General features: G+C 39.3%; 1 protein-coding gene across 1 annotated transcript; it reads right to left on the bottom strand.

Moving 5' to 3' along the window:
* Window positions 1-934: 934 nt before the first annotated feature.
* On the bottom strand, window positions 935-51815 carry TMPRSS11D (transmembrane serine protease 11D). Its single transcript, XM_059682316.1, has 10 exons — window positions 51698-51815; window positions 37830-37951; window positions 36222-36340; window positions 25587-25654; window positions 22986-23143; window positions 20484-20522; window positions 16735-16912; window positions 10722-10981; window positions 9357-9499; window positions 935-1200 (listed from the first exon to the last, which is right to left on the bottom strand). The coding sequence occupies exons 1-10, from the start codon at window positions 51703-51705 to the stop codon at window positions 1039-1041; spliced, it is 1257 nt and encodes a 418-aa protein (XP_059538299.1). The 5' UTR covers window positions 51706-51815; the 3' UTR covers window positions 935-1038.
* Window positions 51816-53282: the final 1467 nt, after the last annotated feature.

Below are 53282 nucleotides of genomic sequence, written 5' to 3'. Positions count from 1 at the left end.
GAAAGAGAGAAAGAGGGAAAGAGAAAAGTCTCTTTGTCTCTCTATGATTTCATTGAAATTAAACTTTCTCTTTGCAAACTAGTTCTTCACATTTTTCCTTCATGACTTCTAATTCATTATTTTGGATTTAGGTTTTGAGGATTCTTAAATTCTAAAAAATAACTGTCACTGGTGTTCTTAAGTTCTTAAAATTACTCCTATTTAATTGTAAAAAAGCCCCATGTAGTTGTAAGTTACCCAAGATGGTTGTATAGATGTATTTCCTAAATTTATCTATGGAAGAAATAAAATCTCTTCTTCAGGTAGATCAAGAATATATTTAATAAAAGTTGTCCTGAAAATTATTTTTAATTTTTTTGGTCTTAGTTGAGAAGTGAATATTTTAGCTTTGATCTTAAATGCCTAAAATTCATCAGTTAGCTCTTATGGGAGCACTTCTTAAATGCCTAAAATTCATCAGTTAGCTCTTATGGGAGCATGTTCTTACAGGATAATTTAGATTGCTGTGGGACTGTACAATGACTTTATATATATTTAATTTTAAGACTTAACACCACCCATAAAATATTGAGTAAGCAGAAATTTCAAATAAATAGTCTCTTTTCTTGCCTCATGTTGTTCTTTCTGTCTTGAATGCTATTCCGCCATTTCTTTTTGCACGTTTTGATACTCTGCCTACGTATCAGCTTCAGTGAAACTTCTTAGAGAAGAGGCCTTTGATGCTGCAGATGTGTCTGGGCTCCTCTTATCTCTTCCTGAAGACCCAATTTCCTACTACTAGCAGTTACCACAGCTGTAATACATCTCTTACCTCTGCCTGGCATGCTGCCACGGTACTGTGCAATGTTCATATGGTTTTCTTGAGGAAAATACGAAATCCATAGTAATACAGAAAGATAAAATTGATGGTGAAGCCATATTTATGTAAAGGGTATTAAACAGGGAACTTGCAGTTTATTTTGCAGTTGAAAAGTAGTCGTAGAGTTTTAGACCGGCACACCCGCATACAGACTTTGCAACAGAGAGGCATTTATTGCACTAGATCCCAGTTTGCTCAGCTATCCAGTCACGGTAGGCTGTCACGCGAGTGTACACTCCTGGCTTATCTGCCAGACCACATTGTTCGCCCCAGCTCACTATCCCCACGAGGAACCAGAGCCGCCGTGTGTCCTGTTGTACCAGTGGGCCACCAGAGTCACCCTGAAGAAACAGAAACAGAATAATTATTTCAGCGTGAAGACAACCCCAAAGCGTTAAGGAGTTTGTTTTATTTTTTTAAAAAATATATTTTATTGATTTTTTACAGAGAGGAAGAGAGAGAGATAGAGAGATAGAAACATCCATGAGAGAGAAACATCCATCAGTTGCCTCCTGCACACCCCCCACCGGGGATGTGCCCTCAACCAAGGTACATGCCCTTGACCTGAATCGAACCTGGGACTCTTCAGTCCACAGGCCGACCTTCTAGCCACTGAGCCAAACCGGTCAGGGCAAGGAGTTTATTTTTTTATGGTAGTGGAAGAAGTCATAGCCATTATGACAATACAGTTAGTCTGACATTACCTGGTAAGATATTATACCAAGTCATGTGAAAATCACCAAACTTTTCCAAGCACACAGATTATTCCTTCAGCAAGTGTGAGAAGATGAGGACATTTCCCAGGCTCCTTCAGTTGCTTGGTTGACACTGCTCAGCACAAGCTTTATCTCCCTTAGGAAGCCTTCCTGAACACTGGTGCCTTCCCTCTCCACTACCAACCCTTCCACCTTTGGGCTGGATTAGTTTTTCACTGCCTGTGTTCCTATATCTCATGTGTATCTTTTTGACCGCTTCATCATGGTTTTACACAAGCACATCCATGTGCCTGTATGAACTTACTCCCACTGGGTCAGGTCCTCTCATTGTGGCAGCTGCACATCTCTGCAACCCTCCATGCATTTTCATGATACTTGTTCAGTGTCTGCTTTTCTGTTCATTCTGTAAATCCATCAGGGGAAAGGGCCTACTTATTCCAGGCACTGCTGTATTCTATGCTTCTAGCCCATAGTAGATGCTAAGAAAACATTTGTTGAATGAGTTTTTAGAAGTCTCACTTATCCTTCTATTCATAGTACTCTCCCTGCATGGTGTCATTAAAATTTGTTATTTTTTATCAGACATATGTCATAGCAATATCTTTACTGATACAGCTCCTAGGGCAATGGAAACTAAGGAGAAAATAAACAAATGGGACTACATTAAAATAAAAATCTTCTGCACAGCAAAAGAAACCATCAACAAAACAGAACAACAAGAAAGCCCATGGCATGGGAGAACATATTTGCAAATGTTATATCTGATAAGGGCCTAGTCTCCAAAATTTATAGGGAACTCATACATCTTAACAAAAGAAAGATAAACAATCCAATCAAAAATGGGCAAAGGACTTAAATAGACACTTTTCGAAAGTGATCATACAGAAGGCTGAGAGACATATGAAAATATGCTCTAAGTCACTAATTATCTGAGAGATGCAGTTCAAAACGACAATGAGGTACCATCTCACACCTGTCAAAATGGCTATCATCAACAAATCAACAAACGACAAGTGCTGGCGAGGATGTGGAGAAAAAGGAACCCTCATGCACTGATGGTGGGAATGCAGACTTGTGCAACCACTGTCGAAAACAGTATGCAGTTTCCTCAAAAAATTAAAAATGGAACTCCCATTTGACCCAGTAATCCCATTTCTAGGAATATATCCCAAGAACTCAGAAACACCAATCAGAAAGGACATATGTGCCCCTATGTCAGGGGTGGGCAAACTTTTTGACTCGAGGGCCACAATGGGTTCTCAAACTGGACCGGAGGGCCAGAACAAAAGCATGGATGAAGTGTTTGTGTGAACTAATATAAATTCAAAGTAAACATCATTACATAAAAGGGAACGGCCTTTTTTTTCCAATAGTTTTATTCATTTCAAACGGGCCGGATCCGGCCCGCGGGCCGTAGTTTGCCCACGGCTGCCCTATGTTCACAGCAACACAATTTACAATAGCTAATATTTGGAAACAGCCTAAGTGCCCATCAGCAGATGAGTGGATTAAAAAACAATGGTACATCTATACAATGGAATACTACACTACTGCCGGGAGCCGGTCCATGCTTGCTGTTTCAAGAGACCTGGCATATATGGCATACTGTTCTTAATATGTTTGCTCACCTTCTTGGCACTATGTGTTTTAACCAAGGTCACCTCTCTGAGAAAGGTTGTTTCCCCAGGTAGGGATTTTCCCCTGAAGTTAGGGAGGGAATAAAACCTCTTAACTAAGTGCCAGGCGGGTAATTAATCACTTTAACTACGAACAATCATGCTTAAGCTACATAATCTTTACTCCCTGGAATGGAGATAAGAAACGCCCTAACCTTTGTAATAGAGATTGATAGGATTGGAATCAACTGGTATAAATACACATGTAAGAAGACAGAACTTAGAACACAGAACTTAGAACACAGAACTCAGAAGACAGAACCTACATGGAGCCTGGAGACAGAAGAACTTTGCTGGAGAGAACATGGCAAAAGATCCTGGACAGAAACTGGCCTCTACTATAAAAAAGAAGGGACTTTTACCATTTGCAACAACATGGATGGAACTGGAGAGCATTATGCTAAGTGAAATAAGCCAGTTGGAGAAAGATAAATATCACATGATCTCATTCATTTGTGGAATTTAATGAACAAAAATAGAGCCAGAGACATAAAAGCATTGAACAGACCATCAAACTTCAATGGGAAGGCAGGGGAGGCATGGGGGGTGGTGTAAGAGATCAATCAAAGGACTTGTATGCATGCATATAAGCATAAGCAATGGACACAGACACTAGGGGTGGTGAGGGCATGTGCTAGGGGGTGGGAGTGGCTGGGGAGAGGTCAATGGGGGAAAAAGGAGACATATGTAATACTATATGTAATACTTAAAAAAAAGAAAAAAAAGAAAGGGGATTCCACTGTATGGGAGAACATATTTGGCAATGACACATCTGATAAGGGGTTAATCTACAAAACATATATACTCATACAACTTACCAAAGGAAAACAAAAAATCAAATTGAAAAATGGGCAAAGACCTAAATAGACACTTCTCCAAAGTGGACATACAGATGGCCAAGAGACATATGAAAAAATGCTCAACATCACTAATCATCAGAGACCTAAATTAAAACAATGAGATATCAACTCACACCTATCTAAATGTCTACCATCAACAAATCAACAAATGACAAGTCCTGTGAGGGTGTGGAGAAAAGGGAACCCTAGTACACAGTTGATGGGAATGCAGACTGGTGTAGCCACTATGGAAAACAGCATGAAGTTTCCTCAAAAATTAAAACTGGAACTTCCATTTGACCCAGTGATCCCACTTCTAGGAATATGTCCTAAGAAACCTGGATCACCAATCAGAAAGAATATATGCATGCCCATGCTCATAACAAGGCTACTCACCATAGCTAAGATCTGAAAATAGCCCAAGTAGATGAGTGGTTAATAAGGCTGTGGTACATCCTATCTAATAAAAGAGAAACATGGTAATTAGCGTACGACCGCTACCCTTCCCATTTGCTAATCAGGGCAATATGCAAATTAACTTCCACCCAAGATGGCAGCCGGCAGTCAGACAGCTTAAAGTGAACATGAGGCTTGCTTGCTTCAGTGATGGAGGACTCCAAATGTTCCCCGCCTGCCGCTGCAGGCCTCTGAGCTGCAACTCTAAGCAACTATGTTACAAATATAGAAGCTAAACAAAACCCCAGAAACCTGCTTTAGTCCTTCGGGCTTCAGCCAGCAGGATCGCAACATTGTTTGAAATACAGAAGGTAAACAAAGGCCAGAAACCTGCTTTCAGCAGCGGAGGCCTAAGAGCTGGAGCCAAGCCTCAAAGCTAAAGCCGGCCGAGAATAAAAAAAAAGAAAAAAAGGAGCGGTAGAGAGCTTCAGTCACTCGCCAGACTGAAAACAGCCCTCAGCCCCTCACCCAGACTGGCCAGGCACCCCAGTGGGGACCCCCACCCTGAAGGGTGTGTGACCAGCTGCAAACAGCCATCATCCCCTAACCCAGGCTGGCCAGGCACCCCATTGGGGACCCCGACCCTGATCCAGGACACCCTTCAGGGCAAACCAGCCGGCCCCAACCCATGCACCAGGCCTCTATCCTATATAGTTAAAGGGTAATATGCCTCCCAGCACCGGGATCAGCAGAGCCAAGAGGCCTCCCGGCACCAGGATCAGTGTGACAGGGGGCAGCGCCCAAACCTCCTGATCACCCTGCGGCTTGTGTGTGACAGGGGGCGGGGCCACAACCTCCCTATCTGCCCTGCTCTGTTCGTGACAGTGGAAGGCGCCCCAACCCCCTGATCAGCCCTGCCCTGTGCCTGATACAGGGGAGCTCCCCAACCCCCTGATCGGCCCTGCTCTGTGGGTGATAGAAGGCGGCGCCCCAACCCCCACCCCCCGGGCCCTGCTCTGTGTGTGATGGGGTAGAGCCATAACCTCCCCATCGGCCCTGCCCTGAGTGTGACAGTGGTGGCGCCCCAACCCCCTGATCGGCCCTGCTCTGTGGGTGATAGAGGGTGGTGCCCCAACTCCCCTATCGGCCCTACTCTGTGAGTGACAGGGGGGAGCTCCTCAACCCCCTGATCGGCCCAGGTCTGTGCGTGACAGGGGGGAGCTCCCAACCCCCTGATGGGCCCTGCTCTGTGCGTGACAGGGTACAGAGCCCCAAACCCCCTGATGGGCCCTGCTCTGCGTGTGACAGGGGGCAGTGCCCCAACCCCCTGATTGACCCTGCTCTGTGCGTGACAGGTGGCTCCGCAACCTCCCCATCGACCCTGCCTTGAGTGTGACAGGGGGCAGTGCCCCAACCCCCCCAACCGGCCCTACCCTGAGCGTGACTGAGTGTGGCATCACAACCTCCCGATCCCCCTGCTCTGTGCATGACAGGGGGTGGCGCCCCAACTCCCCAATCAGCCCTGCTCTGAGCCCGACCAGGGGCTGCACCTAGGGATTGGGCCTGCCCTCTGCCACCTGGGAACAGGCCTAAGCCAGCCGGTCGTTATCTCCCAAGGGGTCCCAGACTGCGAGAGGGCACAGGCCGGGCTGAGGGACCCCTACACCCCCCTGAGTGCACAAATTTTTGTGCACCAGGCCTTTAGTCCTATATAATAAAAGGCTAATATGCAAATCAATCATACAGCAGAATGACTGGTTGCTATGATGTGCAATGACCATCAGGGGCAGATGCTCAATGCAGGAGCTGACCCCTGGTGGTCAGTGTGCTCCCACAGGGGGAGCACTGTTTAGCTGGACTCACCTTTGGTGAACGCAGCCAAGGTGGCCGGAGCCTATCCTGCCACCACGGCAGCACTAAGGATGTCTGACTGCCAGCTTAGGCCCACTCCCACTGGGGAGTGAGCCTAAGCCATCAGACAGATATCCCCTGAGGGCTCCCGGACTACAAGAGGGCACAGGCCAGGCTGAGGGACATCCTCCCCAAGTGCACGAATTTCGTGCACCAGGCCTTTAGTTTATAAAATAGAATACTATGGAGTTGTAAAAAAGAAGGATCTCTTTGCCTTTGAAAGAGCATGGTAAGACCTGGAAAGTATTATATTAAGTGAAATAAGCCAGTCAGAGAAAGACAAATACCATATGACCTCACTTAGATTTGGAATCTAATGAACAAAAGAAACTGAATAGGTCCAGGGACATGGAAGCATACAGCAGACTGATGATTCTCTGGGGAAAGGGGTTGAGAAGGAAAGAGATTAACCAAAGAATTTATATGCATATATACATAACCTATGGAGACAGACAATAGTGTGCTGAAGGCTTGGGGTGGGGGTGGGAGTAGGTTGAGGGAGTTCATGGGGAAAAATAGGGAAAATCTGTAATACTTTCAACAATAAAGATAAATATAAAAAATCCAATATTTTTATTTTTTATGAATAGGCAGAAAGATATTTATATGGTAATGAATAAAATGCTCCTCATGAAATACCAGCCAATTATAATAATAAACCAACCAACAAATATGTGCATATGCTTTCCAGTTGGGGAGACAAATTTAGTAGGTCTTACATGCTGCGTGATGGGGTAAATCTGTGTTCTGGAGTTAGATAGCCAGTGTTTGAATTCTCCACTAACCAGCAACATGACCTTCGGTAAGCTATTTAATAGCTCCTTTTGCCTCAGTTTCCTCATCGGTAAATGTTTTTGAGTGTTTAAATGAGGTTAACATGTATAATGCCTGGAATATAGTTAGTACTAATAAAAATCAGCTATTATTACCAAGTGTGCTTCTAGAATAGTTTGCTATTCATTTGACTGACCTTGGTAGCTAGTGCTTCCATGCCTACTTAATTACTGGTCTAGATGGGAAGACGGGTTAATGTGTGAATCACCAGAGGCACTGCCTCTTTCAGATTATGCATCTGTGCTTAAGTTAACCAGTTCTCAGCACTTTTTTCACCATTGCCTTTTTGCTGCTATTTCCACTATTGTAAGACAATTTTCTATGTAATGTCTTACCAAGAGTGCACAGGCAAATGTTAAACTAAGAACATGTCATTTTTTCCTGTATCTAGCCAGCTTCACTGTCTGATTATGCAGAAATTTGAACTTGTGTTCTTTCTTCTAGACATTGCTTTGCTGAGTGCAAGGAACACATTGTGTTAGCAAGTGTCTGATGCACAGAACCTAATATATTTTCTTTGAATGAATGAATGAACAGAAATGAAAAGGACATCATAAGCTCTTATGTAAAGTACTATTTATTCTTGAGGCACAAACTGTATGCATTATAGTATTTCAGCTGAAAATTAATGAGGCCTGGAGTAGAAGACACAGGAAAGTTTCAAGATGAGTTATGGCTTCAAGTAGGCTTGGGGGAAGAGCCGAATTTGTGTATGCCGAAGGTAAAGGGCATCGTGAGTAAAGCATGATAACATCCTTTTATACTCATGTGTGTCCCTAAGTCAGTGTGTATTAATGCTCTTAGTGGATCTGAAATTGTCAGTGCAGAGGTGTGTTGCTTATTAGATTAGTGAATTATCTGAAAAACTGCTATGAAAGTTGAGAATTTGTTGTTAACAAGGCTAGCAATAAAAAAGAAGCTGCTAAGGGAAGAACAAACGGTCTCTACCACAAAGTCATATCCACTTAAACTGGGGATAAAGGGCCATGAGTAATTAACAGTATCTTGAAAATAAATAAACAACACCCCTCACCTACACACAACTTGCAATCAATAAAAATGTTTCATTTTGGGGAAAATGTGCATGGGTTGGGGTCTTCACAAAAGTTATGTAAGAAGTTCTTCTTATTCACTTTTTAAAAACATGTGCACTAAATAAAAAAGTCAGTAATGTTTGAGGAAAGAATAAACCTAGTTTTTCTGCATACAGTTCCCAGGAAAACAGTATCAAATTCCTCAAGAAAACAGATTGATTTTTCTTAATTCCAGTAATGTAGTTCCTGAAACCGAGAAGCTGTTGCTATTAATATATGGAATTGGATTTCTGATAAAATCTATGAAAAGATATAAACACATCAATGGTGTAGATAACTTAATTAAAATTTTTAGTATTAAAATATTATTGTAATGATTTTAAAGGGAGAATTTCATCTTTATTGTTTGCATTTTTATACTTGTTAAAAATTATAGGCTAGATGTAAATTTTTTTCACATTTGTGCTGTTTTACAATTTGAGAGCTGTTATAACTCAAGTAATTAAGCTTTTAAAATAAATTTTCTATCTTCAAGGTGCTGATGTTGAGGTGTTATTTAATCTTAAAATCAATTATTGTCCATGACTCTTAGATGAGTAATTAATTTACTTAAACCCTCATAGTGATTAAACAGTTGAGATTACAGTTATTAATGCCAGTGATCATGATCTAGGTTAATAACAATAAAAATAGCTGGTACTTCCTTGTTGCTTAGTATGTACCCTACAAATTTAATCTCCATCTACTCTTTAGTAGGACGTAAAAACATTAGATACTACTACTACTACTACTATTATTATTATCCTCATTTTATTGATAAAATAATTGGTTATAGAGTTTAAGGAATTCAAATTCAGGCCTGTCTGGTTCTTGAGCTTGGATTAACCACTCTGCAATCTGCCTTCTCAAAACTAGTATTTCATGACAAATCAACCTCATAAAATAAATTTTATCTCTAAAATCTAGATCATACATTTTTTGAGGACCAGGACTGTGTATTACAATTTATCTCTTTGCCTATCACAGTATCACATGCTAGTAAGAACTTATAAACTTGAGTGAAGTCATTGATAACATTGTCTTGAACTTACCCGGCATGCATCCACTCCACCTTGAGCCAGTCCAGCACATAGCATTGAAGACAAGACTGCTCCATCATAACTAGTTGGTGCATTACATACATTATTACTTATTATGTTGACCTGTCCTTGTTCTAGTTCTGAAACTGGGTTGCCTGTTAATTACAAATCAGAAAGAAATTAGACTCAAAATAAGTAAATAAATTGAAGACTCTACATTGAATATGGGAAGGAATAACTGTACTCCAAACTTTATCTCTTATTCAGAAAAGAAGGCTATTAAAATGTACTTAGGTGTCTCTTCTCAGTAAAGATACCCATGAGTAGAGAAAGATAACCTTTTTTACACAGATCAGTTTCTCTCTCTCTCTCTCTCTCTCTCTTTTTCTCTCTCTCTTTCTCTCTCTCTCTCCTTTCGCTTTGTGATGCCACTTAGAATTTAAGAACAAAAAAATAAATCCGCCATCTTAAAATTGACGAGTAGCATTTAAATTATCTACTGACTGACTTTGAATTGGAAAATTACATGTTGAATAGCCTTTAATATAGCAACAAAAGAGAAACTAGTCTGTTTTCAAGGCTAAAGAACTAATTTATTTTATATTGATGTTCCATCAAAAAACAATGCCATTTTTGTGATTCGCACAAATTTTTATATACTACACCAAATCACATTGGACCATCAGAACACTATAAAATATTTTCCTGGACAATTAAACCCAGGAAAATCTTTGTATTATTCTGGAGAGACATCTACAACATGGTGTAAATCCCATGAAAGTTGTTAATGCTATCTTTCCACTCCTCAGCTGATGATACTCTTATTTTCCCCTTGGCCCTATTTGCTTCCTCATATTGCCCTCATATTTATTTCCATTTTATTCATTCAATAAATAAATCTGAGCAATATTTATGTATACCTAGAGTGTCTTGCGTGAGGCAGGATTTATTTCATCCCATGGCTATTAATACCTTAAAGGGTGTTAAAACCCTTAGATAATATCTAGCCAAATTCTCTTTTAAAAAAATGTTATTTTCTTTTTCTTCATATAAGGGAGCCATTTGAGTAACATGGAGTCTCTGCGTCATTGAAAAATTCATGTATTTTCATCACTTTATCTTGTATTTCCCTTTGAAAAACTCATGATGTTTCTTTATCACCTTATTTTACATTTTCCTGTGCACTTGGGAATTCTCCATAGTAGCTAGGGGCATTGCTTTGTTTTGCTGAGGGAACTCAGGAGTAACTACAGTTTAGACTGACCAGAATATAGTATGGCTATGTTTGTAGAATCCATCTTTCAGGTGTTCCCTAATTTAAAAAGATTATATAATAGCAAGTACCAGAAGATTTTTTATTTTTCCTGAGATACTTACTGTCATATGCTCGTGATCCCCATCCTGTTACATAAACAGTGGAACCAGGTAAAATATTCTGGGTAGCCTCTGGGAGACATACCATATGGATATTTTTGGTAAAGGTGACACCTTCTACAAGCTTCACAACTGCAATATCATTTTCATGAGTTACAAAGTTATAATTGTTATGGGTCAAAATAGTATTTACTGCTTTTCTCATTACAGGAAATGCTGTGGAAATACCAAAGGTGGCAGTCCATCTACGAGGATCAGAGTAGCTAAAAAAAAAAAAGAAAGAAATCATGGATTTGAATAGGGAATTTGAAAACATGTTAAATATTTGGATTTTGTGTTTTTTTACCCTCACCACCATCTAGAAACTGTTTGGTCAACCCTCTTTGCTATATATTTCTGTATCACATAGCTAGCAGTTGAGTTGAACTCTTCACTGACACAATAAAGAAACAGAAAGATTTTAGAAAATATATCTTAGGTTGGTGAAATCTCAGCAAGGATATTCTGATACTTTGATATGCCTTCATTGATGTTTCTTTTTTCTACATCCTCCTATCCAAACAACTAAGAAGTCTGAAGGAATCTCTACTTTATTTTTAACTCATTTCTTCCATCTGTATTCTTTCCTTGCCTTGCCTTTAGCCAAAAGCTCTATTTAAATAGTATTTATGAAAAGGGACCCCCATCTTTTATTAGTTAATGAATGATTTTTCTGTACTGTGAGGCTTGTTGAAGATTTCTGTGTACATGTGTACAATATGTGTGTGTGTATGGGGGGGGCAGGTGAAAACATTCACTAATATAAAAAAAATCTAAGGCATTATCTTTGTGATCTAGAAATTTGGATTTCTTAGTGAAACTCCCAAAACACAGACCATAGGTTAATAATGGATGAATTTCATGGAATCAAAGTTAAGTATACTATTGATAAGTTTACTAGATGGATGAGAAACCATGAAAAAATACTTGAAGTGTTTAATATCTAAAACTTTTGTAGAATATATAGAAAGAAATCTGTAAACCAATAATAAATGTGCAGAAAAACTGTTATAAAATGGGCAAAATATGTGAATAGGAAGTTCATGGAAGGGGAAGGTCAAACAGCTAGTAGATACATATGGAAAAGAACACTCAAACCCACTAGTAAGCTGAGAAATGGAAAATGTAGCAATGAGCATCTAATGTGTATTCATGAGGATGACAACAGTTTAAGAAGAGAATAACATGGTGTCGGTGAAGAGAAGTTCAAACTCTTGCATTTCTGGTAAAGATGTAAACTTCTGGAAAGCATTTCATTTTAGTTTGTTTGGCAGACTGCACATATACTTCTGGGTACATATTTCAGAGAAATTCTTGAAGGTTTGTAGAGAGGCAAAAATGAGGGTGTGTGTGTGTGTGTGTGTGTGTGTGTGTGTGTGTGTGTGAAGTTGGAGCAACCTACTTGAATAAAGGTATATGGTGGAGTATATGGTGGAGCAGATTAAAATTCCCAGGATTGAGCCCCCAAAATAAGGAATAATATGAGCACAATGCTACTTATATAAATGAAGGGCGCACACACACACACACACACACACACACACACACACACACACCCTATACATTTTGTAGGTAAGTGTATATTTGAAGACATGTAAAATATCAGTGTGAGGCCTATGGGGGCAGTGGAAGTAGGATCCACATATAAAAGGAGAAAAATAAAATGAGAGAAAGATCTTGTACAGAGTGATGAAAATAAGGATCTATAAATTGTAGGGTTAACTCAATGTGCTCCTAAAGTTGAATAAAAACAAAATGTAGTCTGGCTGGAGTGGCTCAGTTGGCTGGGCAGCATTCTGTGCAATGAAAGGTTGGCGGTTCTATTCCCAGCCAGAACACATACCTGGGTTGCAGGTTTGGTCCCAGGTTGGGCACATATGGAAAGCAGCAAATTGGAAGGCAACCGATTGATGTTTCTCACTCCCTCTTTCTAAAATAAATAAAAATATGTTTTAAAAATGAAACCAAATAATAATTTAATGGTTTTGTGGAGTTTAGATATAGACAGTGGAATTGATACAGAAAATAAAACTTATATATCCAGGAAATACTTTTATAAGTCACAGTAGCTTGTATAAAGTAAATACTAGTTAAAAATTCTAAAGAAAAAATATTTCACAAGCAAATACATGATTATTTTACATTGAACTTCATTTGATCGGGGTCTTTCAGTGAAGATTCTAAAATATATTCTTTGTGTATTTCCTCCCTCTTCGCCTCCTTGCTTCCCTGTCTCCATTTCTTCCTTTATTTTTTTTCTTCCAGCAAATGGATAAGAACATGGTTTGAGAACCAGTAAGATTTAGATTTGAATCTTGGCTATGCCACATATTAGCAATATTATTTAGGGAAAATTACTTACACTCTTTTTTAAAAAAAAATATATTTTATTGATTTTCTACAGAGAGGAAGGGAGAGGGATAGAGAGTTAGAAACATCGATGAGAGAGAAACATTGAGCAGCTGCCTCCTGCACACCCCCTACTGGGGATGTGCCTGCAACCAAAGTACATGCCCTTGACCGGAATTGAACCTGGGACCCCTCAGTCTGCAGGCTAATGCTCTATCCACTGAGCCAAACCGGTTAAGGCTACTTACACTCTTTAATTCTCAGTTTATTTAATGCATAAAATGTGATAGATGATTTCCTCTCACACAATTTTAAGCATTAATTCAGACAAGTAAACTATGTCAAGCATAGTGCTTGGTACAAAGTAAATACTCAGTGAAGATAACTATTCTTTTCACTAGTTATAATTCAGCAAGCCATTACTAAGTATCTACTTTGTATAATGAATAGTATGACTCTCTGAGAATAAGAATATACATAATTATGGGTGGAGTCCTCATGTACATGTCTCTCCTAGTTGTTCCAGATGGGTAGGTATCTGTGGCCTCACCTTCTGAAGCAGTGAGCTGCTGTTAGGATCCATGTGTTACTGAGCAGCTCTACACACTAATGAAGGAGGAGCCTAACAGAGATAATCATAAATCACAGGCACCACTGTTAAAGGTTAATAAGCATATTTTTGTGAGAAGAAGGTAGGAGAAGGAAAGGAGCATCAGGAAAAACTTCATAGAGGAGGTAACAATTCAAGACTCCTTTCTATGAGGGCCTCATCACTTCTATGTCCCTTGACATAAGATTGGTCCTGCCCCAAACAAATCCTCATTAATGGGTTCTCAGTGACAATCAGGCTACAGGGAGATGCCAATACAAGGTTCATGTAGTTTGCCAGCTCTCAGGGATATGTCAGGGTAGTGAATGGAAGGATTTGGGGAGACAAACTTTCCCAAATGTTCCAAGCCTTTAAAATCATGATATTCTTTGGTTATCATTGGTGATATTTATAACTGTGGCTTTCATTATATTTGTGGCTTTCATTTATAACTGTGGCCTTTACTTAGCTTTTGGTGGTCGGATCTGAATACAGCTTAGAATCCTGCACTCTTTCTATCGCGTTCTTGATTACTCTAAGTGCGTGTTGCTAAGTCCAGGTATTTGCATTTCTGGTTCCTAAACTGAGGGGTGATCAAAATCAATTAATGCCATTCCTTTTAGGTGGCAATGAAGACTGAAATGTTTTTGTTAATTTTGTTACTTGTATTTTCTGATATATAGCAATAAATGTGCTGATCTAAATCAGAAATTTGGTTACTCCTGATATCAGAAAGTTCTGCTATCAGAAATTTAAAATGTATTCATTGTGTAAAAAATATATTGAGTCATAATATAGTCATAAGAAAATTTCAGAATAATATGGGGTTTCCTAAAACATTTGTTCAGAATACATGTACTAATCTTTTTAAATGTTACTCCCTCTTAACTTAATAAACACTTTTGAAACAGGCATTGTAGTATGAGGCAGTACCATCAAATCTGTAAAGGACTTCTTAAATTAGTGAAGATTTTATAGAATTCCAATAGACATGGAGATTTGGAAGGAATATTAACATTTCAAAGAGAATAATCAGATTGAGCAAATGCTCTGAAGTGGGAAAATGTAAGCAGAGTCCAGGGGCAGAGAGTAAGGTAATCTGGTTGGCGCTTAAGACTCGTGCTTTGAGAAATAAACCTGAAATGCTAAAATTGGAGTGCTTTGGGCGTGTGTGGTAAGGAGGATGGATTTGAGACAGGTGTTATTGAAAGAGTTTGAGAAGAGAATAGATATAGTCAGAGACACATGAGTTCAGAACATCCTCACTTTCTAAGAGAACTTTTTGAGTTTAGTTCTTTCACAGTGTTTGCGTCTAGGATACCCTACTGATAAGGTAGGTCTGAACCTGGCAGGTTTTAGTCACACAAAAGTCTAAAGATCTTCTATTATGAGCAGTAGGGCCTTTTCTTTATGACAATAGAATAAGTTTATGTATCTTACTATAGTTTATTACTCTAATTATGTTAACAATTAGGGGCCCAGTGCATGAAGATTCGTGCACTGAGGGAGGGGTGGTGGAGTGGAGGGGGGTCCCTCAGCCCAACCTGCACCCTCTCCAATCTGGGAGCCCTCAGGGGAGCCCTCTCCAATCCAGGAGTTTCTGTCTGTCTTTGCAATCATATGAGCGAATTGTCTGAGACCGCCAATCCAGTTTGGTTTGTTGCTCACAGAATAATAGAGGTTTGTTTTTTTTTCTTTGCTCCATTGGTGGAGATTTCCTGGAAATTTTAGGATATCTTCCCTTTAATTTTTCCTAGACACTCTGATTTTACTTATGTCTCTCACCTTTGCTTTCTCTCCATACCCAATTACAACAGCAACTTGCTCCAGGCTCACTTTGCTCTAGTCCAGTGGTTCTCAACCTTCTGGTCCTTTAAATACAGTTCCTCATGTTGTGACCCAACCATAAAATTATTTTCGTTGCTACTTCATAACTGTAATGCTGCTACTGTTATGAATGGTAATGTAAATATCTGATATGCAGGATGGTATTAGGGGACCCCTGTGAAAGGGTCATTCAATCGCCAAAGGGGTCGCGACCCACAGGTTGAGAACCGCTGCTCTAGTGTCTAGGAGATCCGTTTGTTACCAGAACTACGATTCCCAGCATTCCTGGTGCTCCCCGCGCTCTGGGTGTTCCCTGACTGAGGGATCTATGTCCCCCCAAGCCACCGGCTCTCCAGTGACCAAGGGAGCCATGTCCCCTGAAGCTGCCAGCTCTTCTACTCTGCTCTATGTATGCAAATTACCTGCCATCTTTGTTGGGTTAATTTGCATACTCATGCCTCATTGGCTGGTGGGCGTAGCTGGTGGGTGTGGCTTGAGCATAGCGAAGGGATGGTTAATTTGCATGTTTATCTTTTATTATATAAGATAACCTGTATTCACATCAATAAAGAATTCTCTATAAATTGTTTAAACTAATTTATTTATGTTACTCCAAGTAATTGGTCATTACTTTTGTGTTAGAACTTAGACTCCCTTGAGGAAAGGGCAGTGTTTGTTTAATTAGTTTCTAAAATAGATAACACTGTTAATGGCATAGGCAGTTTGAGATCAGCCATCAGTCTGTTGATTAGCTTACATGATATAATGTGCAATATTTTTGCAGCAAACTATTGTGTTATCATTTAACATGTTTGCATTAGTATATTTAATTCTGCCAATAAAACTAAGACATAGATAACAGTATGTCCCTATTTGCCCTAATTTGAAAAAATAAATAAATAAAAACGAGGCTTGTGGAGGTTCGATAAATTTCCTAACTTTTGCAGCTAAGATTTAAATTAAACATTCTGACATATAAATCTTTGCTATTTACCATGGTGATATACAATTACCTGAAATACAGGAATAAATTAGCTAGCTGAAGGTGAAAAAATATTTTTGCTATCATGAATAGGAAGAAAATACTCAATTTTTTTGCATTGAATTATTTCTGACTCAATCTAATCATGTTTAGTCCTTAGGGTATGGGTGGAGTCCTCATGTATATGCCTCTCCTAGTTGTTCCAGATGTGTAGGTAGCTGTGCACTCACCTTCTGAAGCAGTGAGCTGCTGTCAGGATCCATGTCTTACTGATCAGGACGCCGCCACAGTGATGCACGCCATTCAGCTGTAGACTGACTTGCCATGGCCAGTCTCCTTCCCCAGCCTTTGTGCCTCCCACGACTCTCTCTTCAGACAATGATATTAGGTTTGGATGGGCCCCGCATTCTAATGAGAAAAGGGCATTAGTGTTCTGGGAATATCATGATTCATTTACTTTTGGGAGATGTTGCAAGAGTTCATCATTTATGACTTTTATGTATTCTGTCTTTTATGTATTCTTTCCCAGGAAATGCTAGCCCTTCTAAAAGCATGATCAATATGCTATATTTTTAGGGTACTTATGTGACTACTGTTGCCTCTAAACTGAATTTTAGAGAACATTTCTGAACTTAATTGATATGTCACTTCAAATTCTGGAACAGCTTCAGAGTTCTCTGGAATTTCTCATGAGCTGGGGTTGGTCATGCTAGGTCACTGTTGGGTTCACTAGGAAATTTCCATCTTCTTTATAGCCTCACTACTCAGACTATTGTCTGTGACCTGCAATATGGGTATCCCTGGGAGATGTTGATGCTGTATGGAAACGACCTGAGTGTTTGTCTGTGGATGAATGGATCAAGAAAATGTAACATGCATGTGTGCACGTACACACGCGTGCACACACACACACAATGGAATAATGGTATAATATTTAGCCTTAAAAAGAAAAACATCCTGTCATTTGCAACAATATTAATGAACCTTGAATGTGTTGTATTAACTGCAATGAGCCAGACAAAAACAACTACTGCATGGTATCACATATTGAACCCTATATAATAAAAGAGAAACATGCAAATTAACTGTCCCTCCGCTATGCTCAAGCCATGCCCACAAGCCACATCCACAAGCCAATCAGAAGCAAGTATGCAAATTAACCCAAATAAGATGGTGGTGGCCACGGAGCTGGAGTGAGCAGGAGGCTTGGGTTGCCCCCGGTGATGGAGGAAGCCAAGCTTCCCATCTACCCTGGCTGGCCTTTGGCTCCACTCAAGGCTATAAAGTTTTAATTATAGAAAATAAATAAATCCCAGATACCTGCTTCCAGCCAGCAATGGCCTCCACTCAAGGAGGGGCTGGGAGCCTGGGTTGCCGGACCTGGGCTCCGCTCAAGGCTACAAAGTTTCAATTATAGAAGATAAATAAATCCCAGGAAAAAAATGAGAGGCTGGGAGCTTGGGTCATTGAAGGGAGTGGCCAGCCTGAAAATGGCCATCAGCCCCTCACCCAGGCTGGCCAGGCACCCCAGCGGAACCCCCACCCTGATCCAGGACACCCTGCAGGGCAAACCAGCCGGCCCCGACCTGTGCACAATGCCTCTATCCTACATAATAAAAGGGTAATATGCAAATTGACCCTAACAACAGAACAACTGGGAATGACTAGTCACTATGACACACACTGACCACAAAGGGGTAGATGCCAGGGCACTGCGGGTGGCTGGGGCACGGTGGGCGGCAGGGGCGTGGGGGTGGTGGAGGGCAGCAGGAGACGGGCAGGAAGAATAGGCCCTTGATGTCAGGGAGGGGCGGGACCTGAGCACTTGGCGCAGAGGGATAGGACAGGCTCCATGGGAGGGAACAGAGCGGAGCTGCGCTCACACTCAGCCTCGGACTTCAGTTACTTGGTGTGTCAAGTGGCCCTCCATGCCTTCTTTGTGTTGCAAGGTTCAGCTCAAAAGATTGAGAGCCTCCAGGGTGGTTGGGAAGGCAGTTGTGGGGGGTGGGGGGAGGCCAGTGGGCGAGTGGATTGGCTGGAGGTGAGGCAGCAGGGCTCCTGGATTGGCTGGATTTGACAGGGTGGGGCTAACCTTTGAGAGGTGCAAGGGGGAGTGTAAGGGAGTGTGCACTTGTGTGTGCCACTGGCCTGCCGGCTTTACTCTTGCGTGGTGACTGTGGTGGCGGCCGCAGTTACTACCTGAGCCCAGACGGAGCAGAAGGACATCCCGGCATCCCGATACCAGATTGTGTGGCCCCCTGGTCATGGCCAAAGGGGAGGGCGCCGAAAGCGGCTCCACAATGGGGCTGCTGCCTACAAGCATCCTCCAAGTGGGTGAACGCCAGGCCCAGGGAAGGTGAGAACCTGGCATCTGGTGGAGGGCAAGGGCGGCAGCGTCCGCAGAGCATGCAAGGTGTTAGGGGCAGTGGACATGGCCATGATGGCAGGCTAGGCCTAGGGGACCCTACACACGCATGATTTAATCGTGCGCTGGGCCTCTAGTAAACAAATAAAAATCTTAAGAGAGCCCATGATCACTGCAATGGCCAAAGCTAAAGTGGGCTGGGGTTGGCCAGTCACTCAGTTCCTCTCAATTCCCATTTGCATGATTTACTTCCTCTGGTTTATTACTAAGAAATTAGAGGTAAATCACCACCACCGATTTCTATTGCTGGACCAGCTCTAAGGTAGTGATACTGCTTCAATATGACAACCATCCAAAGGCTTTTCTTTCTTTTTTTTTTTTTTTGTAACAGACTTCTCAGATAGAAAAGGTCTAGACTTCTATTAAGAATATACACGGACTGCGGACTGAAGGGTCCCAGGTTCGATTCTGGTCAAGGGCATGTACCTTGGTTGCGGGCACAACCCCGGTGGGGAGTGTGCAGGAGGCAACTGATCGATGTTTCTCTCTCATCGATGTTTCTAACTCTCTAACCCTCTCCCTTCCTCTCTGTAAAAAATCAATAATATATATATATTTTTAAAAAAGAATATACATGGAGCCCTAGCTGGTTTGGCTCAGTGCATAGAGCGTCAGCCTGCAGACTGAAAGGTCCCAGGTTTGATTCTGGTCAAGGACACATGCCTGGAGTTGTGGGCTCGGTCCCCAGTAGGAGGCATGCAGGAGGCAGCCGATCAATGATTCTCTCTCATCATTGATGTTTCTATCTCTCCCTCTCCCTTTCTCTCTGAAATCAATATATATATATATTTTTTAAAGAATATACATGGAACATATATTCCTTTGTTGTACCGCCAACCAAATCCTCTAGAAATTTACTTAAGCACATTTTCACTAAAATGAAGAAGCATGCATTAAATATATAATAAAGTTGAACAACACCCATAGAGTAGCATTATCTTATAACATCATTTAAATACGTGAAATAGGCCAGCTATTGAGGTATATTAAATTACTTTCTGACTACATTTTATCATCAGAAAACTGCTGTTGATATTTCAGCTATCCTAGCCAGAGAATATACAGAATGAGAGTGGAAAGTAGTGACTTGTCCTTTAGGTTATCAACATAAAACTGGAAGCACATTTTATAATTTTAAAAAATTTATACTTTATAATTAACATAATTCCACAACAAAGCACACTATTCTGGTAGTTAGGAGAAGCCATATAAACGATATCACCCAACATAAATTACAATTCTATAGAAATGCCACCATAGGACCAGGGCAGGAAAAGCTTTCCAAAGCTGCCAAGAAATTTTTCAAGAGGCCACACTTGTTACAGATTGGGAGGAATTCCACTGCTACAGCTTCTTTCCTCAAGGAGGGGAAACCTGAATAGCACTCTATCACCAATGGAATCAGCAGTGTCTTATCTCAACATCCCACGTGAGTGAACTAAGAATAAAGGTATCACCTCAATAGACGCTGCCTTGGCAAAGGGCACAACTGACTTGACCACTTACTCTGTATATTCTGGTAAATCATATTTACAGAATAATTTTAAAAGTTACCTTGATTGAACATATTTACTGCTTCCTGGTCATCAATAGCTGGTGTCAAAAAACAAAAAGACTGAGATTAGTACATTAAAAACTGTGTGTAATTTTATTGTAATTTCTTAAAGGTTAGCCCTCAGACACCCATAGTCAGAAACACTTGGACAGCTGCTAAAATACAGATTCCTCGGCTCCTCATTTAGTAATGACATCACTTCCACCAATGGCTAGACATCTGGAATGGCCGTTTAACTATTTCTTTCTTGTAATTTTCACATCTAATTGGTTTCCACATTTTGTACCTTCTAGCTTCTAATTTTCCTTTGAATTAGCCCCATTCTCTCCATCCCTTTGGCTATTGCATTAGTTCATGCTTTCGTCATTTGACACCTATACTCTTAAAATAACCTTCAAACTGGGTTCCTTTGCACTTTGCGTGCACCCATCTCTATTTTACCACGCTGATTTTTCTAAAAATGTATATCAGGTCATATTCTTCTCTGATTGAAATCAGCTTCATATTTCCTATAAGCTAAATCTAAACTCAGACAGGCTTATCATGATCTCTAAAATAAATCTGTGCAAATTTATTGGCTGCCAGTAGTTACACAGGGCTTTGGTATCTTATCTGCTGTGTGTCAGAGGAGCTAAAAATCCTTTTTAGAGGCAACAAAAATAAAAAGAGCTGACCATTGCTTTTCCTCCTTAGAATAAGAGAGAATTGGCTTCAATTCCTGACGCCCCTACATGTTGACTCAATTATCTAGCTTTTCTGAGTGTTAACAATAAAAATATAAGATAGGATTGTTGTGAGGATTAAACAAACTGTAGTGTCTGAGTGTCAGACAGTCAGAAAGGACATGACCAGCCATGGAACTGGAGCAGTGTCTTGGAGGTCTGTTCTGTGCCAAGGATTAACTCTTTACTTGCTGGCAGAGGAAATGGGAGTCCAAGGTAGGACTGGGAGGGCTTGGAGGGACTGGGGAGAAAACTTTGTGGTCCTGGTGCAATGATTGTTTACCAACAGATTTCAAATTGCTTTCCTCTCTGTTGGTAAAATCCAGATTAAATAGCAGTCCAGTGTGGGAGCCACCAAAGTCCTTTAATCTTGAATTTATTGTGAGAGAATCATGGTTTATTAAACGTGTTATAAGACAAAGTTGGAGGAGTGTCCTTAAATTTTATGCATGTACTAAGTAATTCCTTTCCTTTAGTCATGCAACAAATATTAATGGAGTATCTATTATACTAGATACTGAGTAGTAGAAGGACAGTAGGATCAACAAGGCAGACTAGTTCTTGCCTTTAGGAAACTTACAGAAGAGGATGAAGATAAACAGTACAAAAATCACATAAATAATTTTGTGGTTTTCTTTGAGAGAAATACTATGAAGGTAAATGAAAGAGTCTGTGACAAGGGTAGGTAGTTTAGTAACGGAAGTTAGAAAAGGTTTACATTAGAAAGTAATAATTCTGATGAAAACTGACAGATGCTCAGGGGTGATCTAGGCAGCATTATAACAAATGGGAGCAATGTGTGCAAAGGCCCTGAAGCAGGAAGAGAAGAGGGGAGCCTGTCAGTTGGAGAAAATGAAAGTGTGGCCAGAATGAGGATGAGAGTGGTATAATACGAGGCTGGAGGGGTAAGTATGAACCAAATCATGCAGTGCTTTAGATGAAGTGGCTATATCCTTTATTGTCCAAACCAGGACATTTAGGGGGCAATAATTATCATGGTTCTTGGAATAACTGGCATGAACTGAGACTGTCCTGGGCAAACCAGAAAATATGGTATTCCACTTAAATGTGTCTGTGTGTGTGTGTGTGTGTGTGTGTGTGTGTTTTGTGGGAAGCTGTGGGAGGCTTGTAAGCAAAATCATGTGTATTGTAAAACATTTCCTTAATGAATTTGTAGAAAATAGATTGGAAGGGGCCAAGAAAAATATATAAGAAAAGCAGTATGAAGGCTGGTGCAAAAGTTCAAATGAGAGATGATGTTGGCTTGAACTAGAGAGGTAGCAATTGGGATGAAGAAAATAGACATAGATTCAAGAAAGGCAGAAGTAGAGATAATTTTCAGAAAGGATATAAAGATATTGCCAAATTTCCTTCTTTATTCTACAAGTATTTACTAGAAATCTTACAGCTGCATGCTCTGTTCTGAGTGGGGTCATTAAATGGGTCTCTGACTTTGAGAAGCTATTTATCATTCCTGTAACATACATGCAATTGAACACCTGACAACATTCCTCATAAGGAGTATTGAAAGGGAAAATTAATAGAGAATTTTTAATAAATGAAATTTACTATATGAATTCTAGATGATTCTTTAAACTTTAAAATGTTTCATATTAGAGGGCTACATATTGTACCTAGATTCATAATATATTGTTTTCACAAATTTTAACTCCGGCGGGGGGGGGGGGGGGAAAGGCCAGTTTCTCATTAATTTAAAACATGGGTTAGTTACATTGAGGGATATATTGAAATAAAATGGTAAAAAAACAAGGTACTTGCCTTCTACATCAGTCGGAGGGTTTATTTCCAAGTTTCCAAAGTTATTCAGTATTTGATGTAAAACAGACTCAATTCTGCTTTTCATTGATGCTGCATTGTTATTTCTAGAGAATTTAAATTTCATAACAGTATCTGCCATCACACCACTGCCTTTTTGCCTGAAAACCATAAAGATATTTTTAAAAATGGATAATTATGATAATTATCTGCCACAGACAAGGACAATATATTTGCAACTCAGAAAGCGACAAATGATTGGTACCTACTATAAATATGGAATTCTACAAATCAGTAAGAAAAGACTAACAAGAGAAAAAGTAGAAAATATATAAACGTGCAATTCAAAGGAAAGGGATCCTTAGTGAAAGATAAACATGTAAATAGCTGCTCACACAGGACAGTGTTTTATACTTAATCATTTATTTGATCTTCATAACAACCCTATCAAAGAGTCATGTCACTTCATCTTGGGAATTGTGAATAAAAACTGGCTTTTCAAGGGTAATCATTTCCTGATGTGTTTGCTTTCTGTAGCTCAAATTCTCCATTAACACACTATATTTTAATACAGAAGGGATAGGGGGAAAAGTGTGTGTGTGTGTGTGTGTGTGTGTGTGTGTGTGTATTTCAGGCAGAGGGAATAGCTTATATAAAGGTCTGAGTTAAGAAGAGTGAAGAACTGAAAGAAGTCTAGTGGAGTAAAGAGCAGAGTGGAAAGTATTAAAAGATAAGCTCAGAGATGAAGATGGTAGGAAGAAGTCAGATAAAGGTTTAGTAAATTTTTACTACATGTATAAATAAAATGTCTCAAAGAGATTTTTATTTATATATGTATTAATATATATATACACACACATACACACACACACACACATCCTATATAATAAAAGGGTAATATGCAAATAGACTGAATGACAGAACAACCGAACAACCAATCAAAGCATAATATGCTAATGATATGCTCAGGCTGCTCAACTGCTTGCTATGACGTGCACTTACCACCAGGGGGCAGATGCTCTGACCAGTAGGTTACCTTGCTGCTGGGGTCTGGCCCATCAAGACTGAGTTAAATGGTCTGGACATGCCCTGGATCCTTCCCCTGCCCCTCCCCGGCCTGATCATGAACCGATGGGGTCCCTCAATCTGGCCTGAACCCTCTCACAATCTGGGATCCCTCAGGGGATGTTGGAGAGCCAGTTTCAGCCCGATCCCGCAGGCCACTCCCCTTGGGAGGGCTCCTGACACAGGGCTCATGGCTGGTGAGTGCTGCTGTGGCAGCGTGATGGGGACTGATTGGGTGCGAGTCCACAGCAGGCACAGTGGGGCCGGGATGAATGGGAGATGCAGGTTGGAGCTGCAGGTGGCATTGGACTGTGGGTTGTGGCTCAATCCCTGCAGGCCACCCAGAGGGACCCCATCATGCATGAATTCATGCACTGGGCTTCTAGTATATATATAAATACATACATAATGTGGATTGAAGGAAAGACAGAAATTAAAAATGACTCATATTTATTTGTTGAGCAACTAGGTTAAAGCTTTTGCCATTAATAGAGGTAAGCAACACTAGAAGAGTAACATTTAGTGAAGGAGAGATGATAGGTTCAGATTTGGAAAAAGGTTCAGCTAAGCGTAAGTGAATAAAGGGAGAGAAAATACAGATAGCTCATTCAGTCCTACATGTTTTGAGAGCTGGTGGCTAATACAGAGACTTTCACAAGAAGGTACTAAGGCAAATGTGCACTGAAGTGCATTTTGGAAAATACTTTTTTCATGGATTCTGCCCACTCCTGTAACTCTCAACAAAATTTATCTGTCCAGAGCTCTATCTCCATGGCTTCTAATTAGGTGACTCTACAGAGAATAAGAAAAATTAATTTTCTTGTAGTATTAGTATTTGAGAAAGAACAGAATCATTCTCCTTTCAAAGAATGTTTGCACGTTGCTTGTAGAAGTGAGCAATGTGGGCATTTGAGGCATTTGTGGTAGGGTTAGTGAAGGGTGACTATTTTAGTTGTGAATGCTTGTCTTATCACATCATGTAAATAGGTATACATTGAATTAAGGCAGGAATAGCAAATAGCTAGCATGCATGCTGCTACTCCCCCTGTTATTAATTCATGACAGACATGCTTGCATTTGCCACAGCATCTTTATATTACAGCATTCCAGGCAATCAAAAACCCAAAGCCACTTTTGATGTTGGCTGTAGTGTTCCGATCTTGGATGTATAAGGCCAGGACCACAGCACTGCATAACTCGAGGGGGCCCTGTTTACATAGACTGCATTGTGAATGATAGCCACTGGATTTATACAACAGGACAGCCCTGTTACCTTACCTTCACCCATATCTCTCTCCAACCCTTTCTCTTTTTCCTACCCAAAATTAAATGTAGTTATTTATATTAGTAGATAAATAGGTCATATCTGACATGTTTTGTTTTTGTTTTGGCATTGTTTTTTAAATTGCTTATGATACTATTCTCATAATATTGCATTGAATTCTGTGAAAGTTTCATTCATTATTCATGCTGTGAATAAAAGTCAAATGGGCCAAATTGCATCCAAGTTTCCATACTTTTTGATATTGTTCCACTTACCTCAGTTTGACAACATGAGCTCGGACGAACTGATTTCTTAAATCTGATTTTTTGAATGTTGTAGTAATCTGTAGAAATAAAGGGGGGAGGAAACCCTCTGTAATTACAGTTCTTCTCCTTAATCTTTGCTCCCAACCTTGCAACATGAGACTTACGTACATTAGATAATAGGGACTGAGTAACTAGTTCAGCTCAGTTTAGTTCCATTCCATTTCAGAATACATGGGATTGATTTAGGCAGGTTATATAACCTTTTGATGCAGGCTCATTTTTTTCATTTGTTGCACAAAGATGATAGCGGATAAGATGTGTCTCACCAGAGGACATTCTAAACACACTAGATGCTTTACTCAATGAGAGACCGTGTTATGTGATTTGGTGGCAAGCCAACATTAGGGAAGTCCATTGATACAACTTATATTGTGTAATCATTTTAACAACTGCTTTTAAAAGTTAAAACCAGATTAAAATGGGTAGCAATGGAGATCTTGAAGAGAAGGGGAGAAAAAAGCAAAAGGCAGCCTTTTCCTTGATATTTCTAATTAATATGTAAGCATCAGGTATTTTTAGCATCGGTTGGTAATTTCCTGACCTGCCCTACTTATCTCCCTGAATCATTGCTCAGTCCCAGCAAGGATGGCCCTCTTGAAGTTTAGCTTTACAGTGAATGAGGAGTGGTTCTAGGACTGGAACAGTTCCCCCATATTGCAAGGTCAGATATAGTAAGGTTTTGTAATGGAGAGTGGATTCCATTCCATTCCATTCCAATGGTGAGGTTGCACCAAGTTGGAGTTGGATATGAAAAGATGAAGGTAGGGGAATAAAGTAGCATGCTGAATGCTACAGTAAGCCAGATTTTGAAGCCAATTCTTTAAATTGTAAAGTTTATGCAATCTCTATTACACCATCTTGTATTTACTTTTTCAATATCCATTTCTATAGGCAGATGTCAAACCAACCAGCTGTTTGACAAAATGATAATGTCTTTTCTAGAGAGGCCTTGGCCATTTTTAAGAACGAGACTCGCATTTTCTCAGTTAGCTGGTTGAAGAGGATGGAAAACTTCACAGGTGGAGTGAATGGTACATGCAAAGTTCTGCAGTGGGAACAAATAGGTTGTGTTTAAAGAATAAAAGAAGGCCAGTGTGAGCATGCAGCATAGAGAGCAAAGGGGCTAGTGTGATAGGAAAGGCCAGACCATGCAGCATTATCTTAAATAATGGGAAGTCACTGACATTTTTTAAGTAAGAGGAAAATATAATCAGATTGCAATTTGAGAACAGTATCTCTGGATGTGTTATTTCTTAGGGAAGAAATAATGCCAATTAGTTATGGTGCTATTTTAGTACTCTAGAGTAGAGGTGATGGCTTGGATGCATGTGGTGGTAGCACAGAGGAGAGATATGAATGGATTTGAAAAATAATGTGGGATAAAACCTACAAGAATTGGTAATGAATTTGATATTTGGAATGACGGAGAGCAGTATGTCAAGGGTGAATTCTAAGTTTTTGGTTTGAAAACTGAGTAAATGACATTATCATTAATGTGGCTAGGATTGTTAGAAGAAGGCTAGGATGGCGTGAAAAGATCATAGATTTGGTTTTGGGACATAATATATTTGATATTTTTTTTAAAAAAAAATGTCAAGTAGAGATATCAAGCTGGCAAATGGGTGAAAAGTTCTGAAGTACAAAAGAAAAGTCTGGGCTGGAGATAGAGTGAGTCACTAGTATACATTTTGGTTGAAGTCACGCTCATAGATGAGATTATCTAGAGATAGAAAACAGTGTGAGAAGAGAGGAGGGAATAGGCCAAAGCCTTGGGGAATTCAACATTAAATGGCCGTGTAGAGGAGCATGAGCCTGTAAAGGACATAGAGGAGTGGCCAGAAAGGTCGGATAAGAAAAACAGGTGAATGGGTGGCACAAATATCTCTCATGGAAATCACAAAATCATAGGCTTTTTGTATTAGAAAGTACTATAAAAATCATCTAGCCCAACACATTTATTTTACTTATGAGTAAACAGAACCAGAAAAGCGAAGTGAATTGCTTAATATAATAGAAGGTTCCAGGACTAGTTCACTGCTCATTAAGTAGAACAATGTTGTCTATGGGACAAGGATAATGAGGGTACTGATGTTACCAATGGGAAATTATATGATTCTTGGATTTGTGGTCAGGAGACCTTGGTTTAAATTCTGGTTCTACAACTTTCCAGTTGAATGGCCTTTGATGTTTCTTAATCTCACAACCTTTGCTTACTGGCCTATAAAAATGATTTATTAATTCATATGGCTGTTATGAGTTGAAGGTTAGATAATATATGTCAAAGTGCTATGTAAACTATAAAGCACAATTTTAAAGTATTATTCATGTTATGTTTTAAATGTTTTATGTGTTTTTACAGAAGGATAAATGTATAAGATTACCAAAATCATACATCAGAAAAATTTCACAGGAGATCTTGCTTTGACAGGTGTTTAAATAGATTCTAAAGCCATAGTACTCTAAGTAGTTTGGTACTGTGAGGCAAGATTAATCAGTGGTAGGGAGTAGAATACAGAAAAATAAAAGGAAAAATTTAGTGTATGATAAAGGTAGCATGACACGTAAATCAATTACACTATTTAACATATAGTTTTGGTACCACCACCTAGCTATTTCTTGGGAAAAAACTGTATCTCTATCTTACTATAAAATAAATTTCAGATTAATAAAAGATAAAATTACAAAAACTGAAATAATTAAAGTACAAAAAAGGAAATGTGAGTGAACATGTTAGAATATTTGGAGTGGAGAAAGACATGTTTAACTTGGCATAAAAGTAAGAAATTATTAAAATGATTGATAATTTTAGCTACATAAAAATACTGAACCTATTGGGCATAAAAAAACCCCCTACATTATAAACAAGGTTGAAAGTCAAATCCCATAAAAGGAAAATATATGCAACATGAATGATAGATAAATTTTAATATTCTAATAAAGAATGCCCCTCTGATTATGTAAAAAGGACAAATGCTTCATTCTATATAATAATCCTATCTAATAAAAGAGAAACATGGTAATTGGCTTACGACCACTACCCTTCCCATTGGCTAATCAGGGCAATATCCAAATTAACTGTCAGCCAAGATGGCGGCCGGCAGCCAGGCAGCTTGAAACTAACATGAGGCTTGCTTGCTTCAGTGGCGGAGGACTCCAACGTTCCCCGCCTGCCGCTGCAGGCCTCTGAGCTGCAAGCAACTATGTAACAAACATAGAAGCTAAACAAAACCCCAGAAACCTGCCCGGCTTCAGCCAGCAGGATCGCAACATTGTAAGCAAAGGCCAGAAACCTACTTTCAGCAGCAGAGGCCTAAGAGCTGGAGCCAAGCCTCAAAGCTAAAGCTGGCCCAGTGCCGGGGTCCAACCCCAGCAGGTCCAGGGGTCCCCAAAGGTGTGGACGGAGTCGGCGAAGAAGGAAGGGCACGGAGACAGCGTTCAGTTGATCAGCAACCTAGCCAGGATCTCTAGCCCGGATCTCCAGAGAGGTTCTGCTTCGGATTTCCAGCGAGGTTCTGTAGCCATGTTCCCTCGCTAGGTTCTCCAGCCAGGTTCTGTCCAGGCTCTCCAGTCAGGTTCAGTGTCCAGGTTCCAGTCAGGTTCTCCTGCCAATCTCTGTAGTCAGGTTCAGTCCAGGATCCCTTGCCATGTTCTCCCGCTAGGCTCTGTCTCTAGGCTCCGAGGCCAGTCCCTCTCCAGGATCCTACGGCATGCTCTCGCCAGCGAAGTTCTTCTGTCTCTAGAGAACGTTCTGTGTAGGTTGTGCCTAGGCTCTGTCTCTCTTGGTCCTGTCTTCCAAGCCCTGTCTTCTTAGTTCTGTGTTTTGCTGTCTTATTACATCTGTATTTATACCAGTTCATTTTAATCCTGTCAATCTCTATTACAAAGGTTAGGGCGTTTCTTATCTCCATTCCAGGGAGTAAAGATTATGTAGCTTAAGCATGATTGTTTGTAGTGATTAACTACCCGCCTGGCACTTAGTTAAGGAGTTTCCTCCCCTCCCTGACTTCAGGGAAAAATTCCTACCTGGGGAAACAACCTTTCTAGGAGAGGCATCCCCTCCCTGACTTCAGGGAAAAATTCCTACCTGGGGAAACAACCTTTCTAGGAGAGGCATCCCCTCCCTGACTTCAGGGAAAAATCCCTACCTGGGGAAACAACCTTTCTCAGAGAGGTGACCTTGGTTAAAACACAGCACCAAGAAGGTGAGCAAACATATTAAGAACTGTATCCCATATATGCCAGGTCCCTTGAAACAGCAAGGATGGACCGGCTCCCGGCAGCCCAGAATAAAAAAAAAGAAAAAAAGGAGCAGTTGGGAGCTTCAGTCACCCCCAGCCTGAAAACAGCCCTCAGCTCCTCACCCAGACTGGCCAGGCCACCCCAGTGGGGACCCCCACCCTGAAGGGTGTGTGACCAGCTGCAAACAGCCATCATCCCCTCAACCAGGCTGGCCAGGCACCCCAGTGGGGACCCCCACCCTGATCCAGGACACCCTTCAGGGCAAACCAGCCAGCACCCACCCGTGCACCAGGCCTCTACCCTATATAGTAAAAGGGTAATATGCCTCCCAGCACAGGGATCAGCGGAGCCGCGAGGTCTCCTGGCACCGGGATCAGCTTGACAGGGGACAGCGCCCAAACCCCCTGATCGGCCCTGCTCTGTGTGTGACGGGGTAGAGCCATAACCTTTCCATCGGCCCTGCCCTGAGTGTGAGAGTGGCGGCACCCCAACCCCCTGATCGGCCCTGCTCTGTGGGTGACAGGGGGCTGTGCCCCAACCCCCTGATTGGCCCTGCTCTGTGCGTGACAGGGTACAGAGCCCCAACCCCCCTGATGGGCCCTGCTCTGTGCATGACAGGGGGTGGCGCCGCAACCTCCCCATCGACCCTCCCTTGGGTGTGACGGGATGGTGCCCCAACCCCCCAATCGGCCCTACTCTGAGTGTGACTGAGGGTGGAATCACAACCTCCCGATCACCCTGCTCTGTGTATGACAGGGCCGGTGCCCCAATTCCCCAATTGGCCCTGCTCTGAGCACGACCAGGGGCTGCACCTAGGGATTGGGCCTGCCCTCTGCCACCTGGGAGCAGGCCTAAGCCAGCAGGTCGTTATCTCCCGAGGGGTCCCAGACTGTGAGAGGGCACAGGCCGGGCTGAGGGATCCCTCTTCCCCCCGAGTGCACAAATTTTTGTGCACTGGGCCTCTAGTCTTATATAATAAAAGGGTTGTATGTAAATAGACTGAATGGCAGAACAACTGAACAACCAATCAAAGTATAATATGCTAATGATATGCTAAGGCTGCTCAACAACTCGCTATGACGTGCACTGACCACTAGGGGGCAGATGCTCTGATAGGTGGGTTAGCTTGCTGCTGGGGTCCGGCCAATCAGGACTGAGCAAGATGGGCTGGACACACCCTAAAGCCCTCCCACAGTCCCTTCCCAGCTGATCTTGCACTGGTAAGGTCCCTCAGCCTGGCCTGTGCCCTCTCCTAATCCGTGACCCCTCAGGGGATGTTGGAGAGCCTGTTTAAGCTGGCTCCCATAGGCTACTCCCCTTGGGAGGGAACCAGATGCAGGGCTCATGGCTGGCAAGTGCTGCTGTGGCAGCACGAGCCTCTCCCAATTGGGACTGATTGGGCTCGAGCCCATGGCAGGCACAGTGAGGCCGGGATGAGAGGGGGCAGCAGGTAGGAGCTTCAGGCGGCATTGGACTGTGGGTTTCCACCAATCCCTGCAGGCCACCCAGAGGGACCACCTGTGCACAAATTTGTGCACTGGGCCTCTAGTTAATAATAAAATGGGCACTCTCATAACCAGGAAATTCATAAATAAAATAATAAAAATGACTTATTAATAGATGAAGGCAGGTTAAATTATACTAGTCATCAAAGAAATGCAAATCAAAATAATGACATATAGTGGGGCCTTGACTTACGAGTGTCCCGACTAACGAGTTTTTCCGAGAAAGGAGCCATCTCTAGGCCAATTTTTTGCTTTGAGTTGACAGAGTAATTTGAGTTAACAAGCTCCTTAACGAGCTCCATCATGGAACGAATTAAACTCGTAAGTCAAGGCCCCACTGTATTGCTTTTTTCTTATTGGCAACAATGAAAAAGATTTACAATGCTTACTTAGTGTTAATGCTGTGGGGAAATAAGCACACTTGTGTATACGTATATACCCCTGGTGAGAATGTAAACTGGGGCCCTCTGGAGTGCAATCTAGAAATTAAGATAAATGTTTAAAACCCATAAACTACTCTCTGTTGGTATAAGAGGTGCTTGAATAAACACATACATGGGGAAAACAAACAAATAGAAGAATTTTAAATATTCTTCAAATATTCAAAGCATAACCCTTCGCTCCCTTAATCTTAGTGTGTGGATTGCACATAATGTTTTGCTTCTGAAGAGTATAGTGTGGAAAAGGGAGGGAGTAACTTTAGTGTAGAGACCTGACAAATACTACTTCAGCCAGGCGATCAAGGTCAACAATGAAAAGTCATTTTGCTAATATGCACCCCCTCCATATGATGTAATGAATATGACTCTTTTCCTCTGTGGTCTTCATCCCCCAAACCCATAATCCTTGTTTAACCATGAGAAAAAAAACCTCAGAAAAACCTCAATTGTGGAACATTCTATAAAATACCTGGTCAGTACTCCTCAAAGCTGGCAAGGTTATAAAAAGAAAAAAAAAAAATCTGAGGAATTGTCCTAGTTTACAAGAGCCTAAGGAGACATGAGAGCTAAATGTAATATCGTATTCTTGATGGGATTTGGGAACACAACAGAAAAGTACGTTAAGTAAAAATGAAGGAAATTAAGTAAAATAAGGATCTTGGTTAATACCAATGTATCAACATTGGTTCATTAATTGTAACAAATGTACTATTGTATGTCAGTGGTAATGATATACACTGGGTGTGATGTTTAAGGCAATTCCATATTATCTTTATAACTTTTCTGTAAATCTCAAGTGCTTCTACAATAAAATCTTCAGTAAAAACAAAGAAAACATTTGAAAAATCTCTAGAAAAAATTTTTAAAAATGCATAGATCCCATACTCTGATAACTCTATGTCTGGTACTATATCCCCAATATATAATCATGCAAATGTGCAAGGGTGTGTGAACAAGGGTGGTCATCAGGATGCTGAATATAATAGTGAAAAACTGGGAACAATTTAAAACTGTCAATAAAGGGCTGGTTATATAAAATATTATATACCTACACACTATAATACTACTTAGTTATTGGAAAAGGTACATTTCTAAATTTATTGATATTTATTTCTATAACATTCTTGAGAGAAAAGTAGATAAATTAGCATGTATAGTCTGATTCCACTGACATAATTATATGTGTCTGGGATGTATGATGTATGCAATCTGCATAGAAAGGTACCTGGAACATTAAAATGTTAATAGTAGATATATATGAGTGTTGAGATTTTATGGATGTTGAGATTTTATTTCTTTATATTTCTTGAATACTCTGAGTTTTCTACATGTTTGTATATTATCTTTATAACAAGAGATAGTACTAAAAGTACTTTAATTTTGATATATATAAAGATTTACTTTAAAAACATTCTTTGAGAATAAGAGTAACAAGCTTAAATTAGGAAATATTTAATAATTTTATATTAATAATGTTTAATTTAATAATTTTTTTGTCATTGGGTAATATGTTCTGAAGACTTAGTGAATATCTTCCAAATGTGCTGGTAGGGCTTTTAAAAAATTAATTTAGTTCCTAGTTTTTAAATTGTTGAACATATGTTTTGCTTTACTATGCCATTTCTCTTCAAATTAGCCTTTTGCAATTTTACATATGCACTACTAAGGATGAGCTGAGCTGACATACCTGGTCTGTCTGTCAGGGACGGAGTGACCTCCTGTAGGCTGAGGACTTCTCTAGCATCTTACTGTAATGACAAATAATGGGGTTCCATTCCGTATGATGAAGCTGGGAGTCTACTCAAAACTCACTTTGCAGTTTGCTTCCTTCATTGAGCTAAGTACACAGCTGAAGCATTTCAAGATATCTTTGTGTGGATGTGAAAACTTCATTATGAGTAACTGGCCTCCTGAAATGTATATTCATAGTAGCTTCTTCAAGAAATTTAGGAATGTCCATTGGCTTGAAGTCCAAATAATGGAATCTCATGATATAAATGATATAACTAAATATTTCTGTTGCTTTCTCATAACAGATTGGGAAGAGAAAGTAGTAAGTTGGGGAGGAGGGTTGCTAAGATAGAAGGTAGAACTTCTATCTGCATTTCCATATTTTCTGTAATATTCCCAAATTCAAGCTCTTGACTTTTTGATTTTTTTTCTGGACCATTGTTATGGCCTTCTAAATAGTCTTAGTATACAGGCTCTTCTCTTCATAACCTAATTTTTACATTTCTGAACAAAAATCTGTTGGATCCTGTTCCCATCCTGCTACCTCCTACTGAAGACTTTTTGCCTAGAAAATAAAGTCCAAAGTTGTTAGCTAGAACCTTCTCCCCTCTGTTCGTTGGCTTATATTTTGACTGTTGTACGACTTACTCTTCTTTACAGACAACCTGAGAGGTCATCTTTATAAGAAGCCACCTCTGATCTCTGTGACTGAATGTAACTTATCCTTTCACCACAAACTCATGTTTGTCATGCTCTCATGTCACGTACCCACTACAGTATATATCTTGTATCATAAGTATTTTTAGATTTGTTTAACCTTTCATGTTAGACTTAGCTTCACAAGGGCAGGGCCCACTATCCATTTTTTATTTATTTTTTATTTCTTAAACTAGGGGCCCGGTGCACGAAATTCATGCACTGGGTGTGTGGGGGGGAGTGTCCCTCAGCCCAGCCTGCCCCCTCTCACATACTGGGAGCCCTCAGGCGTTGACCCCCATCACCTTCCAATCGCAGGATCAGCCCCTTGCCCAGCCTGACGCCTGGGCCAGAGGCGTCAGGCCTGGGCAGGGGACCCTCATTTCCCCCCCATCACTGGCTCTGGCCCCCACCCAGGCCTGATGCCTCGGCCAGAGGAGTTGACCCTCATCACCCTCTGATCACCAATCACCGGATCGGCCCCTTGACCAGGCCTGAGGCCTCTGGCAGAGGTGTCAGGCCTGGGCAGGGGACCCCCAGCTCCCTGCGGTTGCAGGCTCCACCCCTGCCCAGGCCTAACCCCTCTGGCCTAGGCGTCCGGTCCGGGCAGCGGGGACCCGCAGCTGCAGTGGCCCCGCGATCATGGGCTTCGCTTTAGGCCCAGGCAAGGGTCCCCTAGCTCCTGGGACTGCCAGCTTCAACCGTGCCCAGTTCCCATCGCTGGCTCCACCCCTACTTCCTGCTATCACTGGCCAGGGTGGAAAAGGCACCTGATTCTCCGATCGTGGCTGGGGGGCAGGGCAAAGGAAGCCCCAGGGCTACCTTTGCCCTGCCCCCCAGCTCTTAGCTCCCCCCTGGGTTTCCGATCACTGTCAGTGGCAGGGGGCTTCTTCCTGCTTTCCCTTTCGCCTCCCTGCATTGTGCCTACATATGCAAATTAACTGCCATCTTGTTGGCAGTTAACTGCCAATCTTAGTTGGCAGTTAATTTGCATATAGCCCTGATTAGCCAATGAAAAGGGTATCGTCGTACACCAATTACCATTTTTCTCTTTTATTAGTGTAGATATATTTTTATTGATTTCAGAGAGGAAGGGAGAGGGAGAGAGAGAAACATCAATGATGAGAGAGAATCATTGATTGGCTGCCTCCTGGCATGCCCCACACTGGAGATTGAGCCTGCAACTCAGGCATGTGCCCTTGGCCATAATCGAACCCGGGACCCTTCAGTCCGCAGGCTGACGCTCTACTCACTGAGCCAAACCGGCTAGGGCACTATCCATTTTTATATGTTCACAATGTTTGGCAGGATTAATGTTTAATGTTTATTGTAGGAACAGGAGGTTCCCGTTCCTGACAATAAACTGATGTTCTCAATGTTAATCCTACATCTACCTCCTGATATAGATTCTTTTCCCAAATCATTCTAATTCTGATATTTATTCTGATCTTTTTAAACATTGAAATAATAGACCTAATGTCCCTTGCTCTAATTCCATGCTCACCAAGCAGTTATCTCATACTTTTGCCCCCGATGAGGTTTCCATCCATGGGAAAAATGTGTTAGACAAGTGGATGATTCAGTCCCCCAGCCGTGATAGCTTTTATTGTGGATTTACTCAGTGGTTCCCAAAGTATGGTCCTTGGATCACTAGCATAAGCATCACCTGAGAACTTGTTAGAAATGCAAATTGTTGGGCCCACTCCAGATGTACTGAATCAGAAACTCTAGGGCCCAGAAATCTGTGTTTTAATAATCCTGCCCCTTCTAACACTTTTCACTCATGACTTAAGAAATGTGGATAAGAATTAGTATACTAGCAGATTAACTTAGAAAAAGCAGAAACACATCTTTTACCTTTGAAGAGAGAAAAATATGAAGAGCACCTAGCAATTGCAAATGTATTACAAAATAATAGGTTTATTATCATATTTTTTATGATGGAATAAAGAACAGAGATAATATTAACTTACCGCAGATTCAATTCTTCCACTCAAATTTCTATACTCTTGTGTAGCTGGTGAATTTAACTTATCGTTATATTTAACATTGGGGATTTCAAAGCTGCTAGAGTAAAAGTAAGATTTTTTATCTGTAAAACAAAGAAAAAGCACATTACTGAGTACTGTAATCTTTAGTTTATTCAGAACTATGGAAGGCTATATTACATAATTTAAAAATTTTGCTTCTATTAAATGAAAGAATACTTTAAACTTAATATAAATGTATTTATAATAAAACTAGAGGCCAGGTGCACGAATTCGTGCATGGGTGGGGTCCCTCGGTCTGGCCGGTGGTGAGGACAATCGGGGCCAGCTAGTAAGATTGTGTTTTCAGAAGACAGATTATAAATTAACAAATACTTAGGTACATCCAAATTTTAGGATTGACACTTAAGATTATTTTATTTTGTTTAAAGTATTACAAATAGTAGTATACATGTCTCCTTTTTCCCCCTACTGACCCCCCCCAGACTCCCCTACCCCCCAGCACATGCCCTCACCCCTACTCCCCAGTGTCTCGCATCCATTGGTTATTCTTATATGCATGCATACAAGTCCTTTGGTTGATCTCTCACCCCCCCAACCCTCCCCTGCCTTCCCACTGTAGTTTGACAGTCTATTCGATACTTCTTTGCCTCTGTATCTATTTTTGAAACTTAAAGTTCTTTAGAACATTTTGTTTTTACAATTTATAATAATAAAAGCATAAATGCTAATTAGACTGGACATCCTTCCTTCCAGACAAAGTCGCAGCAGGTGTGGGCCTAGGCAGAGGCAGCAGAGGCCCTGGCCGCTGCAGCAGAGAGAGGGGGCTGAAACCAAGGCCCTTGCACAAATTTCGTGCATTAGGCCTCTAGTTTTATCAGGTTATTAAATGAAAAGAGAATCATGGTATTAATGAAAAGTCAAAATAGGCAAAATCTAGTATTAGAAAAGTACCAGGAAATTTTTTTTCCTTTGGCTAGAATACTTTTGCCTGGGTAATAATGTTTATTAGACAAAAAAAGGCCAAGACAGAAGAGAAAAATATATAGATTGAGGGAAAATATAGAAACAAATACATAGTTAGGAGATTATAAGCAAAAAATTATAATTATCTTATCTTAGGAACTAAAAGTGGCAATTCAAGAAGGCCAAAATTTTTAAAATATTAGTTTCAGGTGTACAGCATAATAGTTAGTCAATTATATAATTTACAAAGTGATCCTCCTGGTAATTCAAGTACCTATCTGATACCACACATAGTTATTACAATATGTTGACTGTATTCAAGATGCTGAACTTTACATCCCCTTTGACTATTTTGTAACTACCAATTTGCAGCCATCAGTTTGTTCTCTGTATCTTTGAGTCTGTTTCTGTTTTGTTTGTTCATTTATTTCATTCTTTAGGTTCAGTATATAAGTGAAATCATATGGTATTTGTCTTTATCAAATTTATTTCACTTAGCATAATACCCACTACGTTCATCCATTTTGTTGCAAATGGTAAGACTTCAAGGAAAGCTCAGTTTTTAATCTGAAAGTATATTTAGTTATTTAGACTGAAAAGTGGCTTTTTTAATCTTCTGGTACTTACCAAAAGCTAAAAAGTGGATCAGCAGACCTATCGTCACTGCCAGGACTAACACCACTGCGATAACAACAAAAAGCACTACATATGGATTCAGGAATCTTGAGGTCGATGGCACCCGAGCTGGCCTTTGAACAAGAGAAAAACATCACAGGCTACTTATTTCACGCAGAGATGCTATTATTTTAGTGCTCATGATCATATTCTGTCTTCTTAAACCTATTAGTTTGCACATGGTTCTATTTATGGAAAACCAAGTGATTCTTTTTATATATATATTTTTAATTGATTTTAGAGAGGAAGGGAGAGAGAGAGAGAAACATCTGATGAGAGAGAACCATTAGTTAGCTGCCTCCTGCACTTCCCACACTGAGGATCAAGCCTGCAAGCCGGTCACTTGCCCTGACTGGGAATTGAACCGTGACCTCCCGGTTCATAGGTTGATGCTCAACTATTGAGCCAGGCTGGCTGGGCTGAAAACCAAGTGATTCTTGATGGGAATTTAGTCCTGGAAATAAACCTGACCTGGACAACATTCTCCTTAATGCTTTTTCTTTCAAAAATTTTTCAGCATGTTGTTGACATGTAGTTGCTAGAAGAATAAGGAAATCTAACCTATGGTTTGCAGTTGTTTTCCCTTCTTCCAGTTGATGAAATTCTCAAGAATAAAAACCAAATTGTTCTCTGTTTTGCTATAACTTCTTCCAGGACCGTATGTGGGACACTTACTATAGTAATCTCCCTCACCTGGGCACCATCCTCAGAATTGTATAGAAAGAGATCATTTTGAGTGGGGCAAGGATGGAGGGAGTCAGAACAGTAGCATTTTTCACTGTTACATTATCCTTATTATAAAAATGGGCATGTGGCCAGAGGCTGAGAGCTGAGGTCCAGGAGAGTAGCAAGCTCCCAAAATGAATTAGAATTGCACCACCAGCAGAGGATTTGTGTGATTTATTCCTTTTTCTCAAGAATCTGTCAACTGCAGTGTAATCCAATAGTATCTGATATTGCATTAGGCATATAGCCCAGGTACTATCTTTTACACTGCCTTCCTCTCACTGCACACACACTCATACTGGGGAGGTCATCAGAAGAGCTGAGTGTGAATTCCTGTTCTATCCCTTGTTTGATTGGTGATCATATTGTTATTTATCTGAGACTTCCTTTACCTGAAAAATAGGAATAATCATACCAACCTCATAAGGCTGTTTTGAAGGTCAGTAAGGTTATGTTAGTTATATTTCTAGTTAAATCAGTTATTCACTAGGCTGTGAGCACCTTGAAAGTAAAGATGGTATTCATGCTATGTTTCCAACAATTCTGTAGGGTGCCTGGCATACATAAGTGATTCATAAATATTTATGATATTTATAAATATTTGCTGTATGTGTTAACACCTGGCCATGTTTCAAATTTTAAGATTTTTACTGAGCTGAAAGTATTTTACATTTAACCAGAATATAGTCTGACTTTCATTTTTTTCCATTTGTTTTGCCAACATTCTGGTCTACGTGTGAAGGGAATGCTCTGAGGTCAGATATTCCCAGACATTTATAGGTTTCACAGCAGGGTTGCCTAGTGGTTTCTGGGCTCTGCCCAACTCACAGACTTATGGAAGGGTACCTCCTGGCATTTTGCAATGTACCCCCTGCATATCATATGTTATGGCCCTGGGACTAGTAACATGTCAGATTATTGGAGGTGGACATAGAATTGCCAACTTTCAATTTTGTTGAATAAACACATTAAAAATTGACCATGCCTCTGGCCAGGCCAGTGTGGCTCCCCAGTTGAGCATCAATTTATGAATCGGGAGGTCATGGTTTGATTCCAAGTCAGGGCACATGCCTGGGTTTGAGGTTCAATCCCCATTTGGGGGCATGCAGGAGGCAGCCAATCAATGATTCTCATCATGGATGTTTCTCTCTCTCTCTCTCTCTCTCTCTCTCTCTCTCTCTCTCTCTCTCTCCCTTCCTCTTTGAAATCAATAAAAAATATATTTTAAAAAATTGACCATGATCAAATATTATCATTTAGTAGAAGGGCATTGAAACATGTAAAAGTAGGAAGGACATAGTCTCAGAATGATAAAAAAAAATATGATGAATAATTAGACTTTAGTTTTAGGATGTCTTTTTACTCCAGTGTTCCTATTTGTTCATTTTGCTCTACTAGTGAAACTGATGCTCACTGACACTGGTCACTTTCCAATGGTCCAGAGTCCAATGTTTAGGAACCACTAGTGGTAATTTCCAAGTTTGGAGAAAATTGGCACTTTGACAGTTGTTGACTTTTGATCCTATTTACTCCTGTTACTTTATGGGATTGTCGTGCCAATGACAAGCGATCACCGATGCACATAGTGTTTGGTATTTGTGAGTTCACTGAATATTAGTGGCTGCCCAGCAGTAGGGGAGCCAAAAGGAGACAGCACTGGAGGCAAGGGTAAACCTAAAAACCTAAATAAATTTCAAATGGATTCGGCCTCCTCCTCAACCAGGGATTAACTATTCCTAGAGGCGAACATGTCAAGATTTATGGATGTGAAGAGAGAAGTACTGAAAAACAAAGTTTAAGTTGGAGGTCCAAACCCCAGAAAACAAAAACATAAAGGCTGGAGTCAGCACATGCTTTAGCTTGGATGAGCCTCCCATGGGAATGACATTAGAGCTGACTTTGCTTCAGTTCATAGAAAACATCTTAAATTCAATGACTGAAAAGCATCATGAGACATATGACTCAGTAAACAAAGGGCGTGGAGCTCAAATTATCTTAATCTCGCAAGCCATAGTTAACTGCATAAGAATGGATTGTTCCACCCTATAGAAAATAGCTGAAGAAATGTCTGCTCTTTTTTTAGTGCGGTTTGTTCTTAAACCTTTGTAAGTGGCTGGCTTTAAAGCTTATGACAACACAAACTCAATTGTGGACAATATTTACTTTGTAAACTATTAGAGAAAATGTGTTCCAGACACTGTCTACATTTTTTAAAATATATTTTTATTGATTTCAGAGAGGAAGGGAGAGGGAGAGAGAAACATCAACGATGAGAGAGAATCATGGATCGGCTGCCTCCTGCACGCCCACTACTGGGGATAGAGCCTGCAACCAGGGCATGTGCCTTTTCGCCAGAATAGAACCTGGGACCCTTCAGTCCCCAGGCCTATGCACTGAGCCAAACCAGCTAGGGCCACTGTCTGAATTTTGACTCACAAAGCAATGCTTCTGTGTTGAAGTGAAGTGAGCAAGTTAGGGGTGAGGATACATCAGAGGGAGATAAAGTGAGAAAGGCAGGAGTAGGGTGTCGGCAGGTGAGGGGAGATCATTCAGGGCTTAGTATGTAAGGGCTTTGGTCTTTATTCTGAAAAAGACAGTCTTTGAGGGTTTTGACCAAAGGAATGACATCAGATCTATTTCTTTAATAGGCTCACTCTGGGAGGTGCAGAAGAATAGTGGGCTGGTAGGGATGGAGTGGGAGATGATTTGGAAAATCATTCAGTGATTGATGGGAGAGATAATGGAAGTATACACAATGGTGGTTGCATTGGAGGTAGTCATAAGTGGTCAGAGTCTGGATATATTTTAAATTTAAACCATGTAAGATTTGCTGATAATTCACTTATGAGATGTAGAAAAAGGGATCTAGATTGAATCTAAGATTTTTGTTTCTTTCCAATCAAACTTTTAAAATATTTCAAGAGATTCTTTTAAAAAAAAAAAATTAAATCTTAGGTTTTAACACTCTCCCCTCCCCCTACCTCATTTGAAATTTATCTATAGCTTTTCATGATCCTCAGGATGGCATCCAAACCTTCCACATGGCATTTAAAGTCCATCACAGTCACCTCTGGAGTCTTATCTTCTGCGACATACTCATCTGCCCAGTTATCTCCAGTCAGACACCTGGCGAATTCCCATTTTATTCTTAAAATAATTTAAGCATCTTTCTTTTCCCTTCTTGTGATCGCACTGCTCCTTATCTGATCTCATATGCCCAATGAATTTCTCTATTATAGCCCTTATCCCTTCATGTAGTAAACAATGATTGTATGGCCTGGGCCCACATCTAGGCTGTAGCTCATGAAGGTAGAGATGCATGGATACGTCCTGTCCTTAGCGCAATACCCATTACGAGTCCATATGGGGCTTTGTTTATGGTAAAACTGATGGATGAGACTGCGGAGATGAGTTTAAAAATAATTGTACTGTAGTTTGGAGGGACTTTAAATACAATTGTATGCTATCCATTCTTGTTTTGAATACTGACAAAGTACAGATTGGAGAATAATCTATTTAGTGCTTACCATGTATTTGGCACTGGATTGAGTTTTTCTACATCATTTAACTTAATCCTGGTAAATAACTCTGGTTTATAGATGATGAAATAGAGGCTTAGCTACTCAGCTAGTAAGTGACAGAGCTGGAATGTGAATCCAGGTCTGTCAAGCTCAAACTGGAAAAATGTCCACATCTGATGGGAGGAGGTTTTTTGTTAATTATCATGTCGTTGTTACTAATTTCTATCACACTACGTTACTCTTGATGCTAAGAGATGGAAAGTTCAAAAATATTTGTACAAACCTTTTATTATAGAATATTCAAACACATACATTTTAATATGCGTGTTTACATTATATATTGGAGCATTGGACTTATGAAGAATATGAAAATGGTTCCAAAGTGAAGGGACAAATTCTATTTTAGTCAGTTTCATTAACTCTAGATGGTTACCACTGGGGAGGCAGTAGAGATGATCCAATTCAATGATTTAATTTTTTTAAGTTGAGGAGCACTTTAAATAAGATCTTATTTGGAAGGTCAATAATAAACAGAAGAAAGTGGAGTAGCTTTTCTGGTTGAACTTGAGATGGATGAAAATGACCTATTTTCTCACTGAGTCAATCCAATACTTTTACTTATTTCTAAAATTTTTTTGTTGATGAACTTGATGTCATCTTAGTTGATATCGACTTAGTTTATCAACTTGGTAAGCTTGAGTACACTGTACAAGGAAAGAGACACAGGATTCATTAGGATCGTACAACTGGATGGTGGTAGAGTCAGTGCCACAGGTTTAAGACTTCTTATTTGTTTTATTAAATTATACATTCTAAAAACTCTGGGCTTATATGGAAGGTAACAATCCTATCCTTTGTAATAGATGACATAGGGAATATAGTCAATAATATCTTAATAACTATGTAAGGTGTCAGATGGGTACTAGGCTTATCAGTGTGATCACTTTGTAAGTTATATAAATGTCTAATCACTATGTTGTACTCCTAAAACTAATATAATATTTTATGTCAACTGTAATTGGACAAAAAAAAATCCTGTCCTTGAATCACAAGCATGCAACACTATATGTGTGTGTACCTTTGGAATACACTACATGACATTTTAAAATATTCAATGGTTTACTTTCAGTTTATTTTTTATCTTGGGTAGCATATAAATAAGCTTATATTTCCTGATGATATAAATCACTTTATCCTTCCTGAGGATATAGAGGCTAGGCAAGTGGTGAGGGACCCATGCTAGAATGCTTTTGTGAGAATTAGGAAAAGGCAACTTCTCTGGCAGACAGAGACAATTATAAAAGGGTGCTCCTCAGGCTGCATTCAGCTCTACTCTGGGACAGAAAATTTGGCACAGAGCTTAGGCTACATATCTGCTTCCAATCATCTCCTGAATTATCCATTTTTGTATATTACACAAACTATACAACTGTGTATAGCAGTCCTGTAATGATGTGTCGAAATTTGGTAACCTGCTACTTGTAGGAAAAGACAATGTAGGATTGAAATTCTTCTCACAAAATTTGTAAGTTGATATGAACAAATGACTAGTATGTATATATGTATGCATGTATGTATGTAAGTATATATGTATATATGTAATGCCTAAGTTGGGAGTGGTGATGATTCATGAGAACCTGCTGCCAATGAAGCTAGGAGTGTGGGCTCAATTGTTTCATAAGTTGCTTAAGTTTGTCCTTTGCTGGGACTCAGGCTCTTTTGAACAGGTCTAAGTCCTAGAGTCAACCTCATGAGAGGGTGTGGCCACAACAGGGCAAATCTGCCTTTACTGCTGGGAGAAAAATAAATGCCTTCCCTAGTGATGCTCCATTCATACTTTGCCTAATTGGTTATAAACTTGAAGAAATCATTATTATATATGGAAATACATGGGCATTTTTCTCCATTTTATTGTTGTTATAACATTAAATATGCTTAAAGTTGATTTACAACAATTATTACCTGATTTTAAAAGATTTCACTGGGTTCTAGTATTTAAAGGTGTATTAAACAATTATTAAAGAAGAAAAATAGAATAAGCCTCATCATAATATATCAAATCTTATTTAGTTGGACCCTACTAAATTGAAAAATACTTCCAGTTTTATAATATAGTCAATAATGTCCACTTTATGCTTCTGCAAAAAAGTAAGGCAGGTGCTGAATTTTTGCAATTAAAAAGTGATCATTTTTTCTTTTTGAGATTTCCTTTGTTCTGATATCAGTTATGTTTTTGAAATGAATATGAGCTTACCTGAGCAAAAAATGTTAAAAAGAAGGAGAACTCATAGATATGGACAACAGTGTTGAGACTGTGGAGGGGAAGAAGGTGGGTGGAGCTGGAAAAGGGCATAGAGGGGCTACACGGTGATGGAAAAAATAAAATAAAAGTAAATTAAAAATAATATCATGAGAAATGTAAAAAAAATTTTTTAAAAGATTTGGTAATTGACTTTAAATTGAGCACAGTGTTTAATTCTTTCATTAAAAGACATTTAAGGGGATGTGGAAAGAGAACTGGAGTTAGGAGATTTGCACTGTAGAAGTAGCTTTGAGTAATTGTTAATAGAAGATGTCTGGAGCCGAAATCGGTTTGGCTCAGTGGATAGAGCGTCGGCCTGTGTACTGAAAGGTCCCAGGTTCGATTCCGGTCGAGGGCATGTACCTGGGTTGCGGGCACATCCCCAATAGGAGATGTGCAGGAGGCAGCTGATCGCTGTTTCTCTCTCATCAATGTTTCTAACTCTCTCTATCTCTCTCCCTTCCTCTCTGTAAAAAATCAATAAAATATATTAAAAAAAAAAAGAAGATGTCTGGAGACTACTGACTGACAAAGCGTCAGTTAAAGACTTAGAGCTATATTCTGGTTACTGCACTACTAAACTTACAGTATACTTGCTTTTAGAAGGAAGGCTATCTTTGCTGGAACTGTACAGTTTGCCCAAAGGATGGGTTCTTGCATCCATAATTGAGGTTATAGAGCCTTGTTAGTGTGCAAATGGGCACAATGTCAATATGGTAGGTGGTGGCTCTTCTACAAAGGTCAGCCTGCCTAGGTGATGTGAAGACAACAGAAAGATGGAAATATTTATTTTGGAGCTTCATGATGCTGATATTTTAAGTATATTTCTCTAGGAATCACCAAATTCACAAAGTGATGAAAGCAATTCCTTGTTGACTCTACCATTGTTGAAAGACGTGTACCTAGTGTTTCAATACCAATGCCTGTAACCGAGAAAGTCCTGTAACAGGTTACTGAGCTCCTGCTGATTAAGGTTAGGGAGGGCCAGCATGTACTCTAGAGGTCACTGCTGTTCAGTGTTAGTTTCCTTCTGAGTTCTAAAAAGTTAGCTATTGACAGGACCATTGAGCTCAGAGTAAACTAACAAAGCAAGAAACTATTTAGATGAAGATTTGCTTCCTTGTCCATTTTCCTCTAAATAACACTTTTTCCTCCCTGGATTTAGTTTTAAAACTTGGTTTTCTTTCTCCTTTGCCATTTTTTATTCTTCCCCTTCATTTATTTTCCTTTACTCTTAATTAAAGACACCAATATTATTTTGGTAACTTTCTTCAAATTTCAAAGCCATACGAAAGACAATCTAAATATGATATTTGGTATTTTATTGCCAGAATGCTTCTTGGAAATGAATGCTTGAAATTAGTTTTTGTAGCTATTGAAATGATGAAAATATTTTGAATTTGTATTTCGGTGATGGTTGCACAATTCTATAAATATGTGAGAATGCACTGAATTAATTATACCCTTAAACATGAGAACTTTTTGGTATGTAATCATATCTCAGTGCAGCTGCTGAAGAAAATTAAATTTATCTTTTAATGATTATTAGTTACTATAATAACAAAATTATCAAGCTTTCTGCAAAGAATTGTCTGTGAGGGTGGGCTTAAACTCACAAGAACTGAAAAGGACTCAATAACCTGTTCAGTTCAAGTTTCAAGGGCATTTTCTAGAAAACAATTCTCTCAGGCATTGAAATACAGTGGTGTGTTATTGTTGATGGCAAGCCATTTGTTACAAATAATAGTTAAAGCATCAGAGTTTTGAAATGATTTACTTCTTTTTAAAAAATATATATTTTATTGATTTTTTTACAGAGAGAAAGGGAGAGGGATAGAGAGTTAGAAACATCGATGAGAGAGAAACCTCGATCAGCTGCCTCCTGCACACTCCCCACTGGGAATGTGCCCGCAACCAAGGTACATGCCCTTGACCAGAATCAAACCTGGGATCCTTGAGTCTGCAGGCTGACGCTCTATCCGCTGAGCCAAACCGGTTAGGGCAAAATGATTTACTTCTTACACAATTTAGAGCAGCTAATTCTAACATAACATTCCTCTCATTCATTTGCATTTTTTAATTTTTGGTAGTGCAGTGTTTCAAGTAAGGCATTTGGAATTGCTTATAATCTTGGTCAGATCCATGGAAAAGAGTGATTTTAAATTTTTTAAATCCTCATCTGAAGATATGTTTTACTGATTTGAGAGAGGAAGAGAGAGAGAGAGAGAGAGAGAGAGAGAGAGAGAGAGAGAGAGAGAGAGAGAGACATTGCTGTATGAGAGTAACATCGATCAACTGACTTTGTGTATGCCCCCACTGGAGATCAAACTAAAACCTAGGCATGTGCCCTGACCACGTGCCCAGGCAACCTTTCGGTGCATGGGATGGGGCTCCTACTAACTGAACCACAGTGCTCAGGGCCAAAAGAGTGATTTTATTGAAGGCTTCTGACTTCTCTGTTTTCTAAAATCCAAGTACATAAACAATCCTTGTCTACGATAAGATCAAAACCTTAGCTTATCACCTTGTCAAAATATGCTGACTCTAAGATAGAACTAGACACATGTTTGCTTTTTACAGAAAATAAATGAGTAACAGATTTAGGGGTCCTTTCTCCCAGCTCAATGTGACCTGATTTGTAGTACTAAACTGCAAGTGTCAGGATATTTCTAACCAACTGAGCTAACCGGCCAACGGGCGAGTGTCAGGATATTTCATTCATTGGCTCTACAAAGTGTGTCCCACTGAGGTGGGAAATTTGGTATATCACACTCCAGAGAAGCACAGGCAGCATTATTATTATTTTTTTTTGTCCAAATGTGTTCATCTTCCAATATTTGATTTGACTGTGACATAAGGACTCAAATGTGAAAAAGATTCTAACCACTGTCAAGGAAACAATCCTGCTTAATTTGTATAGAAAGATATTAATAGTTTTTAAACATTGTTTACTTAGGTAGGAGAGCAGGGAGACAGGAAAGGAGGTATTATGCATGATGGGGTAGAAGAAAGAAAAACATAATTAAATGCACAATTTAAAGAAGTAAAAATCTATTAGTCAAGGATCTAAAAAAAGAAAACTATTTCCTCACAGACGGGATGGGATAAGCTAACAGGCATGGCATGATAGACAATCCAGAAATTTCCTGGAACTATTCTCAATACAGCTAGAGAAATGAAGACTAGATTCAGAATCCCATATGTATTCACCATAGTTAGTTCTATTTAACTATATCTAGTAAAGGATACTGTTCTTACAGGAAAAAAGTGGCTTTTAATGAATCATAGACCAAACCCAAGGTTAGTTGTTTTAGGTACTCTTGAGTAATATTTAGTTGCATCAATATGTTTTTTTAAAACAACATCTTTACTCAACCTCTTCTGAATTTAATCCTACTGGCTTTTTGCCCAGATCGTCTACAGAAGCGGAGGAAAGAGTTGTGGTTCTCAGTATCATCTGTCCAGGATGATTTCGTGTCATAGAAAAATGAGTAGAGTTTCAAGATCTCTGATACTGATTTTTTTTTACACAGTAGAATGTATTCCTTAGAGCTCAGAAAAAATAAATGCAGATATATATCTTATCGTGGGAAGCAGAATGCATACTGGGGTTAAAATTGTTGAGGTGATCAGAAAAGCTGTTTGACATGAGGTAAAATCACTTCTCTAGACTTTTGGAAGAAGTCGATTCCAACTCACATGGATGACTTTGAGGGGTTCAGGGCTTTAGGAAAGAAGTAACTACAGATGTGGTGGAAATAGCAAGAGAACTAGAATTGGGAGCAAAGTCTGAAGATGTGCCTGAATTGCTGTAATCTCATGATAAAACTTTAATGAATGAGGAGTTACTTCTTATGTATGAGTGGAGAAAGTAGTTTCTTGAGATGGAACTAATTCTGGTGAAGATGCTAAAAAGATTATTGAAATGACAACAAAGGATTTAGAATATTACATAAACTTAGTTGAAAAAGTAGTGGCAGGGCTTGAAAGGATTGACTCCAAGTTTGAAAGAAGTCTTACTGTGAGTAAAATGCTATCAGAGAGCATCATGTGTCATAGAAAAAGCATTCCTAGAAGGAAGAGTCAATCAATACAACAAAATTCTCTTAAGAAGTTGTCACAACCACCCAGGCTTCAATCGCCCTGATCAGTCAGCAGCCATCAATATTGAGTCATCTTAGTTACTCATTCAATGGTTTTAGGTTTGGGATGTTGCTTTTATTTTACATATTATGAACACACGCTAAATTTAGACTTAAAGAATACTTTGTAAAACTTAAATAATGGCAAGGGTTTTTTGTTTGTTTGTTTGTTTGTTTGTTTTTTTTACTCAAAAGAAATAGATCCTCCAAGTTTGAGTAACACCTTTTAAGGAATTGGATTAGATATCGTCGTTTCCTTAAAACAGTAGATATTGATTCTTGTCCTCATGTTTTATTTTAGGGGTGTCAACCATAGTCATCTCGGGAGTTAGAGTGGTATAAGAGTAAGGTAAGTAACAAATCTCTGAGAAAATAGCTCGAGAGTGCATCCTGGAGGACAAATTGATAGTGAGCATGAGAGAATTTGCTGGAAAATGTATTATCCTAAGTGACTGATTGCAGCTGACCATCCTATGTATTATATAACTCCATCACCACTCCCTTATTAGCAAAACATTTGTTAACCAAAAATAATATATATATATATTTTTTATCACCACCATTAGTAAAACATTCTGGCCAAATTCAGCAACGGTTTTAGTATGTGGCCTTGAGGATTTTGTGGGCAAAAACTTATACTTTATATGCACTACTTAAATACACTTGCCTAGCTTTTATTAAGTTATATATCCTTTGCCTAATTATTTACAATGCTGAGCATGGTTTTTTAAAGTTAAAATAGACAATTATAAACTAGAATTGAGTTTGAAATGCACTTTTGACAGATAACCATCTCCCCCCTTGCCTCGTGTTGCCTTGGACTGTTAGGAGGCAGGGCACCTGACTGACTGTCTTTGGCATGTCTGTGTAGTCAGTTAATTGTATTATGAGCACAAACAAAGGGAAGGAAATGGAAATAAGATGTGTTATGATGGGAGGAGTCTTGCTAAGACTTCTCTGTTCCTAAGCTGAGATATGCCCATTTACCCCAAATTTTCATCTTATTGTCCAAACATCATCTCACACTTTTATTGTAATTCAGTGGATATAGACACTCTCTTAATGGGCCTAAGACATCTGGACTATCCAAGGATTTGAAAGAAATGATGATTAAAAGGAATGATGAGTCTATCATGATAACACAGCTGCCCAAGTTCCTGGGCCCTGTAATAAGGTTTTCTTTTTCAGAGAAGGGAAGAACAGATGGGAAAAAAAGAAACACACGATCTCTGCGACCTTTAGGAGAGGGCAACCTGGAAGGGTGTGACAGTTTAATTTATACATAAAAGTAATCAAACCATCCAAGAGAGCCCATTCGCAACCAAAGAGATCTCAGAATTACTTGGAAATTTACCTAAAACTACTTTAAAATGATTTTAAAATATTAATTAGTTTTCATTTCACTGCTCTTACCCTATTTGAATACCCTGCTCCCTCAGAGCATATGGAGGAATTGTGAAATAGTGGGAATTTGGGATATTTTTAAAAATTGCGTTTCTTTATGCTATCTGGAATATTTCAGCAGAGAAGAAAATTTTAGTTTTAATTCATTCCTTGCAATATTAAACTCATGCAGATGTACTGACTTAGAAGTAAGATTTTCAGAACAAAAATACGTTTATTTTTTTTAACACCCTCAGCCATTTGAATATGCTCTCCCCTGCCCACCGAAAATTCTGCTCTTTATTCATGTTGCCAGAAAGAATTATTTCCCAGTCACAGGTCTTCAAATTGATAAATAAGGATCCATAAGTTATTTTCAAAATTTCATCAATTTGGTATGATAACTCTATTTTATTCTGATAAAAACCAGTATATAAATTACTTTATATATTTTGATTTATTTTAATGAATTCTTTATTTCCACTGCATGAAGAGAAAATAATTGATATTATTTTCTTTATGTTACTGGTAATTATTAATTATTGTTTATTGGTGGAAACTTAGGCTGCTACCAATTTTCACTCTTTTATGTATATATTTAAATGCATACTATTGTACATATATTTTTAATTTATTTTTTAAAATTTATTTTCAATTATAGTTGACATATAATATTATATTAGTTTCAGGTATACAACATTATGATTAGACATTTCCATACCTTATGAAGTGATCACCACTATAAGTCTAGTACCCACTTAGCACGATATATAGTTATTACAATATTATTGACTATATTCCCTATTCTGTATTTTATGTCCCCATGACTGCTTCTATGACTGGTAGTTTACTAATATACTTCATAATCCCCTGCACATATATTTAATTATTAAAATAATTGTTATTGTGGTTGAGTTTTCTAACATTTGGGACATTTAAAATAAGCTCAACTACACTTAACATAGCCAACACACTATTCATGCTTAGATTTATCCCCCTTTTAAAATCACATCTGTATCATATTTTTCTTTGTCATGGAAAAACAAAAGGAACACTTTGTAATCTCATAGATGCCCACACCAAAAACATCAAATTATATAATCATTTTGAGACTGTACTGTTTGACTAGATTAGGCTACAACTTGTTTTTTATGTGAAAGTGTGTAAAAGGAAATATTTATTAACTGAAAACAAAACTAGATAAATACTATTTTCTTCTTAAGTTTCAACAAGAATTTACCTGAAAATAATGATGCCATAAGTATATAAAAAGTAGACAAATAATGTCTTTACTTTCTTAAAGAAAACTTCAGGATTCATTGCATATTTAATAGCTAGTAATGACACTGCAACAGGAGTAAAAATACAGAATCCTAAAAAAAATTTTAAACAACTGAATTTTTTTTTTTTACTGATTTCGTTTAATGTTCACACCCATCACTTTTTGAAAAATTGAACATGAGAAAACAAAAACACTTCCTTATTTAAAGATATGCTGTCATAATGCCAAGCCATCTCTTTAGATTTTTTTTCATTTCATAAAAAAATGTAGTCAAGCAGCCAAGAATCTTATTTAAACAATATCAAGCATATTATCTTAAAATATCTAAGAGTGTTAATGAAGTTTCCAAAGAAGTAACTAGAAGCTTGCTAGACACAACCCAAAATTTTAAGCTTCTGTATGTTTTTCACATGCTCTCAGATACAGTAAAACTTCTAAAACTACAGAGTCAGAAACGTACTTACCTATACATTTTAATGCTGAATAATGAAGAGGTCCTTTTTTCCTGCTGCTCTGAGGCTTTCACTCAAATGAATGACTGTCATGTATTATGTGTGATCCATGAAGGAGCTGAAGTCAAAGGAGGAAATCCCATGTGATTAATACCTAACTTGTTAGACAAGTTTGAAGGAATCAACTTGAACCAATAGTATGACTGTGGAACAGAATCAGAAATAGACAGGGAATTTCACAAACCAGGAAGAATTTCGTTTCTTCTGGTTAAATTGTGATTCAACACCATAAGAGGTGACAGGTATATTGTGGAAGCCTACAACCACTCCACATACTGTAGGGTATTTAATTTTTTCATTTAAAGAAGATGTGACACTCTTGCCTGTGTTATATTGTCACATTGCTCATTCTTTGCCACAGTATGCCAAGGACTATCAGAAAATACTTTCCATATGTCAATGAATTCTCCTGTTTGAGAGAAAAATACTTTTTCTCATTAGCATATGAAACAGAGATCCAGAGAAGTAACTAAGTAGTTGTATAATAATCAAGTAGAATAGTTTAAACTAAAATTCACGCTGTCTTTTACTAAGGATGTATTTTGAAAAAGTATTCTAATTACTTCTAGTAGATGAATGGGCAATGGAGCATAGTACGAGTGTGTGTGGGGTTAGTGATGTCTGCAGACAGGAACTATGACCAAGAAAACATAGAGGCTAGGATAATGTGGAAGTGAGAAAAAACATTCCTGTTTAGTGTGTTGAAAAGAAGTAGGAAATAAATTTGGAAGGTTATGCTCAGATTACTTTGTGAGAAACAAAGAATGCTAAAGAATTGGAATGTATAATAGAATTAGATTGGATGTTACATATTGATTGAATTCTAGTCTCAGCTTTTTCACCAACTAATGGGAGCCTAAGAGGGGGAAATCACTTATTTCTCTGACTCTCATTTAAGGAATGAGAAACGCGAAGCTCAATCAGCTTGCCTTAGAGGACATTTCCAAGTCTAAAGTCCTATGACTTTACCTTGTAAGTCAACAGTAACTGCTAACCAATAAATTCACACCAGACTCCCTTGCTTTCCCTTATATATTTTCATCAGATCATGTATTTCATGCCTGATATTCTGATTTTTTAAGTAAAACAATGAAAGATAATTTTTAAGACTTTTGAACAAAGTTAACTAAACAAACCATATTCATTTCACATGTTAACATTTAAGTTCTTTTCACATGTTCAGGTATTTTTCACACAGTTATATAGAAATACATAATTTTGTATTATGTTTTTTATATTTAATGTTATTTCATAAGCATATCCCTGTATTACTAATTTTTATTTCTAGTAGCTATGTAATTACTAGTAGATGTATATATATATCCAATCCTATCTAATAATAGACAAACATGGTAATTAACTGTACCTTTGCTACACCTCCCATTGGCGAATGAGCGTGATATGCAAATTAACCCAACCAAGATGGCGGCCGGCAACCATGCAGCTGAAGTGAGCAGGAGGCTTGCTTGCTCCAGTGATGGAGGAAGCGAAGGTTCCCCACCTGCTGTGGCCTGGCTCTGAAGTCCAAAAGCAACAA

This window comes from Myotis daubentonii, chromosome 1, assembly GCF_963259705.1.
Source record: "Myotis daubentonii chromosome 1, mMyoDau2.1, whole genome shotgun sequence".
Taxonomy (NCBI): domain Eukaryota; kingdom Metazoa; phylum Chordata; class Mammalia; order Chiroptera; family Vespertilionidae; genus Myotis; species Myotis daubentonii.
This window is presented reverse-complemented; position numbering and strand designations above follow the sequence as displayed.

Coding starts and splice junctions, on each gene's coding strand:
- TMPRSS11D (XM_059682316.1), bottom strand. Junction 25,655..36,221: donor GTGGAAGAATTGAATCTGCG/GTAAGTTAATAT, acceptor TTATTTCTACAG/ATTACTACAACATTCAAAAA. Junction 9,500..10,721: donor GGGATCACGAGCATATGACA/GTAAGTATCTCA, acceptor TGTAATTAACAG/GCAACCCAGTTTCAGAACTA.